The 72,089-nt window shown below is 37.2% G+C and overlaps 2 protein-coding genes across 2 annotated transcripts; one reads left to right on the forward strand and one right to left on the reverse strand.

The window, feature by feature from the left end:
- Positions 1-5,736: 5,736 nt before the first annotated feature.
- LOC129451764 (nectin-3-like protein) lies at positions 5,737-51,659 on the forward strand. The gene is made up of 5 exons (XM_055215199.2): positions 5,737-5,986; positions 34,979-35,287; positions 42,966-43,074; positions 51,261-51,409; positions 51,549-51,659. Exons 1-5 carry the CDS (start codon positions 5,920-5,922, stop codon positions 51,569-51,571), a joined length of 657 nt encoding a protein of 218 aa, XP_055071174.1. The 5' UTR covers positions 5,737-5,919; the 3' UTR covers positions 51,572-51,659.
- A 3,850-nt stretch (positions 51,660-55,509) lies between these two features.
- On the reverse strand, positions 55,510-60,249 carry LOC129451755 (uncharacterized). Its single transcript, XM_055215187.2, has 3 exons — positions 59,754-60,249; positions 59,596-59,657; positions 55,510-57,839 (listed from the first exon to the last, which is right to left on the reverse strand). Exons 2-3 carry the CDS (start codon positions 59,616-59,618, stop codon positions 56,267-56,269), a joined length of 1,596 nt encoding a protein of 531 aa, XP_055071162.2. The 5' UTR covers positions 59,619-59,657; positions 59,754-60,249; the 3' UTR covers positions 55,510-56,266.
- Positions 60,250-72,089: the final 11,840 nt, after the last annotated feature.

A 72,089-nucleotide genomic window follows, 5' to 3' on the forward strand; every position in this document is an offset into this window, starting at 1 on the left:
CCCCCCAGCAGAGTGGGAGGAAGGATCGCCATCATATGGTGGAGGGTTGGCAGCATGAGGCTCCGCATCAGGAGGGTGACGAATCCAATCGAGGCATGAAGAAAGCTCGTTCATACGAGCAGACAAATCATCCACTTCCTGAGCTGTAGTGGTGAGCTGCGCGGTGTGTTGACCCAGCCAAGCTCCCTGTTGAGCGAGTGCCGAACGGACAGAATCTGCATCTGCGGGATCCATGATGGCAAGTTCGTTCTGTCAGGACAATAAACAAACAGAGAGATCCCAAAGCAGATTAACAGAAATATTTATTAAATGAAATAACGAGAGTCAATAGCACGTCTGGGCGCAAGGCCACTCCGAAGCAGGCGGCAAAAAGGCACACTCTGGGTAGATGCGTTCCACACACGCTCAGGCTCCTGCCACACGAACGGTGGGTGAGAGGGAAATGGGCACACACACAACAGTGAGATGGATCCTCCACTTGACTGGGCTCCACGCCCCACAACACGGGCAGATGAAGATCTCCTGAGACGGGCAGAGAGAGAGAGAGCGTTAAAGGTGCTGACGGAAGAAGCTGGACAGCTCCAGAGGCAAAGGACCGCCCTGCTGGACAGCGACAAAGCTGCAGCGAGTCTCTTAACTCGCAGATGGTATGGCAGTCTATAAAGCAGACAGATGGAGTAGCAGTCCTAAATGCAGACAGATGAAGAACAGACTAAGTAGCCGTCAGCGATCACAGGGACAGGATTCCGAAATAATTCCTGGGCAGCAGAGAGCACAGATTAACGGGGCAAAGAAAACAAATAAACAGACTAGATAGTCACGACAAGACAGGACTAGAAACTAGCAAAGCTAGTAGCTGGCGAGAACATACACAGACGAACTTGCAAGGAAACACTAAACACACAAGGATTAAATACTGAACCGATTGGCCATCAAATGAACTGCAGCTGTGAGTGACGCAGGTGAAGATGATAACACTGATTACACCCATGAGAGAGATGCGCACATGTGAAGCTGTCAACACAAAACACAGGGAAACCAAAATCCACCAGTCAATAAAACCAAAGTCATGACACCCACCTGGTCTGTGGACGTTGGAATGAACGATCAATTTACTTCTCCTTTCTGTGTTTTTTGGCAGTCTGTAAAACGATAGCTCCAAATTCTTGTTAATCTGTTAGTACAGCAGATCGCGAAACAGCTTTTTCACATTTCGACGCGTTTTTACCGTATTTTCGCCGATGTCACCCTGTACTCAAATGCTGCTGCTCTGTCTTTTGCCACTCAGTGGGCATAACCACAGTCACTCTCACCGACGGTGACGTCATGTGCATACCCTCTATACTTGCATATGAAAATAGAAATTCGCAAAGGTGCTTGCAATCAGCGCTATAGTAACTGATTGGGAAACCTGAAGTAGGGTACAGAGGCAGGAACAATTATTATTATTATTAGTAGTAGTAGTAGAGTAGTAGTAGTAATAATAATAATTTTATGAAATTTCCACCACATACGGCAGATTCGTTGATTGACCCCTTGGCCGCGTCAAAATCCAAAGATGAGGGATTTGCATTGAAGGGTATAGGGCGGCCGTCTACATTGAAAAGCGATGCAGAGGGGGTACCTTCTGCCTCGGATGTCGACGCCAGGGGGCAATGACCAAACGTCGATATGTGACAATGTGGGTGAGACTGTGTTGGTTGTAGCAACAATATACTCAGAAATACAAAACCTATGTACAAATACGCATTTACAGATACCCATAGGCAAAATAATTATTACATACATGAGAAATTAACAAATAACATGTGACATGAAATTAAATTACTTTAAAATACAATATACAATAATACACAATAAAGACACTTACCTCGCTCTGCTTGGCAAAGGGTGCTGACATGAAACTTTCAAGTTATCACGCGAAACCTTCATGTGCAGATTTTTTTTTTTAAGTTTAATTTCGCGTTTGCACATAAAACTTTCCCTTTCACGTGCGCACTAAATGCGATAGTTTCACGTGCGCATGCGAAACTAAACTTTATTAAATATTTTCTCCATGTCCCCTTAGGGGCTCCGTAAAAACCCATGTGTTCTTTCATGTAATTACTTCCACCTACTATTTAAAGTATTCTCGTAAATGTAGAATCTGCTATTTAGAATAGATACGGGCGAATTGCTCGAATGGCTGAATCCATGTGGTGCCTCCATCTTTGAAATACATTTGCAGAAGCTGAAGCATCCTAAGGTTGCATTTGTAGGTGGCATACGTCATATTTCCTGTTTAAGGCTTATTCTTGAGGACTTTAAAACGAGTCGCCAAGGAAGCGAAAAAGATTTAAAACGACAACACGACAGGAAAAACAACAAGACCAAAGTCAATATTGGAGTAGTTTTGCAAGATGGAAACAGCTCATGATGCTCAAGGGACAACGACGTTGCCTGCTTTCTATCTTCTTCACTGATAATTCAGCATATTTGTTTAAATCTATACAGTCTATGGTGTAAACTTAAAGTTTTATAATTGCTTGTTATATACTGTAGCATGGTTGTGCATAACACTACGTCTAGGATACTTTTCCTTGCATCGATTAAAGCTGCGGTCGGCAACTCTGGAGGACTGAGATGATTTTGAATGTTTACAATTTCACGCCCCTCCCCCACTACCATCGGTCTGGCTACGCGATACTAGATTTTGGGGAGATTAATATTGCATTTATGTACTGTATTTGATTAATTATCATATGGTTTCCTTACTGAGTGTTTTAACTGTGCATATCTTAAGCAAACCTTATTGCTGATTGGTGGAAACAAAAACCAGACAATTGGTCAGCTCAAATTACCAAAATGTGACAGATGCAGAATTAGTAGCTGTTGTATGGAAACATTGAGTCTAGGCATTAAAATGTGTTAAAAAAACAGGAAATATGTGTGTTGCAAGCTTGCTATAAGAATAAGAATTGAGGGTTTGGAGAGGCAGTTCAGGTGTTGCATCTTTTTGTCTTTTAGACAAAAAGAATCACCGGTGCAGCACAGATGTCTGTATTAAAATAATTTAATAAAGGCACAACAGTGACTTCCGTTTCGATGCACAACTACATCTTCATCAGAGTCCTGGACTCTGTCTCACTGTTGAATTGTCTCAACACTTTTAGGTGGCCCATTTGCTGACAAGCATACAAAGAGGACAGCTTGTTGAATGCAGAACGTTGGTATCAGTAAGCAATTGCCCTAGTGAAGCATGGGCCAAATGCTGTGGAAATACTTATCAGGGACAGGGTTAGCAGTTTGTGTTCAAGTTAAATATGACATGTAATTCAGAATACTGATAAGCACATCCTGTAAATGACAACTGCATTGAAAACATTGTTTACATATCAATACCACACATACCACAGAAGCACCTCTGCAAACTAAGGAACTGGTTTCACAAACTAAATTGTGTTTTGCAGCACAATTTGTTTGACATTTTATTGTCTTATGGTTGTGATTCTGATTTGTTTATTGTAAAATACTGTTTCATGTAATTCTTCATTTCCTGTTAAATTATCACTTTTTTATTTTAGTATTGTTGTTATGAATTGTAATGATGCGGTTTTAAAAAGCAATTGAAAAATAAAATTATACAGAAAATAAGATTACATAGTTTTATTTTCAAACTGAAGTTTTTTTTCTTTTCAGACGGTTTGATAGTAAAATATGAATTGTGTAAATCAGAGAATTAACTCTGGATAGAGTTAGTAATCCTTTATGGTTCATTCCAGTGGCGGCTCGGGACTGCTTATCCAAGGAGCGCTAATTCAAAATAAGTGTTTGGAGTTTCATGTGTGTGGTTCCTTTTTATAAAATATCTGCGTGTCGAGAGATCCTGTGTGCATCACGTGTTTGGTTTTGCCTGCTGCACACGCGTCAAAATCATTTATGATAAAAGAGTTCATGTATGTATGTATGTAAGAAATGTATATCAATTAATCATAAAATGGCCCTGATATGTCACTAGACAGAAATCATTTTCATTTCAAATACTTATATCACTGACAACAGTGGTCCGGCCAGGATATTGTCATTTAAAAAGTGGAGTTGCAGCCCTCAACTGATGTGTATGTTGTCATTTTGTGTATTGGCCACCAATTGTGTGATTGCAGTACCAGTTTTAGCCAAAAGTTGTGTGATTGCAATATCAGTTTTGGCCACATTCCTACATACTGTTCCTTTAACAGTAAATTCTGATTACACATGAGATTATGTGAGTATCTGACAAACACGAGCGTCTCTTTTATCATTAACCCTTTAGACGCGTCTGCAGCAGGCACTTATTTTGACAGACATGTGATGCACATAGGATCTCTTAAAGCGCAGAACACTTTGAAAAGAGTACCCACACACATGATGGGCTACATGTTGTGACAAACTACCAAAGTGCCCTCGAAAAAAGAGACACCGGCCTCTTCACTGGTTCACTCATAATTGCTGATGAACAACTCTGGATGGGAAGTAAATTGTGGTGGAGTATAGGCTAAATCTGAAGTGCCTCTGAAAATAGTTCAAATGGAGTCAATTTCTTGTAGCTCTGAATTAAGTTAAATTGCACTAGAGTTGATTTCAAAAAACACTAACGAGATTCAAATATAACATGACAGAGTAAAATATCAACATATATTGAGCATAATTAACTCTAAGAAAACAACTTCATGAAAAGAGTAACTTTTACTCTTTTTAGAGAGGGACCAAATGTTATCTGGTACAGAATAAAAATTTCTTCACTTCTCTTTTTTATTTACTGTGTGGGTTACAAAATGAAACATTTCATCTGCTGCAGTGACAAAGGAAGCTGAAGATGAACTTGAACAGTATGTCACCTTCTGAAATGGGACTACAGTTATGCACAGAGCCTATAAGCACAGAGCCTGCTTATGGATAACTTTTATAATGAATAGATGTGCTTTTTAGAGCTTTGAAATCTGGGCTCTAATTTAATGACATTACAAAGCTTTAACTCAGACTGTGTAGTATTTACCGGGGGAGAGGGTGCATAGAGGGTTTGGTATCTTGGTTATTAAGTTATTATTAATATTATTCACTAAATGGTTAGTAAAGAATGAAATGTACATATGTTATTTACTAAAGTAACCATTTGCCAAATAACTTATTTTATAATGGTGTGGATTTTTGTTATTTCTGTGTTAAATTGTTAGAAAAGTCTGTGGAATGCAGACTGTGTTTAAACTTTAAAAAATTCAGTTCTAGAGATCCAAAAAAAAAATATTTCTGCAATCATTTATCATTCATAATTGAGTGTTTTATTTTTGAATTACTAATATAGGCCTACAAGATCTCAACACAAAAACAATCCAACATGAAAATTTACTCTGACCCATAAAAATTAAAAATTGTCTCCTAACATCAGTGTTTTGTGTCTGCTCAGCAAAATTACAAGTGCAAATGAGTAAGCTATCAAAGGCTAACAGATTGATATCAAAATTGTATCACAGCGCCATGTAGTATGTCTGGAACAAGCAGTGTGACAACCAACTCGTGAGACAACCAGCCCCGGTCTCACCTACATAAATAAATAAATAAACTGCAGTTATGCTTTCATCACATTAAAACCACTCCGCATATGATATGAAATTGTTTTAAAGGATCCATACATCATGTATTCTCTCTCTCTCTCTCGCTCTCTCTCTCTCTCTCTCTCTGTCTCTCTCTCTGTCTCTCTCTCTCTCTCTCTCTCACACACACACACACACACACACACACACACACACACACACACACACACACACACACACACACACACACACACACACACACACACACACACACACACACACACACACACATTCTCATGAGTGCGTGTGGTTACTGTACTACTTCAGCGGAATCTACTACCTTCATCTTTTTGATGTTAAAGACACAATCATGGTTTCACTCTGCGTCTCAGTGAATGTTTTTATTTCATGTTTATTCATCACCATACCAGTAAAAGGTACGTAATTTAACTTATCCTAACCAATTAATTTTGTGAAGAATAACTAGATTTCTAAACGTCATTATTCAAAGCATCCGATAACACACGGTCTAGCTCTTAAAGCTGCGCGGACGTTTGAGCGAGCCGGACGCGGAAAGAAAAGTATAGGCTACCCCGGGCTCGGGGAGCAATCTATTACCCCATGATCTGTCAAAATAGATAAAACAAAACATATCAATGGTCTTTGGTATAGTTGCCTAAATGCATGACATTTTGTCCTCTTTTAATTGTCCCCTAAAACTATAGCAGAAACGGGATTCAGTTTCAGTTTTAAGAATTCACAACATTTATATTTATGCAAAAAAATCTATAGTTGCAAGTCTCTAATTGCTAACACATTTGCGTATTGGAATTTAGATAACACTCATTCTGCACTGTCTGAAATGAATGTAAAGCTGTCACTGGTACAGCAGTGTAGCAGTAGCGGAGACAGATGGGTGTCTGGGTTGGCACTTCGTGTTAATCGCCGTGATTATTTCGAAGTGCGGCAGGGCAGCACATTGGTCAAACAAATATAAAGAATATTATAATGTACATTGCTAATACTACATATTTCACCGTGGAAGTGAACTGTCTTTTTGTGGACTGAATATCGGCATTTATTTTTCTGCTTGCACTGTATTTACAACAAAACCCTACGCCGTGTTTTTATTCATGAAGTGATCTTTATAAGCTATTGGATGATTATTAGTTGGACTGGACTGCCGCCTTGAACTTGAAAACGTGACGGGCATCCACCGGCAGCGCGCGTGCACAGCTGCTTAACCGAGTTCATGCACGGCGTTTATTGGTTACTGTATATCTAAAACGAAACATTTCAATGTAATCCGTCTTCTCTGCTGTTTAAGTCTCTGTCTTTAAAGGTTTTTTTTTTCATTGTGTTAAGTTTATTTTGATACGAGTAAAGGAAAAAATACCCCCGTTGGGGCGTATTGTTGCCTGGTCATTGGCACACATTTTGGTAAATTTTTGTAAGGGTGGAGTGGTTATTAAATTATTACAATCTAAAAAATAGTCTAAAAGTCTAATGATTGGTCTCTGTAAAATGTATATAACTTCAGATTTGATGTTGGACTGGACTGCCGCCTTGAACTTGAAAACGAGACGGGCATCCCCCGGCAGCGCGCGTGCACAGCTGCTTAACCGAGTTCATGCACGGCGTTTATTGGTTACTGTATATCTAAAACGAAACATTTCAATGCAATCCGTCTTCTCTGCTGTTTAACCCTATAACTGCCACTGCCCCTTTTGAGTGGGGGGGTGAAAAGGTGATCTGCACGTTAAAATGACTATAACTCTGGCATTCTTTGGTTTAGAAGCAAAATCTTGGTCTCTTTTTTAAGAAGACAATTTATAGTTTTACACTGAGGTGTTTGAAGTTGTAAATATTAAATGACAAAAAAGTTATACCCGTTTAAATTTATTTTCAATAATTAAAATAATGCAATAAAGTATATACTCTCTAATCAAATGTATATAAAAATTAAAATATTTTACTCTCAAAACACCACACCAATAAAGACACAAGTCTCAACTAGTTCTGAACCAAATTTTAGGTGAAAATAACAAAAAATGAAGTTTCTGTCACACTTTTAGTGGTTTTACCAACCAAGGCCACTAGGTGTCAACGGTTAGTTGCAATATCTTGTCAAAAGTTGATAAATTACTGTCTCTGCATTGTGTTTAATGCAAAAAGGTTTTGAAATATGAAAACTACATTCTTAGAGCTTTCCAACGATATATAGTTTGTCAAGATTTTTGAAGATTCATATATTCATTTTGAAGAATATTAGAATTATGAATATATACGAGTTCATATGGACTCCTCCTGGGTCAGTGACAAATAACAAAATGACTGTCCCTAATAAATGTCCATCATCAAATGGCCTTGAAATATGAAAACTACATTCCTAGAGCTTTCCAACAATATATAGTTTGTCAAGATTATTTCAAGTTTATAGGGTATTAGTGTTATAAATTTATAATCATGTATATGTATTCCTATGGGGTGAGTGACATTTAACAAAATAACTGTCCCTATACAAATTCTATCATCAAATAGCCTTGAAATATGAAAACTACATTCCCTGAGCTTTCCAACAATATATAGTTTGTCGAGGTTATTTCAGGTTAATGGGATATTTACAAATAAATATGTAATAACATTTTGGGCCCAACTGTTGGTCTGCGACATTTTAAAAAATGACTCCTACTACATACTTTTTTTTTCAAAATGGTGTTGATATATTGAAACTACATTTTTAGAGCTTTCCAACGGTATATACTTTGTCAAGATTGGTGTAGGTTTAGACTATGTAATTATTATTTTAAATATGTAATGCCAAACGTCCCACCTGTGGGACAGTGACAGTTATAGGGTTAAGTCTCTGTCTTTAAAGGGTTTTTTTTTTCATTGTGTAAAGTTTATTTTGATACGAGTAAAGGAAAAAATACCCCCGTTGGGGCGTATTGTTGCCTGGTCATTGGCACACATTTTGGTTAATTTTTGTAAGGGTGGAGTGGTTATTAAATTATTACAATCTAAAAAAATAGTCTAAAAGTCTAATGATTGGTCTCTGTAAAATGTATATAACTTCAGATTTGATGTTGGACTGGACTGCCGCCTTGAACTTGAAAACGAGACGGGCATCCCCCGGCAGCGCGCGTGCACAGCTGCTTAACCGAGTTCATGCACGGCGTTTATTGGTTACTGTATATCTAAAACGAAACATTTCAATGCAATCCGTCTTCTCTCTGCTGTTTAAGTCTCTGTCTTTAAAGGTTTTTTTTCATTGTGTAAAGTTTATTTTGATAGGAGTAAAGGAAAAAATACCCCCGTTGGGGTGTATTGTTGCCTGGTCATTGGCACACATTTTGGTTAATTTTTTGTAAGGGTGGAGTGGTTATTAAATTATTACAATCTAAAAAATAGTCTAAAAGTCTAATGATTGGTCTCTGTAAAATGTATATAACTTCAGATTTAATTCAGTCCATCAACTGAGAAAGAGAAGCATCAAGTGATAATTTGTAATTGATTGGTGCTAATAGAGGAACTGTCACACTTAAAATAAACCAAACCATATGTGTACCCTGCACATTATCTGTTGGTTTAGCTTAATTCAATTTAAGACCATATAATATTCTGTATAAAAATTAATTATTGACTATATAGCTACCCAGTCTCACAAAGTTTCGTGAAATAGTCACGTAATTTTTTTTAAATTCTTTTTTTCGTGCTATTATCACGAAATTTCGTGTTTTTTTCGTGATCGTATTACGAATTCCTGTTTTCGTGTGATTATCACGTATTGGTTACTCCTATTGGTTTTCCTATTTTTAAACCATTATCAAAAAACAGTCATCGCAAACATTAAACAGGCTTGTAGTGCTCACCAACATGCACACGACTGCTTGTCAATGACAAGTTCTTAAAGGAAAACACCACCGTTTTTCAATATTGTACTATGTTCTTACCTCAACCTAGATGATTTAATACATACCTATCTTTTTCAATTTGTGCACTTAATATTTATACAGCGCATTGTGAATGTGTTAGCATTTAGCCTAGCCCCATTCATTCCTTAGGATCCAAACAGGGATGAATTTAGAAGCCACCAAACACTTCCATGTTTTCCCTGTTTAAAGATAAAAGTTACATGAGTAGTTACACAAGTAAGTATGGGGGCACAAAATAAAAAAATTAGAACTTTTAGTATGTATGGTTCCCTGAAATAACGGGAACAAGCATTGCGTCAGTTGCTGATGCTATGGGGGGAAACTTCTGTTTACTCCATGACTGAAGCCTATTGATTAAAGTCTGTAAAAATTACAGACCAATGGTGTTCGAACCCGCGAAAGGGCGGGCTTACACTTTATATATGCAGGTAGAACACTCTTTCGGTTACCTTATTCGACTGAAGCGCGAAGCCGAATAAAGCTCGCTGCGACGGCATTCATAGCACGGCCAGCTACGCAATGCTTGTTTTCTTTATTTCAGGGAATCAGGGTTATGTGAGTAACCTAAACGTTCCCCTTCAATACGTTTCATTCCGCATTGCATCAGTTACTGATGCTATGGGGGAACATCATCCCATCATGCCGTGCATATACAACGGTTTAAAGTGCCTTACTGGAGAGACCCAAATGGGGCCCGATTATCAGTCTATACACGGCTGAGTAAAAGCACCATAATGACATGCATACGGGTGAAGCCTTTGACGCACCGCAATGCATCATGTGGTAATATACAAGCCGGTGAGTTCCCAGAGCGCGCCGCATGTGTGTACATCAATCAATCAATCAACATTATTTCTATAGCACATTTTGCCAACAAGAACAGTCTCCAAAGTGCTGTACAAAAGACAATAGAAAGGCACACAAGTACAAAACCACAATCATTTAAAATAAATAAATAAAAACAAAATAATGAAAGACACAGGACCACATAACTCACGCAGTATTAAAAGCCAAGGAATAAAAGTGGGTATTAAGAAGAGACTTAAAACATTAAGGCAGAGCGTTCCATAGTCTTGGGCCAACTACAGAAAAGGCCTGGTCCCCCCTGGATTTGAGTCTGGACTTAGAAACCACGGTGTATAATGTAACGGTGTACATGTAAATAGAAAGTATGACGGTGAGTTAGCTTAAACGCACCGTGACGAGTAATACAATAGTGGCATACAGGTGGAATCAGCGAGTGCACTGTGATGCGTGTGTATGACTTTAAGCTGACAGAACCTGCGCATGTAGGGCAGGGATGTCTTGGGATGTCTTAGCTGTAAAATCTGACAAACGCAGCCGGCTGGTCATCGCTCTATAATAAAGTGTTCTTAATGATCCGATAACGGTGTTCTCGCCCTATCAAACAGACAAATGAGATTGCACCTCTTCAGGAAGGGGAGGAGTGTTAGGATCTGTGATCGCTGAGCACAAAGTGGCTGCACTATAGTGGCAACAAGTCCATGCGGCTCAGTCCCTTGGTCCGTTTCAGCGACGTCAGGGAGGCGCCCGCACAGTGAGCTTCCAGGATTCTCATAAGCGGCCTCAGCGTGGGTGGACCCAGACTAACGACGCGCTCGGAGAAGTGTTGGGCGACGTAAAACCATGCGCTAGCTCTACTGAGCCGCTGAAAGAGACCTCGCCACTGAGCGTGGGAGGAGCGAGGGACTCTCGAGTGTAGAGCATGAATGGCTGCGTTGTGACAAAGAGACAGAACACAGGGGCAGAACCAGCCCGTGTATGCTTGTCTTATGCATCTATCTTAGTTTCACGGCTCCGCCGCTTGCTCATTTCAGCGAGAGAGGAACAGCAGGGGGAGCACGTAACACAGATAGAACAGCCAAGCATCGTGTGAGCGGTCTCGGCGTGGGAGGTCCCAAGCTGGCGACGCACTTGGAGGGAAATTCATAGGGGCACAGGCGCTCACTTGAGCCGCTGTGATTGGACGCTATTACAACTTGCTCTTTTAGCTCTTAAAGCTTTATATTCAGAATATTGTTTTTACCGGATGGCCGCAGGGGAGACCGCTTCAGGCATGTGTCCGCAGTACAGGGCTCGTACCATGGCAAGCGAAGGCTTATCTTCGGTTCTCAGCCAGAAAGCGGCAGGGGAAGACGCTGGGACTAGATTCCGCTGCAGGGCTTAGATCAGGGGTGTCAAACTCATTTTAGGCTGAGAGCCGGATGGTATGTAACGGCACAATGAGAGGGCCGGATAATTTTTTTAAACCTTAAAATGAACTACACAAACTAATTAATTAGCAAGAAAAGTAGTGAAACACACAGCTCTGTAAAAACTACATTTCATAAGTCACACTCATAATGTACATACTAGACACACAAATTTACATCTGTACAAAACCCACTGGCCATAGGTTGAAAAGCCTTAATTTTACTTCCTTTGCATGAAACCTTAACAAAATTATACCTTAATGCCAAAATTATTTATAAACCATTCACTTTTCTTTGGAATATATTTGTAATGAGAACAGTCATTTAAAAAATGAAAATGCTAGATGGGGCAGTGGCCCAAACCAAAAAGGGCACTAAGGGGGTGGTTCTATTATTATGGTTTTAATAAAGTATTATAAATATGATGTGTTATATATATATTACTAGCATCAACTTAGACAAGTGATTATAATGGGAAATAACACGAATTAAAGTGCGACAATCTGCTAAATATTCAATATGATTTACCTGCTGGCTTGATGGAGCTTTGAATCCATGTTTGTAATGTTGAACTGCCTTGTTGAAAATTGTTGAAAATTCGGAGTAGCGAGAGGGTCGCACTGAAGGAGAAATAAGATAAGCAAAATAGTGTTCTACTCGCATATATAGAGCGTAAGCCCGCCCTTTCGCGGGTTCGAACACAAATTAGTCTTAGTAATTTTTACCGACATTAACCAATAGGCTTCAGTCATAGAGTAAACAGGAGTTTTCCCCCCAACTGACACAATGCGAAGTAAACTATATTGAAAGGAAACTATGTATGGGAGAAGAGCACTTAGTTTACAGCACTTCGACCTTAGGCGCAGTAATATTGATGGAAGTTTGAACGAGAGGTGGAGTAGTCAGGAGTGATGATGCATTTAAAGCCCTACATTTAAAAACTATGAGCTTTAAGACCCTGGGGAATCCATGGGAGGAGTGACGTAAGAGGAAACTTGCGCATGAATAAAAAATCTTGAAAATAAACAACAGATAACTAAATCACGATAACAAAATCAGTTTTCCAATGCAATATATGTTATTTACAGAAGTAATCTGACATTAAATCGATTTGCACAGATTAATTAGTACTCCACCTCCCACGTGAAATCATCAACTATGTTGTTAAACTAATGGTTCAAACAACGAATGTGCGACAAAGTTACTATGCTTTTGGGAAACAGTCGTGACAAGGTAGTTAGTTTCTCCAACTATCCATCGTACTATGTTGGTTCAGCAGCGAGTTACGTCGTTGTTCGGGAAACGCACTCCAGCTCGGTTTAAAGGAGTGATGAATCAAAGCATAAACTTTAACTTCATTTTTGTTATATAAGAGGTCATCATTCTTAAATGAACATCCTGCAAGTTTCAGAGCTGAAAACGTCCTTGTTATTGAAATATAATAGTTTTTGGCACCAAGCCCAGAAAACACCAGATTCTGGAATGTACGAATCTATGACGTAGAAAAGATTTTAACAAAAGTAGAATGGCAACGACTGCTTTTGTAGCTTTAGTAAAACATTTTAGTACTATGTGTCACTATTGCTTTGTTAGTGATCGCTTGATATGTCCCGATTGTGTGTAACATCCGTGTATAAACGCTTATGTTTGACTGTTTTAATTTACTTAAAGCTCACGTAACACACGCTGTTTCTGCATTTCTGATGTTAATCTGAAGTACCTATAGAGTAGTATGACATCCTTTATATCTCTGAAGAGTCTTTAGTTTAATCAGATTTATAGAAGAAAGATTAGCTTTACCGAATCTTTCCGATAACGTACGAAAAAATGAAGAAGGAGGAGTTACTACCGCAGGAGGAGCAAGTACGAGTCATGCAACACTATACAACACTGTTTTAACTTATGATTCACTACATGTTCGTGTCATTTATATAATATACACACGCCTATTTCCAACATAAGACAGAAGTCTTACTTACCACGTGTAACTCGTCATGACCCGGTTTTGAAAATCCACAGCATCAAACACACACGCAAAACTCCGCTGCTAATTCGGATAATAAACTATATCCATTGTTTCCATAAGGCTGGATGTCTTCTCCTTACATCCAAAAACACACTTCTTCTTGTGCCATTGTTGACTTTTGAAATTAAACAAAGCTGAGTGGCGTGATAAGCTGTTAGCAAGCTCTAGCGTCTCCCGCTGACTGACGGCTGGGCGGGGTTTTCCGGGGGAAGTTTTCCGGCGGAAGCCCATATAAAGAAGTGATACGTATCGAAAACCCCTGAAACGTCAGTTAGAACTGTAATCGAAAAAAAACTTGCCGAAACTTGTACGAACCCTGGCGAAGTGCATTCGGCACAGAAATACTCTGAAACACACCCAACTGCGGTTTTGACACTTTGCCTACATTTAGCATGAAACAACTCTATAATAACTCTATAATAAGTTAATAAGTCAGAATGCTTGAAATACCATTAAACCCCCCCTTTAAAACACTGAACGCACAATAATTGTCCAACACTCAACATAATATAACTGTAATATAACATTAGAAACATACAAAGTTAGTGATAAGGACTTGCCAGCTGCAACGTAGATTCCGATGGGCGCTTACTGTGTTGTTTACCGTAATTTAATCAAGTCGGGTCTGAAGATTTGTTTCATATATGTGTATCATCTCTAGCACCCAGAAGCTTTTGTGGCTCAAACATATATGTGTTTGGCTTCTATTTTTCACATCTAAGGTTTTCAAAACAATTCCCCACATGTAATGACAGGGAACCAAGCTATCCAATCATAGCAGTGGGCGTTTACGTCCAGGTCTTCAATGCATCAAAACAAATCATTTCTCAAGCCAGCCTCAAAACCAGGGTACGAAATAGCCTATTACTTATTGCTTTTGATTTTGTTTTAATGTAAAAACCACACCAACATCATAAGTAGACATCGGAAAACAAAATAAAACACAAAAACATCCAATTTATCACCCCTTTAAAGTAATGATGAACGCTCAGCTTAGCCACAGAATTATATGTGACCCTATCTGTGAAATCCAAGTCTCATAATCTAATTTTGAAAATTGGAGCATCAATGTTTGGTTTCATTTATTGATTACATTCTTTAAACGTCACGTTCTTCCTGATACCATTTTTTAAACCCTAGTTAGTGTGTAATGTTGCTATAATAGCATAAATAATACCTGTAAAATGATAAAGCTCATAGTTCACTGCCAGGCGATATATTTTCTTCAATAGAATTCCTCTTCAAAAGCCTACAACGAACGGCCGGTTTGGACTACAGCCCTCTATTTCCTGCTTTAATGACGTAAAACAGTTCGTTGACTAAACTCCGCCCACAGGAATACGTCAGTCACCAGCTTTGGCTCAAACGGCTCTGCTAAGCTAAGCTGCTATCGAATCACAGCACACTAAACAAACTACACAATCAGAACTCGTTACGTATTTCTGAAGGAGGGACTTCACATAACAAGGAAGACATCCGCCTGTTTTGAGGACAGTGAAAACAGCGCTATACAGATAAGTAAATTGTGTGAAAAATACCGTGTTTTTTACACGTGAAACATGAACACATGTTATATTGCAACCCAGTATCACGAAATTGCGTGACTATTTCACGCATGGACCAGCGTGACAATGTCACGCTTTGCCGCGTTTGAGCGTGAGCATGTCACGCTTTCTGTTTGTGTCGCTGTCACGTATTGGTTACTCAACTTTTTTGTCCTAATTTCTTACCATTGTCGCTTCGGTTTAGGGTTAGATTTACATAAAATGACACCCTTACCTAAACAAACTCTAACCCCAACGTCAGGTGACAATTGGTTAAAGTTTAGAAAATATAAAAGAATAAGTATTGTATCTTTTTATTTTATAAACCAATACTTAAAGTGACAAATACTTAAAGTGACATATAACACAAGCACCAAATCTAACCCTAAACCGAAGCGACAATGGTTTGAAAATAGGACAAAAAAGTTGAGTAACCAATACGTGACAGCGACACAAACAGAAAGCGTGACATGCACACGCTCAAACGCGGCAAAGCGTGACATTGTCACGCTGGTCCATGCGTGAAATAGTCACGCAATGTCGTGATATAGGGTTGCATATTGCCCACTATAAACATAATCAAAGCTTCAAAATCACAGACAGAACGGGAGCTTTAACATGGCCTAACGGTTTCACAGACAGGGATTAGTCTAGTCAAAAATAAATGTAAGAGCTGTCCAAACTGAAACAACTTGCACTGTGATGCGCGGGTTGATCCAAAATGATTACGAGTCGCGGTCGGTCAGGTTGTTTGGAATAAAGATGCCAATGAACTAATTACTACTTTTAAAAAATGCGGCCCAGGAAGTGGGTTGGGTACAATATTTTTTTGCGGTCCAAATTGTGGGCGGGTTAGTTGAAAATAGGGTGGCCATTCGTGCCAGTTCCGCCAGACACGTCCCGAACATGTTTTCGGGTTCGTTGTCCGGAAGTCGCGTTGGTCGACCGCATACGTCATCAAGGTTTAATATTTCGGGTTTAATTTCAGAAAAGCAACCGTTACAAGAATGAAACTACAATGATTGTATGTCTTAAAAGAAATAAATATTAATATTCTAATGTATTTTAACTGAAATGTGAGAACCTCGATGACGTATGCGGTCGCGCAACGCGACTTCCGGAGAACGAACCCGATAACATATTCGGGACGTGTCCGGCGGAACTGGCACGAATGGCCACCCTAGTTAAAAATGTCAGTCGGGTGTGGGTTGTTTATACATTGACCCATGCATCACTGGCACTGACATATCTTAAAATACATCAGTGCCCTTTGTTTTGCCTATAAAAATGCACACAAGTAATGTTTTTAGTAAGGCATGTTTGTTAAAGCTAAATCACCAAAAAATAACTATAGCTGGGTTTTCACAGATTGGGGGCCCGTTTTTCATACGTTGCTTAATATATCCGAGATCAAATGAGACATAAGAGATGATCAGATCTCACAAATATGATCTCGCTTATTCGGTTCTTTGAACACCCCTGCTTTAATTATCTGAGATCATTGTGCGTTCATGCACTGCACGAAAAGGCAATACATGTCAATAGTAGAAACGTTGATCAGTAACGCTGTGATTGCCCGATTGGCCAAGAACACATTTTTTGGTGGAAGGTTATTGTGAACTTTTTATGACACTTAATTTGTAATCCCAGCTAAAGCTATTTTTGTACATAAAATCACCCTACATAATATCACCCTTATGTAAAATATTCTGTGAAAATATAATCTTGATATCTTTAATATTCATGTTAAAGTTTGAAATCAATGATTGTAATCCAACTTGATGCTCCTAAAGTCTCTTAAAAAAAGATAAATTCTGTTTTGTTTGTTTATAACAGCAACCTAAAAAATTATTCATTGAATTTACTAAATTTTTTAAAGGTAAGTGGTTGCAATCAATTTATTTAAGCTACATTTAAACAAAATGTTAAATTTTATTTTACTTTACTAATCTTTTTTGTTTAAATGTAGCTTAAATAAATTGAGTCTCTAGAACCATTTCCTCCTTCATAATCTTTATGTCTAGGCCTACTTCTTTCTGCTGCAAATGAGCGCACATTCAATTTGTATGATAAACTTCTTGCGGACTAAAATTTTTTATAATAATCCCAGTCTTACGTGAGAACTCCGGTCTTGCACGCGTCACTTCTCGCGTGCATTTGGTTGTGAGACGTAGTTGCGGACCGGGACAGTGATTCTTCCTACGGTAAAGTCATGCAGTGTGAAAACCCCTGTCGCCAATCCATCATGCAGTCTAAAACAGCAGCGACTGAACGCTAGTCACGCAGTGTGAAAACATCTGTGACCTGACTAGTTTGAAAATCATGCAGTCTGAACATAACTGACCTGATCCTAATGATCTGAGTAATCTGTTATATTCAATTAGCATGTCTGTAATGTATTTTGGTCCTAAGCCATGAAGTGATTTATAAATGAGAACAATTAAATAACATTGCTAAAAGATTCAATCTATCCTTTTTTATAACGTGTTGAATTTGAAAAGCTCATCATATTAATCGTGCATCTTAAGCAGATGTCGCTTGTATAATGGAGAACACGTGACTTTGAAAAGTCAGACTTTCCGTATCTGGATCAGGGTGCGATATAATCTTGTTTACATGAAATGTCTGCTCCCGAGCCTGCTGCATGCTTTGGCAGATAAGTTCAGGAATCTGAAGTTGTGTAAAGCCTGCGTGACAGTGACAAACTCAGATGACTATCATCCAATGTCTTGTTAGTTGGTCGGTCACTCTATTGTTGTAAGTTCTCCCACTTAGAAATCATGGAGCATTTTTAATTCAGTATTTCAGTAGTTTACCTTCAGTAATCTGTATATCTTTGGACTGCATGTGGGGGAATCCAGAAGAAAACACATGCTGGTGTAGCAGACTTCAAATGACATCCCCCGGACTCCCAGATACACACCGACACATATGAGCAGATCTGTACTAAACTGGATTTATTTTTCCTTTAACAGAGTAGAAAAGGACATAAATAGTCACACACACCCAGAGATACACTCACTCATCCACGCTTCCCTGCTCACTCGCTGTGTCTCTGAGCAGTATGTGAGCAGCATACTTTTAATGCAATTACAGATAAGTAGTGTAAAATGTATTATCAATCTGTAATTTAAATTGTGCACATGTAACATAACAATGTTAATACTTGAATGTAACAAACTCAAACCTATTTACAATATACATAACATGTTCTAATGAATGTAATAAAAGCTGTGTATAGTGCTTTATTAAATGTATCAACTAATATGTACCCTATATTCTATAAATATTTATCTTTTAAACAAACATATTGTTGCTACACCCACTGAATTGATGGCCAGTACACTTTAACTGATGTTTCCATAAATGTTTATTTTGTTGACACTCATTAAAACCCTGTAAGAATTTAACTAAAAGCAAACACAAAAACATTCAGCAAAAGTAACCAAACAATTAACCAAAATCATAACTAAACGACAATAAAGCACATATTCATTACTCTTCAGGTGATACACACAAACCTTATAACCATTTAATGAGATGAACAATATATTGTGAAAAGAGGAAACAATTACACAATTTCCTTCTGCGTTTCTCACAAAAATTCACCCAAATGGCAAAGAATTGAAGCGCTTATACGATCGTTCAGAGAACATGGTTGTCAAAACAAAAGTCATTTAAATTTAAAGGGATAGTTCACCCCAAAATGATAATTTTATCATAAATCACCATTGTGTCGTTCTAATCCACCTAGTGCTCCGATTGTCTTCAGAACACATTTTTTGATATTTCTGATAAAAACCAGGAGGCTTTTGTCTGTCCCATTGACTTTAAGTAGGGTCACAATCTGTTTCCCAGAAAAGAATGAAAGACGGCAACAAAAAGATCAATGTGCCATCAGTCTTTCAATAATAATATTATGAAGCGACACTTTTGTGCACAAAAAAGAATAATTTTATTCAACCATTTCTTCTCCTAATTGGTCCTTCAGTGCGCTTTCACAAAGAACTTATATTGACAAGAAGTGAAAGCCAATAGAACATTCCATTGCAACACCAGCGCACAGCAGCAGCCCTACGAATCCGCCATTTTGGAATGAGAGCGACTCGGAAGTCAACTAGAAGTGATGGCAATATCAGCTACTTTGTAAATTAAAAGATCGAATTTAAACTGAATGATGATAACACAGAATAACATAAAATCAGACCAGTGATCATTAATCCCTTTTTACAGCTTATTTTCAGATATTTAGACAAGTCTTCCACTTTTATATAGGCTACCTAACTTTACATACATACATACCCACATATACTAATCCACATATAATATTTTGGCTCCATATACATACACATATACACACATATACATCAGAATTGCTCGAAATGGATTAAAGGTAGGGTAACAGATTTGATCCTGATACATTTTTAGTTATGCTGGTTAAAAGTCTCCTTACATCCTGATAGCAATCACTGTGTTAAGTTGTTTAAATGTATTTGTAGAAATTTGTGTCATCTGTGAAAGGCATAGGACCAAAAAATTTTCAACCAATCATAGATTTCGGTCCGAACAGACGTTTTCTTTTTTGTCCCTCATACGTAAGCGTAATTTGAATGTCCACCGCGCAGCGAGTCCACGCAGACACAATATGTCATCGGCGCGTTCACGTGCGCTCACCTCCTGTCTGTAAACAGTGAGAATGGCAAACTTTTCTGCTGAATTGACAACCTAAGCAGGAGCCACAAAACTAAAGGCATCTTTTATAAACCAAATTAACATCTGTAACTTTACTGCTTTACCACGAGATGAAACAGCTGCAGGAGGCAAAGGGTCTGAAAGGGTTGTTGCACTGTTTATTTTGGTAAGGTAGGTACGCGATATGTTTGTATTGAGATGGATTCAGATATTCTACTTTGTTGAAACATTGTGTTGCTTATGAAATTTGTGTTTGTTTACGGATTAGCGTAACGATATAGTTACTACGTCTACACAACCGAAAGTGTGCTTAAACTAATTCTGATGTAAACCAGTTGTTTGTGTTGGTTATTTTGGAAATGGTATTCACTGTGTACTGCAAAGTTTTCTCACTGGTGAATGAGACATGAGATGTGACCGTCTGATCTGTGCGTGTTCATGTGTTTTGAAAGAAGCGTGACTTTGGATGGCGATTTGACTGGAGGGTGGGATCGGGATTTCATTGCTAGGCGGCTACCGTTAGCATTTTTCAAAATGTGAAAGCCTAGCTTTAAGTAAAAAAAAACACAGCCATTGTCCAAAAGTGGCAATTATAGGATAACAGACAGAGCAATGCATCATGTTCTATAAGATTATCATGTTTGTTGCGGGATCCAGGGGATTATTATGTACAAAATATATTTCACACCTAATGGAGCTGGTAAGTAAGGGATAATCCACGGCTAGCCATGCATTAAAGGGTTTTAATGCACGACGTAGAGGCGAAGAACCACCCGACGCGTAGCAAAGTGCATTAAAACCCTTTAATGCATGGCTAGCCGTGGATTATCCCGCTTATACCTTGGTTATTTGCCAAGTTAAAGCTGTAATGAATGTTTACAGTGTACATTTTTTAACAGGCAAGTAAAAATGACGGTCATTTTCTTAAGTTAAGGCTCGCACTCCATCCGCTTAAGTAGTGCTGAAATAAAACCTGCGCACTTTAAAGAGAGACGCACTTATGTCTCGCTCGCTCTCTCTGCAAGTGTAACTGTGTTACTATGGTTACCAATGTTTATAGTAGCAGATTATTTCTAACTGTAATTAAACTGACTGGAACTACCTGTGCATTAAACAGTTTTAATGCACACCTTCCAGCCAATCAGAATCGAGGATTTAAACAGACCATGGTATAACATAATAATAGTAAGTGTGTAAAGTAGCATAAAATAGAATTACATTATAAAGCAAGAAAAAAACTACCTCAAATGTGTATCTATTTAATGATTGGATTCCACAACTGATAACAACAACAACACAACACATACATACAAGACAATACAGCATTTCGTGTAGGTGTAGCAAGTGAACAAAATTTTAATCTAAGAAACTTTCTATTGCGCTTCTGATTTGGCTGTGAGATTCGCTGAGAATGAATTGAGAATGAATTGGCTGTGAGAATTTTCATTCCAAAATGGCGGCCGCGCTACTCAAGCGCCACCTAGTGGCTGTTGCCAAAAACGCATCAGAGTTTCGCCCTTTTTTTCTTCTATACTCTTTGGCGTTCATGAGTAGTAATATAAATATATTATTAAAAATATTAGTGCACATCGGCTGAAGATCATTAGCCTTGACAAGCTTCTGCTACAAATTCGAGTCATTCTATTGGTGACATTTCAGCACTTGACAAATGGATAGCGACTCGTAAGTAGCACTTAAAACCCAGCTGCGAGCGATCGTTTCACGTGCATCTTTGGGAAACGCACGTAAATGAACAACGAATGTTCGTTAAGTAGCTCGTAGAAAGCGCTCTTAAGTGCTAAGTTCAATCGTTATCGGGAAACCCGGCCCTGGCTGACATCTTATTCCATCATTATTCATGGACAGAGGCTTCCATAAATATTTAGTTACAACATATTGTTACGTTTAAACTAAGTTTAATGGTGCAACGCAAAAACATTTATTAGTGCGTAAGTTGTAACTTAGTGCCCATTTACGTCGTAACTAAGCTACGTTGTAACTTACACACAGCTGGTGCAACCGGCACAAGGACTGCATCTGTGTGTTCCAGATTGCTAGGATCCTCTCGGTGCTCCAGAAGATCGGCACTTCGTCACAGTTTATTCATTATTTTTATTATGGGAAATTACCTTATTAGAAATAGAAAACATTCTGCCGTAAATTCAACTTCAATCACTCCTATTTTCTATTGTTTGCACTTTAGTTTCCATCTTTTTTATGTTTTAGTATTTTTGTATCATTTGGTATTGTTTTTAGTTTTTCTTGTTTACCTTTTGTTAATACATTTTTACCACTGTGTCTTCCTTGTGTTGATAATAAAGTTAAAGGTTATACAAAGATTATACAAAATCCTTCAGATAAATTAGATGACAAACTCCCTCCAATTTACATATTTTCTTATTTGTTGAAAGATCCATTAAGATCATTCTTATTGTTGAAGTGAAATTCCTGAGCTGTTCCCCTGAGGTAAAGGAGGAAGGGGGTCATCTGGCACACATGCACACACACTCAAGGTGAAACTTAGCTCTCTGTATGACATACTACCCAATTGGTTTAATCATTGGACACAAATTTGTGCAGTCTGAGGCCACCAGTGGCACAGTTCTCTAGCTTCCAAGTTAAATTCTCTCTTCTACTGTTTGTACACTTGTTACACCATCATCCACACAGAAATCTTTACAAACTGAAAGCCTAAGGGATACTGATCCTTATTACATTCAGCTAAGTGCTTCACATCCTGGAGATGATGATGCTCCAAATAGATGTACTGTTATTCGGCACTCTTGTAGCAGTTCTGTTATATCTCTATTCTTCCACCACAAGAAACGCAGGAAATCTGTCTGCTTCATGAACATGAAACTGATTAAACATTTTCTCATATCACATATTAGAGCAACAAGGTGCTGACGAAATCTGAGAAGAACACAGATCAAGCTATTTAAGCCAGGTCATTGGGGGAGATAGCCGTTCAGACAGATATAATTTTTCAACTTGAGGCTCCTTAGCCAAACATTTCTTCTGCTTCTCATCTTTCATTGATCTCATAAATTTCACATAGTGAACCTTATGTCTTTGATCCCTTAACATTTTCCTCTTTAGATGATTAATCGTTACAAGGGCAAGTTGTTTATTATCTGGCATATTAGGTCTTTCTTTAAAAGTCAAAGGCATTTCAAAGTGTCCAAAGCTATTTTTCCTAATACACTGTAAAAATAGTTTGGTTCTAAAACGCGATAAACGGCATTTAAAAAATCGTACTTTTATGCAAATCCAATATCCGCAGTGTTATTTTGTCATCTTTTCTCCCTTTTTTCGCCAATAAACGCCAGTCCTCCTTTTCTGCAAAATGCAATAAATTCGCTCAACAAATCACAGCGCACCTTTCCAAGCATTGTAAACAACAATGGTGGTGCGTTAAATAAACACAGTTTTCCTCATCTTGTACTTCATGATCAACAAACAAACAAAAACAAAATAATACTTTGATGGCATTGCAAAACCTGTGGTGTTTTTCTGTGACGGGAGAGAAACGTTAGCCATCAACATCTAATAATTTATGCGAGAGGCATCCAGGAGACGGAAAAATGCTGGTTGCTTGTTCTCCCGACAGCATCAAGTTTTTCTCATGCTAACACCAAAATATTTTACAGCTGATCGCTGTCAAAAAAGTTCAGAGACAATGTCCTCAAGATGATAGCAGCAATGACAGTGTTCTTAATATGACAAAGTAAGTGTTTTGATTAATGCGATTAATGTTTATTTTATCAGTGTATACCACTAGTCAACTAAATGAAGATAACATGGCAAAGATGAATGCACATTTATATATTGTTTTAATAGATTTATAGCATTTTGAAAATAAACGTATGGATTTATTGCATTTTGTGAAAAAAAAATATTTTAATGTTATTATAACCTAAAGATGCTATGCGAAAGATTGCAACAGAAAATAGTGGTTTTCATCACTTTCTTGGTATAGAAAACACATTTTTACCCAAATTAGTCCAAATTGATTTAGTGCGTTTTGGAACCAAACTCTTTGTAGCATGATGTTAAAACAACTTGGTTTTTCAAGTAAATTCAACCAAATTTTTTCCAACCAAAGTTTTGACCTGTGAAAAGTTGACATAACCTAAAAAATGAAGTTGAAATTGTTTAACTTATTTTTTTTTAAGTTAAAGTAACAGAAAAATATATGTTGATTTGACAAAAATGGTGCATATTTTTTATAGTGTACCCTCACTAATTTTGTTCAAAAATTTAATATCATCCTGGGATAAAGTTTTGTTGTCATCACTGGGGCCTTTAAAATCAAATCAAGAATGCGTATAGCATCTGCTGGAGTCAATGAAGGCATTTCTTTAGCAGAAAGTCGATGACTATTGAAACTCTTACTACCAGAAGAATCATGCTGGGGTAATGAAGGTCCTACACTGCTCCATCCTAAATCAGTCTTAGTGGCGGGACACACCAAAGCTTTTTACACGGCTGATAACGCCTTGAGGATGCCGAATGCCAGCTTTTTTCAGCTGAAAAATAAATTGTTCATGCTATTTAACTCATTGTCTTGCCAATAAACCGCAAAACCACGGGAATTTGTGGATTACCAAACGTCAGGGGCGGACTGGCCATCTGGCACACCGGGCAGTTTCCCGGTGGGCCGATGTACTTTTTGGGCCGATACATCTCATACTATCTTTGTCTGAACAGCCCAGTTAGCGTCTTTTTTTTCTAGACAGACCGGCCCACTGACATTTAAGCAGCAGCCCATTGGTTATTTTTTTAAATGACATTAAGCTGGCCCAATCACCGCTTTGGTCTCTGTGCAAAAAACTGCGCGACAAAAAGAAACAGGCTTTCAAACAGGCTTTTCAAATCAGTTTTAATATTACTGTAAGCAGCACTTGTATTTTGTAAAAAGTCAGCAATCCAATGGCAAATTTTGCCAATTGCATGAAGCTTGTTTTAGGATTCATAAGTGTGGATTATGCAGTTTTATGGCATTAATAAATAACACGTTCTAGAAGTGTTTGTTGTGTCAACTCTCACTCTTTTCTATCTGCTATTGGGTTTAGTGCTTTTATTGAATTGGAGTTGCTATTGCTATACATATTTAAAGGCGTGCGCATATATGGGTGGTATTTGTAATTATATGAAGTGTGGGCCGGTTTGGGCCAAAATTCCAGGGCCGAATTTTTGTCCCAGTCCAGCCCTGCCAAAAGTGGTAAGAAAAAATCCAAACCGGCCCAGCCCTACTTGTCATCACAACAAGAATTTATGGTTCAGCTCTTTAAAACGCGGGAGAGAAAAAGGGCACAGAAATATGCATACACATTTTCCACACACGTATCTAGATTTATAAAAAATAAACTTGGTGTAAATAAGTGCGCACCCTATGGATGCTTTAGACCGTTCGTACGCACTCTTTTAGTAATTACATTTAGAAGTTGAATCTGCTTATGAGTAGTGAATAATTAACTGATGAAAAGTATTAAAAAGAGCTTGAAGAAACCTCAAAACTCTAACCCGCCTCTACAATGAATGGAGTGATTCACACATCTGTCATGAGCGTGTCTATGTGTTTGAAACGCAAGGCTTTAAAGAAATGAAGAGTTTCGTTGCAAAACGAGATAACCACCGTTTTTTTAATTGTTCACAATTCTCGTTTTTTGGTTGTGTATTCCAATTAATTTTAATTCAACTGCAATTGTTTTATTTTGATTTAAACCTTCATAACTTAAAAAATACAGCTAAGTAGCACCATAAAACAAAATAATAACATGATAACATAATAATAAACATGTTTTCACAAAAATGTAAAAAAAATGGATTTATCTCATTTTGCAATGAAACTCTTCAAATATTATATGAATATGTAAAGTCTTTTCTTCATTCAAAGTTTATTAGTCTAGTATTTGTCATCTAATCATAGACAATACTGTAAAAAAAAATAGTTATGCAAAATGACAGAAAAAAAACTATGGAGTGCCTACATCACTACAATAGACTTTATAACCTTTGAGATGATGAAAAATAATATGATGTACTAGGACATTTAATAATGTAGACTATTTTATCATAATGTAGCCTAATATAGAGAAATGTTCCCACAATTTGGGTTTATATGAGGAAAACAATTAGGCCGAGATTTACACTGAAAAGAACCAGAGGACAAAATTGAAGTTGAAGTTTTTTAAGTTTTGAAACACCTAGGTCCTCATTTATCAACACTGCCTAGAAAATATTTTATGCTCTATATTTTGACCTACGAATGAAATTCAGTATGTGCGTAAGTACAAAAAAATGGGATCCCATGTGTTCTCTAGCACCATTATATGTTGTGTATATATGCGTATATATGTGAATATAAAAACTACCGTAATCAATTATACTGCATAGTAATATTACAGTATTTTAAAACACAGTGCAAAAATATGAACTGTAATTCATTTTACAGTAAAAATATACTGTAGATTATTAAACAGTATGCTGTGAACTACTGTAGTCAGATTTACAGCAATTTTACCGTGGAATAAAATACTGAAGCTTGCTGGCTATTTGTTGCCAGTAAGTTACTGTTGATTTTAAGTTTAATTTTTTACAGTGCATGCTTGTGCACGTTCATGGCTTGGCAAACTGTATTTTTGAATATGTCTTTCTGGCATTACGAAGACAGGTGAAAAAAATCCTCTGCCTTTACCGTCTCTTTCAAGCATCCTTTTATCAGCTACAATTGCAGCAATTTCAAGCGCAGAATGATGTAAGACATGCTTTTTTGGTGTTAAATTATGGCGCAAATACCAGTAATACCCCACGCGAAAACATTAGTAAATCGCATTTCGTGAATCATTTAAATAGTCTCCTCCCATAAATTTTGCGTCTGAGAAGGAATCACCTAAATGCATATGTAATAAGGTCAGTCACAAAAATAACTAAAACATTAGCCTAGAAATCTAGACGCACCCTAGCGGCCGCAAAATATATTTGCTGCCAGGGTTTAGTCTAGGCACTCACAATACACTTAACAGCTCCAAAAACCAAAATTTGGTCAGGCCAATCACATCGTGTGTAGCGTCTGTTGGGCGGGCTTAACATGATGACGACAGAGCTGCCTGCGACGGTTCCTACTTGAAAACAAAGAATGGCTGCTGCTGCTGGCGAACAGCTTTCTTTTGAAGCGGCTTTGGCCGCGACTCTGGAGGACTTAGACTTATGTTTTTCTTTGAGTGAAGAGCAAATAACCCTACTGAAGTCCTTTTTAAGCAAGAAAGATGTGTTTGGAGTTTTGACGACTGGTTACGGTAAAAGTTTGATATACCAATTAGCTCCACTGGTGGGGAAACGCATGGGACTCATACGTCACCTTCTTCGTTGCTCTGATTGGTCATAGCGCTATCCTATTGCGTGCAGAGGCATTTTGAGGGACAACCTTATATCCCGCCCCTTGCATTGAGCCGTTTGTGTGAAGAGTTGCCAGACCTTACATCTTGATGTAGGTCTGGCTAACCAGGCTACTAAAACATACCTTTACAGTGCTAATTATGCACTGCGTGTCTTTAGTAAATCCCGACAATCGTTATTAATGCCAGAATGATGGTTGGAAAACTTTTGTGTGTACGCAAAGTCTGCCTTATATGCGTACGCACACTTCAAGGTTGGAATCTATGCAAAGTTATACATGAGGCCCCTGGACTTTAAATACATCACGATTTTACGGAATCTTAAAGCATGTGAATGCACGCATTTAGGAAGACCGGCTGTATAAATAAACCAAAATCAAATGATCCCAGACAAATCCGGACACATTTTCAGTGTAATTTCCGTAATCTCTGTGTGAAAAGGGCTACTGTCTATAAGCAAAACTATTTTATTTGTGCACATTAGAAAGTTGTAATGTTGGTGATATGCTTAACTGATCGTAATGACCTTTGATCACAATGACCTTAATCGCAACAGCCCGCGCAACTTCTGTTCTGTCAGCTAAAATAGTAACAAACAACCTTGGATCAGCCTGGGATAGTATAAAAACCATAGCAGGGCTCTAGAATCTAAAAAGCAGCAGTCCAATCACCACAACTAGTATGGAAGGATGCTGTGGTGGTCCCTGTTCCCAAATGAAACACCCCCAAAACGTTTAATGATTTTAGACCAAAGGCACTTACATCAATTGTAATGAAAGCATTTGAAAAATTGGTGAGGTCCGAAATATTAAGGAAAACTGAGCATTTACTTGACCCTCTGCAGTTTGCTTATAGGACCTGTAGGGGAGTGGAAGATGCTGGAATAACTTTACTTAATTAAATTTTTAAGCATTGGATAACAGTGGCTCCCATGCCAGACTTTTATTCGTTGACTGTTCCTCTGCTTTTAATACAATCCAACCCTATAACTGCAAGGCTGCTAGAAAAGTTTGACCTGCAGCAAAAACCTGTTAGGCTGGATCCTTAACTTTTTAACAAACAGGACACAAAGAGTGAGAGTGAATGATAGTCTCTCTGATAGTGTGCTCATCAACCGGTTCCCCACAAGAGACTTGCGTCAATTAAAGGTCAAACCGTTCAATGGATGCAATCTTATAAATACCTGGGGACGGTAATAGACTGAAAACTCACATTTGAATTCTGAAGCTGTAAGGAGAAAAGGACATCCATGCTTTTATTGAATCTGTTTTATCATTTGCGCTAGCAGCCTGGTTTGGGAACCCCTCTGTGGAAAATAAAAACTCAACCAAATAGTGAAGTGATCTTACAGGTTGATCGGCGAGCCACAACATAACGTGGAGAACTTGTACGCAAAACAATTGCAGCGCATAACTGGTTACATTTTTAATGACAGTTCCCATTCATTGCACAGAGAGTTTGAGCTTCTCCCTTCTGGGCGAAGGTTTACAATCTGTAGGTGTAGAACAAAAAGACACAAAAACAGCTTTGGCCCTGCAACAATTACAATTTTATTTACACATCTGAAATTTCCCACGATAAAAGAGAGAAAACAAACACACTGGTAGAGATTAAAGACAGTGATAGAAGATTGAACATGAGACCTAACAATTATTTGCAAAAACAAAACAGTCATAAATCGTCCTGGTACAGTAACAATGCACAATATTAAAAAATAATACATTGTAACTGTCTTCAGTCTTATGTTTTGATTTCAAAGATGGACTTTATTGTTAGCAAAATAAAGCCGTGAGGAGATCTTGCAAGATCTGCTAAAGTTTTCAGTTTCAGTTTCAGTTTCAGTTTATTTATTTGTCATTGTTTCAGAAACAACGAAATATTGATGGAGCAAAAACAAACAGACACATGCTTCAAGTTGTTCACCCATTCACTCCATCACATCCTCCCTTTTAAAACCCATGCAACTTAATCTACACGTACCCCTACAAACCCTTAAAGTGCTATGTCCAATAAAGTGCTTGGTGCAATAATTAATAAGTCCAAAAATAAATAAATCTAATGCAGAGTCCAGATCATAGGTATTTAGACCTCATCACAAAGGGATGCCAATAGGTGGAGGGTGGATAGACTGTCCATTGAGCAGCCTGACTGCCTGGAGGTAAAGGCTTTTGGCCAGCCTACTGGTTTTGGCCCTGATGGATCTGTACCTTCTCCCAGAAGGCAGTGGTTGAAAAAGGTGGTGTGCTGGATGTAAGTAGTCCTGGAGGTTTTTGTTCACTCGATTCATGCAATGGGAGGTATACACAGCTGAAATGTCTGGGAGAGTGACCCCAATGATCTTTCCTGCAGTTTTCACCACTCTGTGTAGGGCCTCCTTCTCTGGGCTGGTGCAGGACGCAAACCACACTAGAAACCCATAGGTCAGCACACTCTCCACTGCACAATGGTAGAAGTTAACCATGAGTTCCCGGGGCAGTTTTGCCCACCTTAGTTTTCTGAGGAAGAAGAGCCGCTGTTGGGCCTTCGCTGTTACAGAGGCAACGGTTTTCGCCCACGACAGATCCTCAGTCACAATCACACCTAAAAATTTAAAAAACTAGAAACCCTCTCCACCAGCTCGTTCCCAATGGAGAGTGGATAGTGATTTAGCTGTCCAGTCTTGCGGAAATCCACAATGATTTCTTTAGTTTTCTTTGTGTTGAGGATCAGGTTATTACCGCTACACCATGCCGTTAATAGTTGGATCTCTTTCCTATATGCAGTCTCATTGTTCTCAGTGATGAGGCCGAGCACTGTTGTGTCGTCGGCAAATTTTATTACATAGTTGGATGGGAAGGAAGAGGTGCAATCGTATGTAAAAAGTGTGTAAAGAAGTGGGCTAAGCACACAACCTTGGGGGGCCCCTGTGTTGGGTGGGGGATGTGTGCTTGCCCATTCTAACATGTTGTGTACGGTTTGTTAAAAAGTCCAGTGTCCAATTGCATAATGTGGTACCTAGTCCAAGTTCATGTAATTTATTTCGTAGTTTGTTTGGCAGAATTGTATTAAACGCTGAACTAAAATCAACAAACAGAAGCCGTGCATATGTGTTCCTATGCTCTAGATGTTCCAGCACAGTATGTAGCACCATAGCTATGGCATCCTCTGTTGACCTGTTCCTCCTGTAAGCAAACTGGTATTGATCCAACGAAGACGGTATTGCAGTTTTTATGTGCGTAATGACCAATCTTTCGAAACATTTTGCAACGATAGGAGTAAGTGCCACTGGCCTATAATCGTTAAGGCTTGTAATGTTCGACTGCTTAGGGACTGGGACTATTGTGGCCGATTTCAGACATGCAGGGAACCATGAGGTCGCCAGAGACAGGTTAAAAATGGTAGTGAAGACTGGTGTTAGCTCAGCTGCACAATCTCTAAGCACCCGACCCTGTACTCCATCTGGTCCCGCTGCTTTCCTCGGGTTGATATTGCGTAGGCAACGTCTGACTTCATGGCTTTACTGTACTACTACTGGTATATATATGGTGGCAACCCCACCCCCATAAATCTGAACTCCATACATAAACTCCATATGGCTTCGTATTCAGCTTTGTGACATATAGAAACATATGGTTTGTATCATATAGAAAACATATGACATCACTTTATAAAGATCACATTCCTGGGACTGTACGTCTTTTGTCCCGGCCCTTAGCAACAGACAGCCAATCAGAAACTAAAGTGTGCACTCAAAACATCTGGATGGGTTAAAAAATGACATCCCAGGAGACTTAAAACAGCGAGCCAAGAGAGATTTATGCTGTGACGCAAGTGTTATTATGTCATTCTGAAGCGCAAGACAAGCGATTATTGTGAAATAATCCGATTATGATCCAGGGTTATCTCTTAAACCCTGGTTAATTACGAACAGTGTGGAACGTGATACAGATAAACCAGGATTCCATTAACCTGAGAATTAGAATAACCCGGGGGTTAACTATTATTAAGTGTGAAAGCCTTAGAGAGGAGGCAGAAGGGAAAAGCACAGAAAGCGCTTTGGCATCTGACAGGGTAGACGGGTGATGGTAGCCAGAAAACACACCAAAACAAACAAGATTGTTTTCCTCACTAATTGAACTAGACTGGGCAAGAGCAGTGAAAGTCTATTTGAAAGGACTGGCATTCTCACACAGGACAAGAGAAACAGGGAATAAACAGCAGCAACAATGAAAGGGGAACATGAAACAGGTGAACTAGGAGGAACATAATAGGAATAAATGAAATGACGAGGGTGGGGGGGGGGATGACACAATGACAGGTGCGCATGTGTCCACCTGTCAAAACAAACCAAAGACAAAACAGACAGAAATGGATGATCAGACAGTATGCTTTTCCAAAAGATTACTCAGAACACCAACTTCACTCATATTAAAGCAGTGATCACACAATTAATTTTAGTACATTTCACAATAATGGGTTGTTTTAACCCAACTGCTGGGTTGTTTCAACATGGTTGATTAACAAAAACCCTGCAGTGCGTAAAACAACCCATTATTTGGGTCATTTTAACCCAGAAATGTGTTCTGTCCAATAGTTACCCAGCCCTGGGTTAAAAACAACCCAACATTTTTTAGAGTGTAAAGTCAACGTTCCCACTATGTACATATGTAAGTAATAGCACTGCAACACCGAAACTACATCCACAAGGTTAATACGCTCCTGGCTGGGAACTAGTAGATCATCATCATAGCCATCCACAGAAAAAAACAGGACGGTAGCACATAGCACTGTAGCAGCGATTAATTAGTCCAAGAGACGCATCGGTCCTTCTTGCTCAGCATATCTTATAACATGCTTAAAGTCCATAAGCGTCTGAGCTGACATTGAAATAGACAGGTGACCAACCCTCCCCCAGTTCTAAACCCAACGTGCCCAATCTAGCTATCTTCATTGCCCTCCAGAACCTCAGCTAGCCCTACAGCTGAGGTTTTTCTGTGGGTTGACGTTTTTCTGTGCTTTTCACTGTTTCTATTAATGTAAAGCTGCTTTGAAACAATTAACTATTGTGAAAAGCGCTATATAAATAAAATTGCCTATTGGCAACACAAACCATCTCCATTTTTCCCCTTACCTCTAGTTTCGCATCTCTTAAACCTCCCCCACCACAGGTAAAGTTATTATAATCAGCCAAGCCCCCACCCAGGCCCAGCATCAAGGTTTATTAGAAAAAGTCTTTTTTTATATTGAAACATTGTGAATGTGGCATTAGATGAAAATGCTGTCATGCAAATAATATATTAAAGACAGTCATGTACACAGATGTTCTTAATACAGTGTAATACTACATTAAGGTTACTATAAAATCCCATCATATTATTCATATTTTTATATTATAATTACTCCCTAATGAAGAAGCCCTCCTATTATTAAACAAACAAGAATCGCTCCTGCACAGCCAAGCCTTGCGAGAGAGAGCATGGAGAAATTCCAAACTACGTTTCTGAGCCCTTTAAGGGCACTTCAGGAATGGGGACACCACATAAACTCAGGGAGCCAAGGAGGAGCCGAGAGCAGGAGGAGCAAGGTGTTGGGCCAGAGAACAGCTAGGATGAAGCCCCAAGGTGGAGTTTTGGTGCTCAACATCCTGGGGACGAGCGATGGGAATGGGGACTCTGGAGGAGGAGACCTGGGCAGAGCTGGAGTTCCGGAGGGCCAGCTGAGGTTCTGGAGGGCAAGGTGACTGATGCAGGGATCTGGAAGCCTCCGCTGTAGCCAGAGTTACTGAGGACTGAGGGGAAGATTTACATTTTGTCATTTAGCAGATGCTTTTGCCCAAAGCGACTTACAAAGATTAGGAAACAATAAAAGCAAAGTGTTAAAGGGAGGCAATAGTACAAAAGGTGCTTATAACAAGATACAAGTTTTCACTGTTTCTAAACAATACCTAGTTTGAGAGAAAACGGAGAACTAGGATAAGTCACTGGCCAGTGCATTGAATTCATTTACAAGAACCAGAGTCCAGTCCTGGACCAGTGGACTTGAAACTACAAATCGAAACCCACCAAGCTTCATCAAAAACTGGTTAAGTAAGGGAGTAAGGGCAGCCGAGACTGTGTCAGCCATCTCCCTGATGCATGTCTGGGTTTCATACTACTCCCTTACTCAATGCCCTTCTCCTTAAAAACCTCATGAGGAGGGCCGAGCAAGTGATAACATTATGCAATACTTATCTTTACTCTGTGTTTGGGAATTAATAGTCAGATTTGGGGCTTATTAGACTTGTTTTAGAAGTATGGCCTCATTTAGTGGACTTTTTTTTTTTTTGCTAAAGTGTAGCTGATGGGTCAAAGGGCAGAAGTGGAGTCAGGGTCTTGGAGGATGGAGACTTGGGAAATGGGGATGTGAGGGTGTTAACAGATGCCAGCTGACTCATGGCTGATTCACTGGCTGACAACGACAGATGAGTTGGAGGTGGAAGGCTGGGCAGGACCAGCGGAGACGGAGGAGAGCTGGCCGGGGCCAGTAGAGGCTGCAGACAGCCAAACATCATTAAAACAATCCAATTGGCCAGTAGACTGTTGCAGCTCATCTGTTGCAGCGGTGGGGGTGTGGGCTGAGATTCCCTTAAAGCCGTTGTACTCCACCAAGATTTCCACAGCAACACACAGTGTTGCCATCTCACACACCTGGTCAGACGCTTGGTGGGGCCTGGGCTCTAGGGCGATTATTTGCTCAGTTGCGGTATGCACTGGCTCTCATGTTGCTGCAGGCTCAGGGCTTTCCATCTGTGGTGGTCTCATGCTCCATGCTGCGATCATTTAAACAGATGATAAACAGCTGATGATGAAAACACTGGGGCAAGATAGTGACAGTGACAATGAGACACAATTGCTCCCTTCGCAATCAATAGCTCAGATCTTCAGAGGGAATATAGGAAAGCTTCGGAATTGGAATTTGCCTTATGTGTGACCAGGCAAAATGCGCACAGGCTAATTATGACAGGCAAAACTACTGAAGAAATGTAGGTTTTCACAAAAATAGGGTTATTAAGCTTTCGTCTAGTGATCCCGATCTATAAAGAGCAAATAAACATCTAGAATTATACATTTGTATGTTTTTGAAAAGGTTTTTATGATGCTTAGCCTATGTAAATACATCTACATCAATGCATAAAAATAAAAGAATCGACTTAAAAAAAAAACATACATGTAATTTAAAAGGCGTATAATAACCTACATATTAATACAGAGTTATAGACTTAAAGGCTCAAAAATTCTGACAATATCTAGGACCTAATATATTTAGGAAACCCTGTTTAACTAGGTTAAAAACTCTTGCACCTTGACGTACGCATGCTGTTGTTCATCCAATTCTTCTTCCATGGAACTGTGGGAAAAATTGCTGTGGCTTTAACGGATGGCCTGGAATTAAGCAGATGTTAAGCAACATTATTTCTTGAACATACATGCGAAGAGCATTTAGTCATCTAATTTTTGATGTAGGTGGCTTTAAGTGGCTTTTGCATCTGAGCTCTTCATATGCTTTTATTTTTATTTACCATATTTGTATGTTTTATTGTTTATTAACTTTTTAAATTTTAAAATGTTTTAAAACTGTCTCTGACTGTTCTCTAACCACAGCGGGCCCTTTGAAAGCAAACGTGTCTGCTGATAAAATTCCTGTCGTTGGACACTCTGAGGTCAGTCTGGCAACCTGCACGGTTTCCACATCCCAGTCTCCAGCTGAGGTGTCATGGCATCTGGGCACTCCGTTTAAATCAGTGAAGGAAATAAAAAACACCGTTGAAGATCTGGATGAGATGTACACAGTCACAAGCACTCTGATTGGTACACCAACTGTACAGATGAATCAGCAAAATGTCCAGTGTGTGGTGAAGCATTCATCCATGCAAGAGGAACTGGGAATCGATCACAAGATAGTTGTGCATTGTAAGTTACATCCATGGTTCTTTTATAAGGTGATTATTTGACAAGCTGTCTTGTTTGTGTTATTTAGAGAGCTACTCCTGGCTCAAGCAAGACATATAGTAATTGTTTGTAAAAAGTTAAGGTTCCAACCTGATTAATAAAAATTTTTTATGAGTTTTTATGATTTGCTTAATTTGGATGAAGTTAATCGTACATAACAAGTTAAAAAAAAATCTATAATAAAACCCCACCCAAAACCCAACGTCATAGTCAGGGGGGAAAGCAAAACGTCCAAAAACATAAAATTTTTGTACGTTTTTATACGTTGCCATAAGATTGTGTTGACTGCATTAGAAATTGCTTTATGGGAGCAGGACCGAAACTTTTTTAGCACAGGATCATTTTTAAAGATAATGTTTAAGACAGAGATATATTTTTGCTGTGGTTAATAACTCACAAGTGTGGTCTATCAATACCAGACTTTAGTATAATTTCATGGTTGGGACGAAAGTACTGTAATCGTCAGATTGGAACAGGACCCACCCACATATATTTTCTTCCCCCTCCTGTAATGTTCTATTCTGTACCCACCCGCTCCTAATTAAAATATGCCAAAAGTGCACCTTAAAATAGAGAGAGCATGGTCAGTTTTTTGATAATCCCCGCATTTTCGTAGCAAAAAGTCACATATCTTAGCAGAAAGTTTAAAAATGTGGCATTTACTTCACACATGCGCAGCCATGTCCCCTGTTGTCATGGGAACGTTAGGAAGTGACGTAATTAAGCAACATGAGTGTCAATTAAAAGATGCAAAAGCTGCAAACAGTTTTGTATTATCTTGTATTGTTGTGTTAATTTTTTTTCTTGTAGCACCTGTGTCTTATGCTGCGTTTACACCAACCGCGGTAGAGCCGTGAAGCACGAGTGATTTCAATGTTAAGTAAATGTGAAGACGCGTTGACACGCGTCTGGAGGTCCCGCGGTGTGGATGAGGCATTTGGCGCGACGCAGAAGACGCGTTTCTGCCACATTCGCATCTCTAGCTCGCACGAAAGGTGCGAATTGAGCGTTGTACGCGGTACGTGTGAATGGTGCTTTTTGTGCATTTTGTGTTTGACGCGAATTGCCGGCTGAAGCCCCGCGTAAACCAATCAGGAGCCTGCTTGCTGCTGTGGAGGCAGCCCCGCCCGGAGTCACTCATTCAACCTGAAGGAACGCTTAATATTGTCCGTGAGCAGTTTCTATAGAGACAGGAATAAAAAGGACCTCGCTTGGAAGAGTGTCAGTGAGGACATCAGGCAACCTGGTAAACGCGGTTGGTGTAAACGCACCATTACACAAACCGCGTTTCAGGCGTCAAAATCGTGTCTACCGCGCCTAGTTTGCCGCTTGAACAGTTTGAATGCATTTGCTTGTCTAGAGCGAAGTAGACGTGCGGAAAAAGCAAGCATTTGACGCGCGTCAGAGGCAAAATTCGCTTCTTGTGGGAGGGGCAAGTGCTATGCGGTTGTCTGTTTGCAAGATGACTGATGTTGATTGTGCATTTTCGAAAGAGTTACCGGTTTGTATTTGGTAACCTTACTATAGGGGGAAAATAAACGGCACGGGCGATAAACGTCACATGACTCAGAAGTGAAATGTGTATTTACAACTTACCAGGTTGCCCAATGTCCTCACTGACACTCTTCCAAGCGAGGTCCTTTTTATTCCTGTCTCTATAGAAATAAGAACTTGTGTCGTATAGCTCCGGGTGACTGATCACGGACAATATCAAGTGTTCCTTCAGGTTAAATGAGTGACTCTGGGCAGGCCTGCCTCCACAGCAGCAAGCAGGCTCCTGATTGGTTAACGCGGTGCAAAATTTCCGCCAAAGCTCACATTTTTCAACTCGGGCGTCAGCCTCAAATTCGCGTCAAACACAAAATGCAGAAAAAACACCATTCGCGCATAACGCGCACAACGCTCAATTCGCGTGAGCTAGACGTGCAAATGAGGCGGAAACGCGTCTTCCGCGCCAAACGCCTCATCCGCGCCACGGGACCTCCAGACGCGCGTCAACGCGTCTTCACATTGACTTAACATTGAAATCACTCGCGCTTTACGCCTCTACCGCGGTTGGTGTAAACACAGAAAATTTAATTAAATTAGCATAATAAAAATTGTCAACATAATGTAACAGTACACTGTAAAAAACATATTGTGAAATTCACAGTAATTAACTGGCAGCAATTGACAAGTAACTTACTTTAGAAAAAGCACAGTAAGTTACTTGTCAATTGCTGCCATCTACTGTGTTTTTTTCTATAGTAAGTTACTTGTCAATTGCTGCCAGTTAAATACTGTGTTTTTTTCTATAGTAAGTTACTTGTCAATTGCTGCCAGTTAAATAATGTGTTTTTTTCTATAGTAAGTTACTTGTCAATTGCTGCCAGTTAAATACTGTGATTTTGCCGTATTGTAAGTTACTTGTCAATGGCTGCCAGTTAACTACTGTGATTTTTCCGTACAGTAAGTTACTTGTCAATGGCTGCCAGTTAAATACTGTGATTTCTTTTCCACAGTAAGTTACTTGTCAATGGCTAACAGTTAACTACTGTGATTTCTTTTCTACAGTAAGTTACTATTGTCAATGGCTGCCAGGTACTACTGTGATTTTTTTCCACAGTAATTTACTGGCAGTCATTGACAAGTAACTAAGCAGAGATTATATATTTTTAATATAGTTCATTGTGGTTTTCCCTACAGCATTTGATTGGTTAGTTATTTTCTGTAAACATTCATCAATGTTAAAATAAAGTTGTAATGGTCAGCCTTAAAGGTTTAGTTACAATTATTTAAAAACTCAAGACTGTTCAATGAAGGAAATACAAAAAACAAATCTAAAACAATATAAAAGTCCAAGCGTGTTAAAAGTCCAAATGTGCAAAGTTTCCACGGTGTATATAAAATCCAAGAAAGTGATATCCAAAGTCCATAAAACATAACTGGAAAGGTAAGCCCAAATACACAAACTCCACACACCAGCAACTGCTTGTTTTAGCTATAGCATCAGCTAACCATGTGCTCCTGCTCCTTCCTTTTATACAAAGTTCCATGTCATGTGACCCCTCACATGACAGGCAGACGAGGCAAAATAAAAGACATACACACATAAAATAGCAAAAAGATAAAATGGCTAAGAAAACATGTAAAACTAATTTAAACTGAAATATACATAAGTCACAATATAATGAGTGGTAAAACATGTATCTTGTATGATCACGTCACAACGTTAATAATCTAATTTAAATATGCTAAATTACAAAACAATTCAATACTTTTCTGATTTGAGGGAAAATGCCACTGTTTCACAGATATTTACTAAATTTTTTTTTTTACAGTCAAATACATTCAATAAATGCATGCTAACATTTGTAAAATAACATTTTAATTTGGATGAAAAAGGATGAATTCCCAAGAAATGCATCTTAAAACATCTTAAACTTTTGTTACAATCTAAAAATAACTAAATATAATTCAGTTTGTAGATATACAGGACAATCTGTAAATAAAACAAAATAATTAATTATCAATCAAAAGTACACTGCAAGTAAACTGTAAGTTTCCTCCAATTCTTATTAAACACAATATTACTGTGAAGTATAATAACTGAAATGCAAAACAAATTTATGTCTACAATATTTTCACTCCAAAATGAATAGTTCTAGACAGTGCACAACACAACCATTGATTCTAAAAATGATTCTTAATTCAGAATCCTAATTTTACAGTGTATAAGTAACATTAAAACATGCCCAAAAAGGTCAGTGAAACCATACCACAACAGACAATGTTAAGAGATTGAAAAGTAATTTTCATTTAAATTGCTAGTAATCCACTGGATCCTACAGTATGAATAAACATATTTACAAGATTTACTAAAAGTTAGAATTTATGTTTTAATTCTATTCAACATGCTTAAACTCATTATTGTTTAATTTACATTAAACGTGCCTGTCCGAAACAATATTAGCTTTGAGTGGACTAGTTATCCAAACAATGGACCTTTTCCTATATCATATGTATCATATATGTGAACAAATTTATTTATTATGTTATTTATACACACTTCACTTTGATGAAACTGTGCAATTTTATCTTCTGTATGCAGGTTTAGCCACTGGTAAAACTGGGCATGACTGCTCTCCATTCAGAGGGCTTATGTGTTTTCATGTCTCACCAGCATATGGCCAGTAAGATGATTTCAGTGTAATACTGTTTAGAGTATCTATTAGCCTACCATGTGTATTTTCTCTAAAATTAAATATTTAAGATTGTTTTTCATAATTAAGAACATAAACACTTATGTTAGGTTCGTACAAGAAAAAGACAGATAAAAAAACAGCTACAATCAACACTATTAAAACTGTACTTGTGTGTGGCACTATACTGGGTGCATCCCAATTCAGGGCCTGTGGCCTTCCAAGGCAAATGACATCAAAGGCTGTCACAATTCGAAGGCTCCTTCATATAAAAGCCTCTTACTGTGGCCTTTTCCCCCCTGAAACCGAGTTAGGGCTGTAACGATATATATATAGCTTGTCCCATTAAAAAGACCTGCCTGATTATGCATTGCTGCATCGCCATTCAGTGTTTCATGCACAGCTTGTGTGTGTACTATGGCGTTTTGGTCAGTCAGAAGTCCTTATCAATCTAAAATCATTATGAATCGGAGTCGTTTATAACGAGCATTTTAAAAAGCAACGCTCGTTAAACAAAATCATTGAAAATATTCTTTATTATCATGAAAATACCTGAAACAATTTGAAGAACAGCAATATAAATATTCCTGTAGACATTTCCTGGAATAGCGTTTGCTATGCTAGCCTACTTCTTCTGTGGCACAAAGGAGGTTTCTGCATGAGAGCGCCCCCTGGCTTTTGGATGTGGCGGCATTTCACCATAATTCATGCAAATTAATTAATTGAGAAAACACGCATTTGCACGATAAATCGTTACAGCCCTACCGAGGATCCATAGATGTATCCTTCACAGCCTTGGCTATCCCAAAATTCAATATGAAGTGTATATTTTGCTAATTAAAGGTCCTTTTGTCTGTTTTACTATTATAAATGATGTTTTAGTGATGTAAATTAATATTATTGCTGCAATGTTGTGTGTTGCATTTTGCTTTTGTATATTTCTAAGGTTGGTGAATTTTACAAACTGTTGGATAGTTTAAACTGCATCAATGTGTTATATTTTCTAAAATAAAAAAATCTGCCACCATATTTATTTTTAGAAGTCTGATAGGTCTCAGCTTTTGTGTCCCGGTGACAATCGTAGTGGGACGGGAAAAGCAAGTGATGCCCCCGTAGGCTAGACCGTCTCATTTCAGTTTACTTCGTGGCATTTAGAGGCTGCTGCCTTTAAATATTGAGCCTTGCCTTCAAAGTCCGCGGCCTTAAAAGGATCCAGACCCTGAATTGGGATGCACCCTCATTTTGTTCAAACTAAACCAATGCTCACACAGCAGTCATTGGCCAGTTTACTGAATGACAGTCATATTAACCAATCATACTCAAAGCAACATGACGAGTCAGCCTATACAATTTGGTAACACTTTATTTCGATAGTCCACTTTAGACATTTTACAAATTATAAGTAACTTTGCAACTACTTATCCTACCAATCTTTACAGTATTAGTAGACTGTCTGGTTAATATCTACTAACACTTTATTGTGATGATCCCTCAACAGACATTCAACTGACTATAAGTATCTTTGCAGGTGCATGTCAACTTATTCCACTGACCCTAACCTCTTCCCTAACCCTAACAGTCTACTAATACTCTGAGGACAGTTAGTTGAAATATAGTTGCAAATTAGTGAAAGTTGTTTGACATAGTTGAAAAGTTATTTATAGTTGTATAAGTATTAAGTGTAACCTACAATTTATTTCAGTGTGGTAGCATATTAAATGGAATGTTGTGTGTACCATACTGTAGACAAAACAATAATCATAGTGAACTTTCTCCTTTAAAGAAATAGAAAATTAATCTAATTTGTCATTACTAGCATAATACTTAAAATAATACAAAATCAAATATACTTTAAAATGTTTTCCCAACAAAGATTATTGAAGAAATTATTTTCTTCAATTTATTTTGTGTATCCTGAATAAGATAAGACATCACCATGTTGCTAACAAAAATTGTTGTTGACTGGACTTAAATACATTTATGAGTTTGCAGAATGTAAAATGTGCTGTAACACATCATGAAGTTTGATTTCTCAGAGTTTTTCAAAATAAAAGTCAATTGGGTTTAAATGTCAGGAGTTCCTGTCGGGATGAACACTTGTTACTCTTCTCCCACTGCCAATACTGTTGCATTATATTGAAAATTGTATATTGTGTTCAAACTGTTAATTTTTTTTGTTTTTTTCAACAATTCAAGTTTGTACTGTCAGGTTGCTTTAGAAACATTTGATGAATACAAAATTTTACCGAAAATACATATAAACAAGATCATAGTCATGTTTATTTACTAAAAACAATTGTAACACAAAAATCTATCTTGTTCTGTTTTGTTACTTTTGAGCCACCTGTGTGTTACTTTCGTCCCTGCTGACAGAGTCTAAGGCCACAATGCCAAAATTTCACCTGGAATTCATAGTCCACACTTGAGTACCGATCACAGCAAAAATATATCTGTCTAAAATATATCTTTTAAAATAAAAAGTTTTTCTGAAAAATTGTACTTTCGCCCCTGCTCACCCCTCCTGTGAGTCTCTACAGTACAATGTTGGTTACTGTGAGTCTCTACAGTAGAATGTTGGTTACTGTGAGTCTCTACAGTACATTGCTGGTTACTGTGAATCTTTGCAGGATATTTTATTCACTGTGACTTTCTACAGCACATACCTTTTTACTGTGATTTTTACAGTTTTAAAACACTACTGTGATTTCACACTGAATGCACTGTAATCCACTGTGAACTTTATTACAGTTATTTGCTGTGCACGAACACAGTTAAGTACTGTAGATTTCACAGGCATTTTTTACAGTGTAGCATGTTTCCATCCAACTGTTTTTATGCGTAATATCAAAATGTACCTCTGGATGGAAACACTGTAAATTAATAGGTGGAGGTGAAAAGCTAAGATATGGCTTTTAAATATGTTTTAATAAATGCTGAAACACAGAGAAAATTTCCACATTAGCAGCAGGACAAAATTAGTGTTTCTTTCACCCAGACATGAACCTAATTTACTTTTATACTAAAAAGAACTCTGACAATGCGACCTTCAGGATGTGTTGCTGTAAAACCTGTAGATTGATCATTGTGAGACATGAAATGAGGAAAACAACTATTGTACAACCTGTAGATTGATCATTGTGAGACATGAAATGAGCAACTTTTACGTACTGCTTCAGTGATTTTGTGCTGACATTAGGCAGGTACATCTATCTTGTTTAATCATTTTAAATTACACTCTTAAAATCTGGGTATGGGTTATAGCAACAAGGTTGAAGTCATTTTCTATTGCAAGCATTGCAAAATTTTGTGCCATCTAAACTGATCTCTCTAAATGATTCTAACCCCAATTGTTTTGTAGTTTTAAAGTGAATTGCTTTACTTCAAAAATGTAATACGATTTTCATTTAGGAGTAGTTGATTCAATACTGATTTGTCAGTCGTGTCTGTATGTTTTAAAGATCCTCCTCAGCTGGTCTATGTGACACCACTGAAGAAACTTTCCAGTGGAGAAGTGTTTCAGTGTAAAGCAGATGCCAATCCTACAGCCACACAGTTCAACTGGAAAAGGTAGCCTGCTAACATTTCAGATGGTTTAGTAAGAATTGATGTGACTCTGATTCAGGTCTTATTCCAGAAATATCAACAAATAACAATGATATGGTAATGTTGCCCATAGGTCAAAATGTTTTCCTTCATAAAACTGTTAAACTAACACATTCTCAGAAGAAAAGGTTCAAAAGTACCTAATATGTACCATTTTGGTATTATATGTACATTTAAGGTACCAATATGCACCTATTAGGTATAAAAGCATCCCTTGTTTTTGTAGATTGTCATGTGCTATCCCAGGTGAAAAATAATTCTATTAAAAATATACTTAAAAATAGCGTATATATATATTTTCTACATTTTGTACTATATTCGTCAAATCCAAGTATAGTTAAGTGTATTCAATTATGTATTAACTTCATCTTAACATCTATTTGACTACACTTCAAGTGTAAATAGTATACTAATGGAACAACTTTTTTTAAACTTCAAGTGCACTAAAATTCAATACTGAAAATCAAGATTTATGACCAATTAATGTACAATTGTATTGTATCGCCATTCTAATGAAAATAAACTTAAAAAAGCATGGCAGCACAAACTATTGTTGTATTTAAAGAAACAGTATGTGGGCAAAACTGGTACTGCAATCACAAAACTTGTGGCTAAAACTGGTACTGCAATCACACAGCTGGTGGCCAATCAGTGTTGGGTAAGTTACTCAAAAAAAGTAATTAATTACTAGTTACTAATTACATCTTGAATCATGTAATTAGATTACTTTACAAATTACTCTCTCCAAAAAGTATTTAATTACTTATTACTAATTACTTTCTAAATCCTTTAGTATATAATACAAGAATAGACTTGAAATGGCTCGAAAGAAATAATATATAAAAGTACATCAATTATTCTTCCCACTTTATGGTCAAACTCTCTATTAACTAACTATTAACTAATTTTGCCTCAATATACTCCAACTACTGCTTATTAATACTAAAGAAGTTGTTGATTTTAAGTATTGGTAGAAATGGGGAGGGTTAAGGATGTAGAATAAGGTTTTGCAGAATCAGGCAAATAATATGTGCTAAGTATTAATAAACAGCCAACATCTCATTAATATTAATGCTAATAATCAACCAGTTAATAGTGAGAATTGTAAACTAAAACCATGTTAAATCCACGATTGTATTATAGTATACATAATTGTTTTACATTCCATACACAGTATTTAGTTACATCAGAAGTAACTGTAATTAGATTACAAGAAAAATAAGAGTAATCCCTTACTTTACTTTTTCAAGGGAAAAGTAATTAAATTACAGTAACTAATTACTTAGTAACTAGTTACACCCAACACTGTGGCCAATACACAAAATGACAACATAAACATCAGTTGAGGGCTGCAACTCCACTTTTTAAATGACAATATCCTGGCCAGACCACTGTTCTGAGTGATAAAAGTATTTGAAATGAAAATGATTTCTTATTGTCTAGTGACATATCAGGGCCGTTTTATGATTAATTGATATTAGGGGTGTAACGGTACGTGTATTCGAACCGGACCGTTTCGGTTCAGGGCTTTCGGCACGGTGCACACGTGCACCGAAAGGCCGAATGCATTTTGTGTGCGTCTGTGCGGAACATAATACGTGTGTTTCCGCACGAACATATTAAGTGGCGGAAGTCTCCTCGTTCAGCGCAAGTCTTCTGTCAAACATATAACATAATTCGGCCCGCAGAAAGATTTTTATTTACTTAGTTGTATATCCGTTTGATTATTGATGTAAACGTTTACGTGTCGTATCTAAAAGCGCATGTTAAACGCGTGTCAACGCGCTGCTTTGTTCTTTCAAAAGTGCGTGAGAGGTTGCGCGTCTTTTGTTGCTACGCATTCATGAGACGCGCTTTCTGTGACAGCGAGAATAAGGAATGCGTGATCAGATTTTTCATCTGCATATCACGTCAATCATATCATTGTCACAATGCGAACAGCTAGTCGGGACACGGAAGAGCTGTAACCCGGGCTTACTCAGCTGTTACTCAGCTGCGGAGGGGATCGTTAGTAAAGTCACAGGCAGTTTACATTGACAACACAAGCAAAGAATAGGAGAAACGTGCAAAAGATCAAAGATGGCTATGTATGCAACTCACACATCTCAAAATGAGTGTATAATAAGTATATCATCATGTTGCTTGCTATGCAGTTACACATAGAGCAGTAATATTATTTTTATACAGAGATGGTACATAGCCAATTCAATACTGTGAGTTAAACAATCCAAAATAAATCAAAACAGAACATTTTTGGTGGCAAAAATGTAGGCTAATTGTTTATAAATGTATTCAGGAATTGAATTTGTTAGTTCAAGGTTTTAGTAGAAAAAGTTTAAGAGAAGGTTAAGAAAAGAGTTACCTTCTGTTATAAAATAATGTAAAAAAGAACTTTGCAGTAGTATTTTATTTATTATTTTTTCATTTTATATATATTTTATATGTTATATTTTAATAAAAAGTGTTTAAAAAAGTGTAAACAAATTGTAAAAAAAAGTTTATAGTAATAAACAACCTGCAGTTTAATGTTTGCATTTTCCCCTTACTGTACCGAAAATGAACCGAACAATGGGGTCTAAACTGAGGTACGCACCGAACCGTGATTTTTGTGTACCGTTACACCCCTAATTGATATACATTTCTTACATACTGTTCCTTTAAGTAAATTTTTTGCATACACTAAAAGTATACTTTTATAAAGTACATATTAAATACTCTTTAAATAAAGCACAAGTAGAAGCATACCTGTTTTATACTTCATGTACTTCAATCATATTTTAATATACTTAAAGGTGCAGTGTGTAAATTTTAGCGGCATCTAGTGGTGAGGTTGCAAATTGCAACCAACAGCTTAAGCCTGATTTATAGTCGTGCGTAAGTCGTACGCCGTAGGTACGGTATCCGTAGCCTGTGCGTAGCTCTGCGTAGCCTGACGTGCACCTCGCAAAAATCAGTTCTACGCGGACCGCAAGCGCTGTGATTGGTCCACCAGAACCCCTCCCGTCAGGTCATAGGTATTTCCGTTTGCGAAGGTGGAAACAAAGATGAGCCAAGTTGAGGAGTGATTTAACTCAAACTGCAACAAAAGTAGCTGTTTATTTACATCCATCATTGCTGGTCTTCTCAAATCATACACAAAAAGTTGCTGTTTCTTCTTCGTTTGTGGGTTAACTTGGCAAGCTTCTTCTTCATTGACGGTCGCACTACCAGCGGTCTGCGCGTGTGTTTGCACACCACACCGGACAAACATGTCATCGTCTGAGAAAACTTAGTAAAAAATGTGTCTGTTAAGGGCTTCTGTAGAAAAATGGCGACTTTCATGTAAGGGGACCCTCGGTGTATGTAGATAAAAACGTCTCGTTCTCTGGTAATAAACACATAACGGGTCATTATGAAAGGTCTTTATATACCCCTGATAATATAGTTTTGTATATTATTTTGCATTTCTGTCAAGAGATCCTTCTAAAAATCACACACTGCACCTTTAAGTATACTACTTTTTTACCTGGGATAACCTCCCCTTGTAAACTTGATAACAAGCTTTGCGAGATGTTGTAATGATTCAAATGTACAAGTTTCAAGTTCAACTGGTTGCGCACACATGCAGTACAGTATCCAGATTATGCAAAAAAATAAATGTACTAAATTTTACGAAAGATAAAATTTTACGAAATTTAGATTAAAAGAATTATGTAATCTGAAGAATTTTCTTCATCCCCACTGTGGGAAAGGGTTAAGTCGAACCGAAACATATCTTCGTCAATTATCAAGAAGTGAAACATGCAGATACTGTCTAGATACAGTTTGCTTCCTCAAAACAGCAAAGAGTGGATAACCAGTAAGACCTCTGTGGTGGTACAACCTAGACATTTACATTAATTAGCTTTTTCACATTCTGACTAAGGGACAAACACATACTTTACATGTTACCTTAAATAGTTATTGAGATATGGGACGATCACTATTTTTATATGTATTTTGCATATGTTGGTTTAATGTTTTCTAACTACTCTGTTTGTATACTCCAATGTCCGGTATCACAGACCAGACTTAAAGGTGCAATGTTAGGAGGATCTCTTGACAGAAATGCAATAAAACATAACTTATATTATCAGTGGTGTACAAAGACCATACATAATAAACTGTAGTTTTCATTACCTTAGAATTGTCAGGATCCTGCCGGAACCTTGTCCTGTCCTGACAGTACAATGTTTTGTGTGGGGAATACTTGGTCTGTATTGACTATCAGGGGCGTAGCAAGCTTTTTAAAAGTGTGGGGGATGGATAACATTTTAAATTTGAAATAAACACACCAGAAACACGCGTATGTGCACCTGGGATGGAATTAAGCACCACCCATGACACAAACATCCTCTCTTCCTTCATAGACCTCTTTCTCAAACTGTAACATTCATTTTTCATTGCTCACCTGTGAAACTTTCTGTGCCTCTCTCTCTCTTTAAACTGATGCCTCCAGCAACCTCATCTCCTAAACAATGTGATAAAGGAATAAGCTGTGGTACTAGCAAACCTTAGTGAAACTTGAAAAATAATATAAAAAAATGCTTCAATATATAATGATAACAGGCTACTGTTGTTTAATGTCAACATTTATCAACGTCCAGCTTTTAACTTCACTAACAGGATTTCTCTTGAAAAAGACGTCAATCTTCTCCTGCATCTTTCTTTTCTGTTTTTAAACACTTATTCAAAGTAGCCTAGGGAGATGTAAATAAACATAAGTTCCCAGAACAGCCAATCATCAGCCGGTAACACTTAAAGCCGGCGTCATGTTTGAGAGGGGAGGGGAGAGAAGGCAGCGCAGCGCAGCAGCAAGAGAGCGGCCAGAGAAACGGAGGAGCGACTTTAATAAGGCGTTCTAGCAAAACTGCATAAACAGTATGGGTGTTGAACCCTCTCACCGGGAAATGTGTGGGTGTTAAAACAGCCACATCCCCCACGGGTGCGACGCCCCTGTTGACTACTAGACCATGTATTTCCTGTGTCTCGTCGCTTTTTACCCGCTCCCTTACCTGTTATCATTATAACCTGTTCCCCTCGTTATTTTGTCCCTATTTAAAGTCTTTGTGCCCAGTGTTCTGTCTGTGATTGTACTGTGTTATCCAGATGTGTTCCTCTCTGTTTCTATAGCAAGTAACCCAAGTTTATTGTCTGTGCATTGTATGTTATTAGTGTTTTGTCAGTCAAAGTCTAGTTTAATGTCATAGCCTAGTCTAGTCTAGTTTAGTGTTTATCCGGTCCTGTGTATATTGTCTTGTTTTACCCCTCGTGGGTTTTTGTTTTTCTGTTTTTGTAAATAAATTGTTCAGTGTTCTATCCGTGTCTGCACCTGGGTTCATCTGCATTGCCATTCCTGACGAGAATGAGCCATTTTTATCTACATTACATACACCACAGGTTCCCTTTACATGGATGTTGCCTTTTTGCACTGCCATGTTTCTACAGTAGCCCTAAACAGACAAACTACTCTACAGAGTGTGTTTCGTCAGTATGTTGTCTCGGGTGACGACATGTTTGTCCTGTGGCAACTTCCGTAGCTACTCTATGGGCATTTTCCAAATTGGATTTACACACCCTTAAAGAGATGTTCGTGAAGGGGAAGCCATTTGTAGGGTTTACCTGAACTCCTTAGCGAAAGGCCCTTCCAGAAGTCTGTAGGCTGAGTGTACATGCCATGGTCACTTGATCACGTAATCTTGGGTAATGAGTTCTTGCAATACATTTTGAAGAAAATGGGATATCGACTTTACATACAACTCTAAGTTGAATTATTCAGCTAGTCTTTATTTTTTAATGTAATACCCAATATTGATCTGAGGTTAAAGGCAGTAAAAGCTGGTTTAGATTGTAGGAAAGTGCTGAATGGTAGCTGCTGTGAATGCTGTACTGTACAGTCACTTCACCAAACGCATACATGACCATAAATTATGTCAAAGATTATGGGTGTTCCCAAGCTTACCATTAACTCAAACCCTAACAGTGGTGGCTCGTGACTGTTCTTCCGAGGATGCGCTAATTCAAAATAAATGTTCGGATTATCACCTGTGGTTCCCTTCTCCTGTGTGCATCACGTGTTTTGTTAAAATAAGTGCCTGCTGCACACGCGTCAAAACCGTTTATGATAAAAGAGACGCATACGTTCCCAAAATACATGCTAGACACTCCCTTAACAGTAAACTCTGCTTACACATGAGATTATGCGAGTATCTGGCAAACGCAAGCGTCTCTTTTATCATAAACCCTTTAGACGCGTCTGAAGCAGGCACTTATTTTGACAAGACACGTGATGCACACATATCTCTCAAAGCGCAGAACACATATTTTGAAATTACGAACCAAACACATGACGTGCTACATACATGTTGTGACGAACTTCGCATCGAGCGTCCTCAGGAAAAGAAGTCACCGGCCGCCACTGAACCCAAAAATTTTTACCCCTGAAATTAGTGTGAAATAAAATTTTGAGAACTATTTTTAAAAGCGCCTAAACCAATCCTAAATCTAACAATCTGCCAATTCCTCCAGAAAACAGCGTAAGGCACACTTAAAGCAATAGTCAATTTTCTTAAAAGAAAAATCCAGATAATTTACTCACCACTATGTCATCCAAAATGTTGATGTCTTTCTTTGTTCAGTCCAGAAGAAATATGTTGTTGTTTTTTTTTTGAGGAAAACATTGCAGGATTTTTCTCATTTTAATGGACTTTAATAGAGCCCAACATTTAATACTTAACTCAACACTTAACAGTTTTTTTCAACGGATTTTCAAAGGACTCCAAACGATCCCAAACGAGGCACAAGAGTCCCATCCAGCGAAACGAGTGTCATTCCCGACAAGAAAAACAACAAATATACACTTTTAAACCACAATTTCTCGTCTAGGTCCGGTCCTGAGAGCGTCAGCGTGACCTCACACAATACGTCATGACGTCAAGAGGTCACAGAGGACGAACGCGAAACTCCGTCCCAGTGTACAAGTGTGTTGAAAGAGGACCGTTCCGACGTTGTTGTATTTCGAATGATACTAATTAATGTCTTTGTGTCAGTTTATTGTTTAAAATGGTCCGCAAATGTGCGTTTTATTTATGTAACACGTGACCTCCCTACGTCACTATGCATTTACATTAGGTCGTGCTGGACCGGACCTAGACGAAAAGTTGTGGTCTAAAAGTGCATATTTTTTATTTTTCTTGATGACAATCGTTTCGCTAGATAAGACCCTTATGCCTCGTTTGGGATCGTTTATAGTCCTTTGAAAGTCCGTTGAAAAAAACTGTTAAGTGTTGAGAGTTAAGTGTTGGTGTCCATTAAAGTCCATTAAAATGAGAAAAATCCTGCAATGTTTTCCTCAAAAAACATAATTTCTTCTCGACTGATCAACATTTTGACATGGTGGTGAGTAAATTATCTGGATTTTTCTTTTAAGAAAATTGACTATTCCTTTAAGAGTTTACATTTATTTCAGAAAGAAATCTTTTAGATTGGTTTATTGCTAAATTGGGACAAATAATGGGAAGTATCGCTTTAAGGCAGCACAGCACGAGAATTTTGAATCCATGAGGTATTTTAATTTTAATAAAAACCAGGGGACTCCCCTAACTTATATTTTGTGCTTTATAGTGCCCCTCAATGCTTATAGAAGGTCCATGACCACCCCGGCGCCCCCTTAATTCAAACACTCGGAAAAATCTAATCCACTCTGCACTTCCGTTTGGAAAATGCCCTCTGTGTTTTAAAATGGAGGGGTGAGTGGTGGACATAGCCATTGGTTGTAATTTGCAATCTCAAAGCCTGATCCTGCTAAAATCTACACAGTGCACCTTTAAGTCTAGTCCCAGACTAAAAAGCACATTTGAGACATCTTAACTGAAAATCACTTGTACTGACCTTTGGACCCTGCACCCCAGTAATGTTTTCTGAGTCACATTTATAAAAGCTATTTAAATATCCTAATTTAACTAGGATCTTGGTTTCAGCTAAGCATGTCTGTGAAAGCATTGGTCATGTTTAAGTGGACTGTAAGTCCTGCATTTACTGTTTTAAAGCACTCAACTGATAAATAATTTAATTATCATAAACACAAATGGACACAATGGTCTGTCTTCTGTTTCTTCTTGTTAATGGACTAGGATGGACCAGACCATCGATAATGATGCCATTAAAATAGAGGGCAATAAGCTGTACTTCTTGAAACTGACATCTGATCTCAGTGGTTTGTATCTCTGTGAAGCCTCTAACCAGTATGGTACAGCAACTGGCACACTCTACTGGCAGAAAGGTGAATTTTTTTAATTCCTTGAACAAACATGAGTTTGGCTACAGTAACAATTGAAATGGTAATAATAATGTTTTAAAAAGATTCTTGAGTGGGCATGTTAGTTTATTTACACTCTTTTTCTCTGTTTCCTTCTTTTTAGGATACCTCCATTCGGAGCTTTGAGCCTTTCATCTTGAATTCACTTTCATCTTCTCTCAACCGTATTTGACAGATGTTTGATCAGACTTCAATTATATTATGAGTGAATGAACACATGTTATATTGGCCCACTGTGAGACCCCAGTTTGAATACCCCTGGCATAATCAATCATTTTTAAAGGATTAAAACATTTTTACTGATAGGGTTAAACAAAAAAAGATTAATAATAATAATGACCTCGCACACAGTGTTTTGACAAGTGGTTGATACGCAGTTAACCCTCTGGGGTCTAAGGGGTTTTTAGGGCCCTGGAGAAGTTTTGACATGCACTGACATTTATGCTTTTTTCAGTTGCTTAAAAACATAATAATTGCAAAAGTCTCATACACTGCATTCAGCACAAACTGGGCTACTATATTATATGATCAACATGTATGTACATGTTTGTATTTTTGAGGCAAAAATGTTTATGCGTGGTTTTTGAAAAAGCAAAAAATTTAAGTGACTGATATAAGTTCACCAAACTCTTTTTAAACTCTTTTTAACATGTTTTCCCAAGACTTTTCAAAACAGGATCTAGTAGTCTAGAGTTGTTGTTTTTTTAATTATGTGAAAATCATTCTGCTTACTCATTCACATAAAACAATATATTGATTTTCAATTTCAAAGTCACTTTTTGGTTAGGAAAGCAATATGCAAGGAGGCTGGAAGCTCTTGAATAATCTGTGATTGACAGCTCAGGAAACAAAAGACTTGCATAATGAGCTTTTAGGCAGTAATGTAAGAAGACGCCATTATTGTTACGTGTTTGTTTGTGAAAGCAACACAAAAGAAATGCCTTCCCATGCGTGATCCTGCGTTAAATAAACTTACTCTGCAGAGATATACTCAAATTAACAAGGTTTTAGATGTGTTTAGATGCGTCTTAAGACCACAAACCATTTCAATTATGAGGCATTGTGTGTTTGTGTGTGCATTTTGCGGTTGATCGCGTCACACTGTCTGACAGAAGCACAAAGAAAACATTAGCGTCTGGAGATAATTTTTATTTACAGATGCGAGTAAACAAGTAGATGCGATGTTTGCAATCGCATCTTTTATAAGAATACCACAAAACATGTCAAATATGAGGCATGTTTGTGTGTTTGTTTGGCCGTCGATCGCGTCACACTGTTTGACGAAGCACACACACTCGCGTATGTCTGGAGATAACTTTAGTTACAGGCGGGAGTAAACAATTTAGATCAGTGGTTCTCAACTCCAGTCCTCGGGACCCACTGTTCTGCACATTTTGGATGTCTCTCATATCTTACACACTCAGTTCAGTTCATGGAATCTATCCTAACGAGCTGATGATCTGAATCAGGTGTGTTACATGGGGGAGACATCCAGGGTGTGCGGAGCAGCGGGTCCCGGGGACTGGAGTTGAGAACCACTGATTTAGATGTCATGTTTCCAGAACTTGGATTAAAACTCAACACAGCACTGAATGCAGAAGATGGAGTTCATTGACTGTGGCATTGACTAATGAATATGGATGATCTCTGCTCTTCTCTTCAATGGAGCGGGGCGTGGCTCATTATAGATAATGCAGTAACAGGAGAAAGACAGTACATCTTCCTCTTCTAATACAGTTAACAATGAATAACAATATTTGTTTTCGATTACACTTACATCATTTAAAAGTAGACATTCCAAGCAGTATAGACATTTGTCTTTCGTTTTTTTTTTTTTTTTTGACAAGTATTTGTTAAATTACATTATTTTTTCTGACGCGATTCTGAAAGGACTTCACTGAGGGAGAGAGAACTATACTCATACTCATACATCATGTTTATTTTCTTAATTTTGTGAAAAGCACAACATTTTGTTTTTATTGGGAGTGGACACCAAAAAAACTAGACACTTTACGTTTTAAATGATGTATAAATCATATCTGTATGCCAAAAATCTGCAGAGTAATCTAAGTCTCTTTGTGGAGAGATTGAAAAATAAAGTGGCGGTTTCCCGGACAGGGATTAGCTTAATCCAGGACTAGGCCTTAGTTTAATTAGGAAATATAACTAGTTTTAATAAACATGCCTTACTAAAAACATTACCTGTGTACATTTTGAGGCAAAACAAAGGGCACTGATGTATTTTAAGATATGCCAGTTCAAGTTGCTTTCAGTTTGGACAGCTCTTAAGAAATGTTTTAGTCTAGGACTAGTCTAATCCCTGAGCGGGAAAACACCCCAAAGAGTTTGGGCGCCGCACGTGACCCCAGATAGTTGTAGATTTTTAGCGGCATCTAGCGGTGGGATTGTGAATTGCAACCAACACCTCAGTCCACAGCTCACCAATCGGCTCACCAATACAGCCAACAAGACAACAAAATATAGACAAAATACAGAGGAAATATTAGGCCTTAAATAAAGGAGACAGTTAAGAACATATGAAGTTGCATAAAATGAAATAAAAGAGACATACGATAAGAAGACAAGACAAGAGAAAAGCCACAAAGTGAGTAATCAACAATGAAGAGAAAGACAAATATGAGAAGAAAACAAAAATAGCTAAAAAGGCAAATAACAAGACCACCAACCAGAATAAAGCACTGGGTATAAAATGGGTTTTCATGCTGCGTTCAAATTGCAATAAACTTAATAATAAAAAACTTTTTGTGTTGTGATCTTAACATGATAAACCCCTGATCCCTTCTGAACCCAACTGAGAAAATTGATGTGTGGCATGAGAATGTGAGAATGAAGTCGGCTGTGTATGTGTGTCAGCCTTGAAGATTGCCATTTCATATTGTTGAATTATCTGTTCACATAATGTGCACAGTTCTCACTGGTTACATACATTTACTTGAATTTAGAACTTAAACTAAAAAGAATAATTTAACAGAGAAAGCCATTTTGTCTATGGAAGATGACTATATGATTATACTTCAGAACCAATGTCAAAAATCCAATTAATGAAATGTTGGACGGGCAAAATTTTCTTGTTTGAGCTTAGTTAAGAAGACATATTACTTTAAGTCTACATAAATCTGTGTTTAAAACATTAAATGAATGGTTATTTTCAAATCCAGTCAACATTCAGAATGGCTATAGTTATGCTTAACTAATTAGAGAAACGAGACTCCAGCTGCTTTCTGAAAATATTCATCCAAGGCCAATGTGACATTACATCCTCGTGTTATTAGTTTGGAGAAATGAATCTAGTGCAATGAAATCTAAGACCATGTCCATCTCTAAATTGTAAGGAATTTATCTTTAATTTAATGCTTTACATGAATGCTGTATAAGCGCAGTTCATTATTAGGTTCATGTTAACATCGCGAGTGCAGCCTGATTTTTGTTGTTACTTATTTAATGTAAAAGAATGTACTTACACTGTAAAAAATTTGCTGTAATTATGCAGCTGGTTGCCAGTAACTTACTGTAGAAGATAAAGACTGAAAATGTTTCATGTTCATTTAACTTTAAACAAACTGTTGCAAGTTAATAACATAAATGTAAAATCTACAGTAAGTTACTGGCAGCTAGTTGCCAGTAATACCCATTAATACTGTAATTTCTACAGATTTCTTTACAGTGTAACACAACAAACAATGCATAATTAGAAAGATCTAAGGCTCAAGCGTTTGTATTTGACCTTTATTTTATTTTTACAATTTTAGAGACAGTTATGTCTTAATTTTTGTCACAAGTTATGAAAATGAAATTCGGACTCCATACCTGTAAAATGAAACATGACCCGCAGTCGCTGTCAGTGAAATCTCCATGGTCGTTGCAATTGCTTAAATTGCTTAAAATTCCATGTAAAACTTATTTTAAAAAGTGGATGCAAAAATTATGCACTACATATTAATTTTTCAGTTTATAGAAACAAGTCAAGACTTAATACTAGCGCCTATCCTCTACTAGACATAAGATTTAAGATGGTTTACGGACATTATTTTGAATGTACGCACACCGGCGGCGTCTGAAAGTGGCTGTCCGCTGTGACTCTGGACGCTGCAAAAATCCATGTCGTGCCACTCACAAAGTTTATTATTAAATATCATCATATTTCTGAAATGAATGAAAATGCATGAAAATGACAATTCAAGAACTAAACAATTTCATATTGTACGTTTGTTTCTTTTATTTACAGTTATTCTCTACTGATTTTACACAAAACTAAGGACAATGCTCTCAAAATGATCATTTTATAACATCTTGCTTATGATTATTGATCATACATTTTACAAATTACACTTAACCTATCGTTTTTTAAAACACTACACGCACTATTCTCAAATCTACGGTTAATACTTTTAAAAAGTTGTAACACAACTGTTAGCATAAGCTACTGTATTTTGTCACAAAAATCATCTTTTTACAAATACAACAAATTAAACTGACATATCTTGTCATACTCAATACAAACAATGTTCTCAATCACTATTATATTCACTATAACAACTTATTTACTTTTATATATAAATTGACACTATATGATTCTTTGCACATCATGTGCCCTTTAGTAAGTTGTTTACACAGCTATCATAACTTGGATTATCATGGATTAAAGGTTTCTTTAGTGAAACAATAAACAAGCTATAAAAGACCCAGAGGAAAGAGTTTGAAGAAGAAGAATGAATCATGACTAACTGGGAGATACTGTAGAGACTTATATCTCATCTAACATGAACTGCACAAACACTGTACAGCCTTTTGTTGCCCTTATCATGCGCTACTTTGTACATACTTTAATGCACATCTAATTAGTCCTGTGTTTTCTTCCAGAGCTCTTCTCTTAAGTTCTTCAAGTTTCTGAACTCTTTCTTGATTTCCAGTTTCTTTCAGTTTCTCAATCATAAAGTCAAGATGAATGAAACAGGACATGCTGGTAGATTTTAATGCAGTGTCCATTAATTTCTCTAAACACTGATAACACTCTTCAACAAGCCTGCTCTTCTCTGCATCGGCCTGCTTTATCGAATCCTCTAATTTGCTCAACAAACTCTTTTTATCAGTATATTCTTCATATTTCCTTTTAAGGTCTTCATTTGTTCGCATGACTTTTTTTGTCCTTCTTTCATATATTTGATTGTCCTTCTTATGTTTTGTGTGCTCACATTTCTTGCAGACTGTGCACTTTCCATCTTTATTCATCACACTACACTGGGAGAGAGAGTTGACCCACCAGCATCCTGGATAGTGACAGTTCTCTTCACACTTAGGACAGCGCATCGCACGTTTGCTCAAATGCCACCATGACGACTGTATCTCGACCAAAACTTTATATTGTTCATCAACTTCAAATGTATAGTTCTTCTGATTTCCTCCGTCTTGCTCATATTCTTTCACAGCTGCCTTGGTTTGCTCAAGCTCCTTTTTTTTACCTTCTGCCCACTCGATTCGATTCTTCAAATTATTGACACTAGCATTTAGTTGCTTCCGGCTCCTAAGCACACCTTCAGTCATATATACATTTATTGGGCTCAGCCCATTCAGATAATCAAAGAACTGCCTTAAGTTTTCATTTCCACGATCCCATGATGATTTGTAACTGCTTCGGTCTTCCTCATCATAACATTCACTCTGACAGTTGTTAAATTTAAAATAAATAGGTTGATCATCTTTCTTTTTTGCACATGGAATTTTAGATGTTTTTATTAAATTAAGTGGTTTTTTGGGGACATTTTCATCTGCATTTGTAATGAGTATGGATATATGTTTCTCTATGTCCTTGCCAAATAATGACAGAATTTCATCAAAAATATAAAGTTGTCTGTCATGAAGTCGAGCATCTGTTGCCTTCAGGACAAGACACACTGCATGAATTTCATGAATCCCATCCACAGATCTGAACAACTGCTGTAAAGCTTCAGCAATGAGCTTGTCTTCACCTTCCCCTTTTGTGTCACCAAATCCAGGTGTGTCAATAATGGTGAGGGAGAATGGACTGTCTTGTGGAAAAACCTCATAAACTGTAACTGCTGTCGTCTGAGACTCAGTTTGGTCTTCAGATGTCTCGACAACCTCCAGCCAAATTTTGTGCTCCCATCTAACACCCATGATGTAATTCACCATTGCACTAATGAGAGTGGACTTCCCTGATCCAGTTTCTCCAACCAGCAATATGACCTTATGAGGTTTTTTATCATCCTTTTCTCCAATCCTTTCTTTTCTCAGTAATTCTCCTTCAGTTATCTTTGTTGTGTTGAGTATATATCTTGTAGTGGGTCCTTTAATTAATTTGGTGTTTTTAAGAATTTCGCTTAATTTGTCTTCCAGTGAGGTATCAAGCACATGACTGCATAAAAATACAAGCAAATTATTAAGCATCTTTATAAACAGCATCATAAAAATAACCTTTAAAAAACACAGAAATTGTAAGTTTGCTTCAGAAGGACCTGATAAAAGCTTTCTCCTTAATTTTTTTTCTAAAGTTATCCATTTGGTGAGGGGGTCCGTGAACCTTTGAGAAATTAGTTTGTTTGTTTTTTTCTTCAAAAACGAAAGACATTATGATGATTTTTTTTCTAAAAAGCTAAAGGAATAAAGTAACACTTAGCTAAATAAACCATTTACAAGACTTTTACAAAACGGTTATTTCATCTAGGCTACCTCATAAGGATTCATGAAAATAAACACACATATACAAAAATGTCTTCCGCCAAGTTATTTAGTTCAACACAGACGCAACTACACAGAGAAGCAGTGGCGCAAAAATACTAATGTGATGAGGTCACATTCATAGCGACTTTGTACTAACAAACATTACGTTATCACGCCATTAGTTGTTCGAAATATAAATGATCCGCTTGAACCTCACCTAAGTGCAGCGCTGATTGCTGAAACATGAGAATCTGATGCGCCTCATATCGACACTTAGAACGTTTCACATTAAATGGCATATTTGTCCAAAACCATTGGTAATGTAAATACTGAATTTAACACTAGACACTACACTGCAAGAATAGAATAGAATAGAATAGAATAGAATAGAATAGAATAGAATAGAATAGAATAGAATAGAATAGAATAGAATAGAATTGAGTTGAAACTTCACTGCATTATAAAAATATAATGAAATTTGTTTAGAAGCTCTCAAAGATCAGCAGCCTCAGAAGAATAAACAACAAAAATAGAATCCCCATAGTATATAGCTACAAAATAATATAACCGCAGAGTAGAATATGAAGAGTTTCGTTGCAAAACGAGATAAATCATTTTTTTTACATTTTTGTCAAAACATGTTTATTTATATGTTATCATGTTATTATTTTTTTTTATGGTGCTACTTAGCTGTATTTTTAAGTTATTAAGGTTTAAATCAAAACAAACCAACTTCAGTTTAATTGATATTAATTGGAATGCACACCCAAAAGTCGAGATTTCTGAACAATTAAAAAAAACGGAGTTATCTCGTTTTGCAACGAAACTCTTCATATATATAGTGGAATTAAATAATGCAAACAACAGTGCAAAAACAAGTTTAACCAAGTATCTGTACATTTAGCAGCAATGCTTATAAGCCTACAATAATATTCCTGTTAGGAAGAAACAGGAAAACAGAGCATTAATACAAATAGCCTAATAATAACTATATATAGTTATAGTAAAATAATTATATATAGGCTAGCCAATTATATTTAAAATATGTTTTTAAATAAATGTATTTAAATTTAAATAAATCTTGCATGAGCATTAGACTTGAATTGGTGCTAGATTGTGCACACATCTACAGTACGCATTCAAACACTGCCTGCATAACACATCCTTAAAATGTACCATGATCGTTGCCTCATAAACAAGAGCTGAGAAGGAGAAATCGCCTATAGGTGTCAAATAGAAAGCTGGTTTACAAAAACGAATAAACAAAATATCCAGAGGTACACGGACCATGAGTCTTTTCTTCATGAATACGGGACAAAATATTAACCAACAGAACTATAAACTTCTTTGTTTAAGTGTTAAGTTTAAAGTAGAATAAACAATAAAATTTTACTCAATAGTATCTTAATGCATACTAGCCAAAATCAAAGCACATAATAATGATACCCCACCTTTTAGAGACAGACTCTGCCATGACTGCTTCCAGGTTGTGTGAAATCCTCAATGTATAAACCTTTATATCCAAATGAACATATGAACATTAAAAATTTCCAAGCAAACATCAGTGAAGAGAAACAGAGCATTAACACATTTGTGAAATCAAACTTACAATGTCTCCTGCTTTCACTTGTGGTTCCCTTCCCCAAACAGACGTACTGTAAAAACCCTTGAACAAGATCGAGTGTCTTTATAGGCACCAGGCGCGGAGCCAGATTGACAGCTGGCCCGCCCAATCAGAAATGTAAAAAATACTACTCTGTATAGTTAGACATGTATACTACTTTATGTGGTGTATTTTATCTATTGCATGTTATGTTAAAAACAGTAAAATTATAAGTAAGCCTGATAACTAAAAACTACTATAAAGCAGTTGAATGTTGCGTTACATTATGGTTAATGAGAAAAATATTCCCGAGCAGCTTTCAGCCATGATCACTTTGAGAACTTTTTTGCAAGCAAGTGGAAAACGTATTTTGAATAACAACACCTTATAAATATGTGCTGCACGCTTTCCTGTCAATAACATAAACACACAACAAATATGACAGCGGGGTAAAAAATAGAAAGAAAACATCTGATCACAGTGATGTTGTTTGATAGCCGTTGCTACACATCCTCATGCCCATGGCGTCAATACCGAGAGCCATACCAGCTCTCTAACTCAGCACTATAAGTCACGCCACGTTTTTTGCTACACTTTATACAATATAGCCTATTGCTTTTAAGCAACAAATAGCCTATCATAACAACCTATAAGCCTACTGTGTAATTGAGACATTAATTTAAGAAATGCATTAAAAGCAGAAAGACATGTAGGCTGCGGAATTATAGTGGGTTCACTTCAATCCACACCACAGACGTTCTTGGTTTGCTTCTTATTTATTAAATCGAGGCAATTGTTTGATTAAACATTGATTAATATTAAGATACAATTTATACAAAACGAAATTCACTTTAAAGAAAGTCTTTTAACAAAACAAACCTATGCAGGACTCGCAAAATTGCTACCCCGAAGTCCCGGGGCTATGGCGAATTCCTGTCGGGCTAAAAAAAAAATTTGCGCCCTGCCGGTCGGGCGGAGGAAAAAATATTGTAATGTGTTTGCATTCTCTCAGATTTAGTTAGGTAATTATATTGTATGTAATTCGGCGTCATCTTGTTAATCATTAATATCCTCACTAACAAGTGAAACTGTCAGGAAATGAAGTGAATGCATAATTAAACCCATTATTCATTTCGTTCACGTCTGATATGCGCGCTCCTCAGCTCCGCTCTTCACAAGTAGGCTTGCTCTTGTGCTCATCAAAAAGTATATTAAATGTTTATTTATTTGTCATTTCGTTTAACCCCAGAGTCTAACATTATTCTAGCAATTCCCTTTTTATTTCTTTATTTAGTAAGTTAACTTAAATATGTGAGAACGACAATATATTTTTAGTGATTTGCATGAAGAGAATATGATGTTAGAAGCTTCATTTTAAGCATTTAGTAGGCGTATTTATTTAAACACTTTAATAGGCTATTTAAAAAAAGTATAAGGTTTTTTGGGGTTCATTTATATTTCTTGTCACTGTGTGCAGGTTCTTTTTTGTAGGCTTTTTATCAAAAAGGCTTAATTAATGTCACGTTGCATTACAATTTAAAATATTAATAATGTCAAAAATGTGACGTGCAGTTCGGGTCTGTGTGTATGCTGTTTAAATTAGTGTTCTGAAGTCTTGACGAATTTTATAGACTTGTTATAGTTTCTTATTCAAAAGTGACACCCATAGATTCGGGCCCACCCGGACTTAATCCATGCCCACCCATATGTCACGTTCTGCATCCGCCACTGATAGGCACTGGTTACACCCAGTTTTACGACCATGTCATTTCCCAAGATCATGTGATTTACAGGAAATCTTCTGATATTTTTGTACCAACCCAAAGGAAATGAAACCAAAACACAAAAAGCTCTCAGCCAACAGTGCAGAGGTGGAAAGTAACGAATTACATTTACTCACGTTACTGTAATTGAGTAGTTTTTTTGTGTACTTTTACTTTTTTGAGTAGTTTTTAAAATCTGTACTTTTACTTTTACTTAAGTATGTTTTATTTAAAGTATTGTACTTCGCTACATTTTAAATCATATCCGTTACTGAGTAAAAAAATATTTTAAAAAGCAAGATGATAAAGACGCGCAACGGATGATTGATGGGCGGGAGAACGCGCAAAAAGAACCATGGAGACAGACGAGACAGGCGCGCGCTAATGCAGACCCGCCTCAGTTCAAATCTTATGAAAGAAACCCCCCGGTCATATTTAAGCGACCACTGACGCGAAGTGAGTGTTTCATTTCTATGAAAGGTAGGATTCATGCTCTTGAGTACGAAATTAATGTGTTACAAGCAATACATCAATTACAACTTTACTATAGTGATTTTATTTAATAGCTGCTGACCATCTTCAAAAGTGCATAACTCACATATAAAAATCATTGAACATTTCCATAAATGTTTCTTACTTTAAAAAAGCTTTTTATTTTATTTACTTTTTGTTTTTGCAATTTAATTGTAAAGATGTTCCTACAATTAAAAACAACTAGTTTGAGATTTATATTTCCTTGTCGTTTTTGAACTATACTAGAAATCACCTCTCCCCGCTGTAAAAAAACTTTTACTCTGAGTAAAGTTAAAATGAGTTACTTTTTACTTTTACTTGAGTAGATTTTTAGACAAGTAACTTTACTTTTAATTAAGTAAAATATTATTAAAGTAACTTTACTTTTACTTAAGTACAATATTTTATTACTTTTTCCACCTCTGCAACAGTGACATTTATAGGCACACCCAGTTTTACGATCATGGAATTTTCCAAGATCATGTGATTTACAGGAAATCTTCCGATTTTTTTTGTACCAACCCAAAGGAAATTAAACGTGAAGGAACCCTCATTTGAGCCTCTGCAGTCTGTGAGTCTGTCCCAGGGGCATATCTGCCCTGAGAACACTGGGTCTGACCACGTTTTATTAGTAAACAAAGCAGATTGGTCTCTCTAATCAAGTTCCCAATTCGTTGATCACGACGTGATGTCGTAGTAGTCACTTCCACATAGACAAATCCATTATGACCCTCTTTTACCATGCTTTTATTGAATCTGTTTTATCATTTGCGCTAGCAGCCTGGTTTGGGAACCCCTCTGTGAAAAATAAAAACTCAACCAAATAGTGAAGTGGTCTAACAGGTTGATCGGCGAGCCACAACTTAACGTGGAGACCTTGTACACAAAACAGTTGCAGCGTATAACCGGTTCAATTTTACATGACAATTTCCATTCATTGCACAGAGAGTTTGAGCTTCTGCCTTCTGGGCGTAGGTTTACAATCCCTACGTGTAGAACAAAAAGACACAAAAACAGTTTTGTCCTTGCAGCAGCGGACGGGATTAGTTTTACAGGGGTAGATGGCGTAATGTCATAGTTGTGTCGTGTTATTCAGGAACTGACTTGCCATTGACTTGTTTTTCCGCCTAGAACGCAAGTAAATGCTTTTTAACAGCTTTTATATTTAAAAGAAACCCGCAAATTAACAGGACATGACGCAATTTACGTGTATATTTACAGCTGGTCTATTCGCACTGGATTAGTATTACCTCAGGTAATTTCTCCGGACCTTTTTACAGAAGGTAAAAGTCACCGTTATCTTTACTAAGTCCTTCCAGAAAAACGCTGAGTTTTTTTGTGATTGTTGCGGGCAAAAATCCTAGATTTTGCGGCACCTTTTCTTAAAAAATGCGATGGAATATGCGGGATATTTATGCAATTTATGCAATGGAATTGCGGGAATTTGCGAAAATTGCGGAACTTGCAAAAACTGTGGAAATGATGCAATGATGTTCATGTCACATAATCACGTCACTTCATAACGTTCCCATGGCAATAGAGGACACGGCTGCGCTTTTGGGAAGTAAATGCAACATTTTCAACTTTCTGCTAATATATATGTGACTTTTTTTGACTTTTCATATTTTGCGCGCGGAAATATGTAATTAATGCAGCGAAAGTGCGTCATATTTGGAAAAAATGATTATGCAATATATCGCGCGATCGCACAATCAAGTTTTTCTGGAGGGACTGTTTACTGACATTGGCCGTAATGATTACTGACATGGTGCATTCGGACTGGACTAAAATCACTGAGAAGCTCTGATAAAAATTGCTTTACCCCACCCCCCTATGTAAAACTAATCACGTCCGAATAGTACTTAAGTCGTAACTAGATGCATTGTGCTTGTCTTATTGTTTAAACCTTTGACCTGTAAGAACTTTTTAAGAATTTTTACTTTTTTTAATTAAACTTTTTGACAGTTTAAACTTTTAAATTGTTATTTTATATTGGACGTTTTAAATTTTTAAATATTCATTGTCTTCAGCTTGATGATGTGTGATATGTGTGGTTTGTTTGTTCTTATGTGTGTGAGGACTCTACAGAAAACAAAATCTATACAGGTTGCATAAATATCTGTGCATATGTGCCACCAGTACTCCGTCAGAGCGCGTCTTCAGCACCACGGTGAGCAGCCAGCACTTCAATCCGCAGCTTATTAAAACCAGACAAAGTGAACAAGTTGGTATTTCTATAAACATTGAAATTTAAACATGGTCTGTGTAACTGTAAATTCTGCATCTCGGTCTGATTGTTGTTTCCGTTTTCTTGTTCTTGACGTTCGCTGAATTCTGGGTTTATATTTTAAACTGCCGATTCAGTGCAGTATTCACCTTATTTTTCACGACAACAAATGCGGCGCCATTGCGCTCATTTTGTCAACGTACTTCCGGCTGCACATGATGAGCAGCTGAGGCAGTGGCTGAAGGCGACGCGTTAGACTTAAAAAAAAGCATAAAAATGTTTATGGTTATATTATTTTCACAGATGCATTGATGTGTAGTGATGCAGTGGACAACTGTGAGGATGATACAATCAACATGTTCCTAAACTGTGATGCAGAAACACAATGGGAGGATCCATCCGTCTCTGACTACAACTACACTTTAAAATCACAACTCAACCTGAAGCAACCTACATCTGATATGAGAAAACAATGGTGCGGTTTCCCGGACAGGGCTTATCCTTGTCCCAGGCTAAAATGCTTATTTGAGCTACGATAATTTAAAAACACATTGTACTGACATACCTCAACATATATGAGTGCCATTGTTTTGTCACAAGATGTGGTTTGTTTGTAAAAACTAAAATGTCCTAATATAATTAAGGCCTAGTCCTGTAAACCCTGTCCGAGAAACTGCTTCAATGCTTCTGCTTCATGTGTTGAGCTGGCACAAATGTACATATCTCTACTGAGAAACAACCATCTTTATCAGCTTTACACAGGGTTGATATTGCATGCATTACACAGTCGCTAAGCACTTTACCAGTACATACACCAACAGTTTCCAGATAAACACTTGGGATCAGCTCCTGGTGACTCTGATAAAGCTGTGTCTTAATTTATTGCAGGGTGGTCTTGCTGAAAAGTTAGTTGTTTCTTAGTCCATAGTTATTTTTATAAACCTTTACAATGTGACCTGATTTTACCTGTTGTAAAGTTACATTAAACCTTCATATGGGATCAGATGTCATGCAGTGATATTAAACTTTACAATGTGATCTGTTGTGCATTTATATTAAACATTTACAATGTGATCGGATGTTACCTGTCATGCATTTATATTAAATCTTTACAATGTGATCAGATGTTACCTGTCATGCAGTTATATAAACCTTTACAGTGTGATCAGATATTATCTGTAAGGAATTTTTTAAACCATATGTGAGCTTTGAAGATTCCACTTAAAATGATTTAAGTCTCCTGATTTGAAGGAATAAGTGTTGGCAAGTTTGCAAATGAATTCTATCATGGTACATTACCACATAAAAACGAAATAGTTATTGGACTGGCTAAGATGCACATTTACTTTAAAAAAGACGAAATCACTGTGTAAATATTGGTAGGCATAAGTACTTTAATAATTTTCAATGCTGCTCCTTCTGAAAGGATGAGGTAATTAAATATGTCCAATAGGTTACTTGCCGCGGCTGCTTCATATCGTCTAACGACGTGACGAATTGATGGGACATTATAAGACTATCCGAGCATCGTGTTAAGTTTTCTCCGTGCTCCTAATTTAAAAAATTTACAGCAGTAGCGATATTTGTAATTTCGCTAAAGTTATAGTGAACTACAAACAATCTTCTAACCATCAAACTAGCTACCGAATGCACTGTGTCATATTAGCAGCGGAAGAGCGAAGAATTGAAAAGGGGCGTGGCGGAATAAAGTGAATAGCCACAGAGCTATTTAACGAACACGATCTCCCGAAATACTATGCTACTAATAATTCATTAGTGCTGTTTTCTTGTGCAACATTAAACATTTATAGCTAAATTTGTATATATATTTATTAATAAAAAGAATAATTTGGGCGCACGGACGCCCCAAGGGGTCGGCGGCGCCCTTAGCATTTGCCTATTCAGCCTATGCCCAGGGCCGGCCCTGTCTTAAACCCTGGTTAAATATGAACAGTGTGAAACGTGATACAGATAAACCAGAATTCCGTTAACCTGGGGTTTAAAATAACCCGGGGGTTAACTATTTCAAGTGTGAAAGCCCTAGAGAGGGCACATGAGCCATTACAAATTTGTAAAATACGCCCAAATTGCCATAAGATTGTATTGACTGCATTAGAAATTGCTTTAGGGAAGCAGGGGCGAACAATACTATTTTCTAGCACAGAATCAAAAATATATACAAAAACTTGTTTCAGTTTACCTTTGTTCGTCTTGTCAAATAAATTGAATTATTTAATTGAAATAATTTGAATGAAATCATTGTTTAACCAAACTCTCAACATATTTTTAACAAAAGACTCTTCTCAAAAAACTGACCATCTATTTTAAGGTGCACTTGTGGCAACACAGGGATACAGAGACATCTTGCCAGGTTCTCAGAGCAAATTTTTTGAAAAACTTTTTACTGTCACATACATAACAAAGAAAAATAAGTTAAATATGTCATATCACCTAACATTCTAAACAATACATGACATAAACAAAAACCATACAGGCCTACATGCTATAGACATCTGTGCAACAGTGGCAGCCGGTGATTTCTTTTTTTTCGAGGGCGCTCGATGCAGCCCATCATGTGTGTGGTTCGTAATTTCAAAATATGTGTTCTGTGCGTCGAGTGATCCTATGTGCATCGGGTGTCTTGTCAAAATAAGTCCCTGCTACAGACGCATCTAAAGGGTTTATGATAAAAGAGACGTTCGCGTTTGCCAGATACTCACATTATCTCATGTGTAATCAGAGTTTACTGTTAAGGGAGTGCCTTGCGTGTATTTGGTGAATGCGAGCGTCTCTTTTATCATAAACTGTTTCGAGGCGTGTGGAGCAGGCACTTATTTTGACAAAACACATGACGCCAATGGTTCACATGACGCAAAAAACACATATTTTGAAAACACGAGCAACACACATGACACTCCGAACACATATTTTGAATTTGCGCCCCTCGATAAGCAATCACGAGCCGCCACTGCTGTGCAAGAAAAGAATGACGATGACTGACAACGGTTTTAGTACCGAACAGCTCATCAGATGTGTCTGTACAGGTGGACAGTTAAAATAAGTGCAGATATGGGATGTCGGAGTGGGCTATTGTCATAAACATAAACGCTACTATCTTTTATTCAATAAAACCAATTGTTTAATTAAAGGGCAACAGAATATCAAAATGGCATCTAATCCAGTAAATCTTTTTTTGGGGGGAGGGGGACCCACACACATTTTTTTGCTTCCGACACCCATGACTGTAAGGCATGCATGTGGGTCAAAAGTAACACAATAATACAAGCTAGATTTTTGTGCGTTACTCTTGATTTTATTAAATATACCTGACTATGACCTTGTTAATATGTAACTGCAAACATATTTTGTTCTTTAACTTTGCAAAATATAATTAAATTACATTTATATTTAAAATGTCAGTTTTATCAAATGTTTTAAAAGTAACCTGACAGTACAAACTTAAAGTGTTTAAAATATTTGTATATTAGCAATGTCAATCTATTTTATAAAAATTTAACAGAAGAGTAACACACAAAAGTCTGTATTGTTGTTACTTTTGACCCACCTGTGTCTTAAGTACGTTTGTCCCATTTGCAACTTACAGTATGTTCAAAGTGAAATTATACTCGTTCTACTTTTGTACAAAAAAGCACCTGGTAGACCACACTTGTTATTGGACACAGCAAGAGTATATTAAATTAAATTATATTGAAAATTAAATTAGCATAATACAAATTATCAACATAATGTAACAGTAGCATGTTTCCATCAATTTGGATAGCCATACATTTAAAGCAATTAAAAGCCTGCTTTTTTACCTCCATGACTAAAAGAAAACGGGTTTTAAAGGTTTTAATAAAAAAATAGCAATTTCAATACAAGTGAAAAAACAACACAATTATTTAACATTAATCCTAAACTGGGGATCTTGTTCCTCCGCTTAGTTTTTCAGTTTACAAAGTCCGTCATTTAAATAGGGATTAGACATAGCGCCAGCGCAACAGGCTTTTAAAGGGGATGAGAGCTGAGACTCTCATTGGTTTATTGCACCCCAACATACTCCCATTACTCATTTAAAAAAAAGGACCTACCCTTTTCGACCATGCGCTCGGCGCACAAACCATTTTTCCCTTCATTAAACTAAATGTGGAATTGGACACGCCCATTTAGACGTTGCGCAATGCGCTTAGATCGTTTAAATAGGGCCCAAAGACATTGAACAAGTGCTGCCATTTACATATGAAGAAGTTGGAAATTGGGAAATGTAACAACTGGAGAAAGATACAATAGGCTACTGTAGATCTTTGAAATAATTTGCCTGAAGGAACAACACTCAACTGCACCACAAGCATAAAAAATAAAACAATTAAATGTCTGTACTTGACTTGTGTGTGCTTTAAATGAAATTACAGACAATCTGAATTTCTTTTAAAATGTAGGTCAATACACTGCAATTATATGGATTTAGATACAATTTTTTTCGCTTCTTTAACAATATAATTGTTAGAATTGTATTGCTGTGGCTATCTAAAATTGGGGTATTTAAAATTGTAATTTATTTTTTAGCATAGTTCAAGGTCAGTTTATTTATATAGCACCTTTCCAATAGCCCTAAGGCTAGCCAAAGTGCTTCACATAAAGGAGAAAATAAAATACAACGTACAGAAAACTAATAATAATAAAATGTATAATGCATTGGTCTAAACATTTGAGGCCTATCATATACCATATAATTAAACACTGTCTATATTGTATTAATTATTATTTTAACAAATTGGTTTATAAGGTCAAATAAAATGTCAGAGAGTCAGCTGTAATATCATGGCATTTACAGTTCAGTGTTAGTGGAAGTCTAGTAAGCAACAACTGAGGCTTAGCCTGGCAGTTAGCCTGCCCCGGACCAGGCTAGTTTCCAAGCTTAGATATGTACACTAGATGTTGCCTTGGCTACGGCAGTTCATTAGACCGAATGTGTCAACTAGAGCCGCCATCTTGAAACAGGGGAATCCCGCATCAGCGTCATTGTAGGCAATGGTGTAACCGAAATATTATAAAATCACCATAAATCGTCATGAACGCGATGTTCTTGGTTTTCTTTTGGTTCGTTTCAACAGTCAGACATGTATTTAGCATTTAGAACAGGAAAAAATTAAAGTTTTGATTTTATGAAAATTTACTTTTTCTAACTGTAATGCATAGTGCTAGTAGCCCTTACATCCATAAGCAGCACAAAAGTCCGGCATCGTTCATGAATTCGAAGTACAGGCGAAGACCCCTGTTCTAAAATGGGGCGGTTTTGACGCATACTCAAAGCCCCAAGGCGATATCTAGTGTATATATCTATGGTTTCCAAGTACAAGTTGGCATAGTACCTGAGTTTCAACTTTTTCAAGTTCGCTTAATGGAATCGAATCAACCGACAATAAGTCTGACTTAATAAAATAAGCCTGGCTTATTTCGTAATCTTTTTTTATGGAACAGCCCTCTGGTGGCCAGTACACAAAATGACAACATAAACATCAGTTGAGGGCTGCAACTCCACTTTTTAAATTACAATATCATGGCCATAACACTGTTTTCAAGTATTTGAAATGCAAATGATTATAATGTCTAGTCCATTTTATGATTAATTTATAAAAATTTCTTACTGTTCCTTTAAGAGTTTATATTTATTTCAGACAGAAATCTTTTGGATTAGTTTTTTGGTAAGTTGGGACAAATAATGGGAAGTATCTCTTTATGGCAGCACAGCACGAGAATTTTAAATCAATGAAGGTATTTAAATTTGAATAAAAACCAGGGGACCCTTCTAATTTATATTTTGTGCTTTATAGTGGGTCCCTCAATGCCTATAGAAGGTCCATGACCACCCTAGCGCCCCCTTAATTCAAACACTCGGGAAAATCCGCTCCGTTAGGAAAATGCCATCTGTGCTTTAAAGTGAAGGGGTGAGTGGTGGACATAGCCATTGGTTGCAATTCGCAATCTCACTGCCTGATCCTGCTAAAATCTACACAGTGCACCTTTAAGTCCAGTCCCAGACTAAAAGCACATTTGAGATATCCTAATTTAACTAGGATCCTGGTTTCAGCTAAGCATGTCTGTGAAAGCATGGGTCATGTTTAAGTGGACTGTAAGTCCTGCATTTACTGTTTTAAAGCACTCAACTGATAAATAATTGAATTATCATAAACACAAATGGACACAAATGTTTCTTCTTGTTAATGGACTAGGATGGACCAGACCATCGATAATGATGCCATTAAAATAGAGGGCAATAAGCTGCACTTCTTGATACTGACATCTGATCTCAGTGGTTTGTATCTCTGTGAAGCCTCTAACCAGTATGGTACAGCAACTGGCACACTCTACTGGCAGAAAGGTAAATGTTTTTAATTTCTTGAACAAACATGAGTTTGGCTACAGTAACAATTGAAATGGTAATAATAATGTTTTAAAAAGATTCTTGAGTGTTAGTTTATTTACACTCTTTTTCTCTGTTTGCTTCTTTTTAGGAAACTTCCATTCGGAGCTTTGATAATTTCATCTTGAATTCACTTTCATCTTCTCTCAAGGCCATATGACAAATGTTTAAGCACAATTAAATTATATTACTATGAGTGAAAATGAATTAGAGTCTTGAGTATTTCTGTCTTTTGCTTCAATGACAACATGCACTTCAGCTTCTAACAAACCTGGTAATGTTGAAAATGTTAAAAATAAAATAAATGAAATTATTTTTTATTAGAAACAAAGACATCTGTACAAAGAAGTTGTTTTAATGTGGTCTCAGACTTTCAGACAGTATATTTAAGAACGTATTTAGAATTGCCAATTTCAAAGTTTATATTCTTAATTATCATATTTGTTTTATTTTTATGTATGCTATAAATTATTATCATAACTGTTAATGGAAATTTGACATTGAATGTAAACACTAAGACAACATTTTCTACAATAGCCTACTTAAATACCTATTTTTATACATCATTGTGTATCTTGAAGAATACATTTAGCATTTGGTTAAATGAAACACATTTTTATAGTTTAGTTTAGTTGAGGCATGAGATTTATACTCAGACCAATTGTAATGAACTTTCAGTTCACACAAAAATCAAAGCAAATTTAAATGATTAAAAAACACCTAATGAATCTTTTTTTGTTTTTTCTTTGAATTTTTGGGGATCCCCATTTTAATACCCCTGGCATAATAATCAATCATTTTTAATGGATTAAACATTTTTACTGATAGGGTTCAACAAAAAAAGGATTAATAATAATAATCACCTCACACACATAATAATCACCTAGTTAAAATGAGTATAATTTTGTATATCCATTATGTGCTGTCAAAAGCCCTTGATCTTTTGAAGATTGAAAACGTTTCACTACACAGGTGAAATAGATTTCATTATTATCACTCATGAATAGTTTTCCCAGTAGGCCTACAAGAAGTCCTTCTATCAGTGACTGCGTTTACATGCTGTCAATATTCGGGTTATGGTCGAGTTAAGGTCGGGTTTCGGGTTTCTGAAACATTCGGAATAACCCGTTTACATGCGTGAGCAGAGAGAGTTACCCCTGTATACATGGAATTGGCAATATCCCGATGTAAACTGTGATTGAAAGGTAAATGCGGTGATTTTGCGTGGCTTACTAGTGCGCTTTTCGGTTTTACTGCCTTCATTTACTAAAATAAAAGTATTATTTAAATCCAGAACAAGCTGCACCGATGTAGAAGCAGGGTAGGCTAAGTTACATGTCTTTCCTTTTTTTGATAAAAATATTAACAAGCTATATACTAGCCTTCAGCTAAATATATTTTTGAAAAAAAAAATT

This window comes from Misgurnus anguillicaudatus, chromosome 17, assembly GCF_027580225.2.
Source record: "Misgurnus anguillicaudatus chromosome 17, ASM2758022v2, whole genome shotgun sequence".
NCBI classification, from domain to species: Eukaryota; Metazoa; Chordata; class Actinopteri; order Cypriniformes; family Cobitidae; genus Misgurnus; species Misgurnus anguillicaudatus.

Coding starts and splice junctions, on each gene's coding strand:
- LOC129451764 (XM_055215199.2), top strand. CDS start 5,920: ATGGTTTCACTCTGCGTCTCAGTGAATGTTTTTATTTCATGTTTATTC. Junction 43,075..51,260: donor ACACAGTTCAACTGGAAAAG/GTAGCCTGCTAA, acceptor TTAATGGACTAG/GATGGACCAGACCATCGATA. Junction 51,410..51,548: donor CACACTCTACTGGCAGAAAG/GTGAATTTTTTT, acceptor CCTTCTTTTTAG/GATACCTCCATTCGGAGCTT.
- LOC129451755 (XM_055215187.2), bottom strand. CDS start 59,618: ATGGCAGAGTCTGTCTCTAAAAG. Junction 57,840..59,595: donor GCAGAGTCTGTCTCTAAAAG/GTGGGGTATCAT, acceptor ATTTTTATGCAG/TCATGTGCTTGATACCTCAC.